At 40.9% G+C, this 72,089-nt stretch overlaps 1 protein-coding gene across 1 annotated transcript; it reads right to left on the reverse strand.

Moving 5' to 3' along the window:
- Positions 1 to 16,470: 16,470 nt before the first annotated feature.
- SERTM1 (serine rich and transmembrane domain containing 1) lies at positions 16,471 to 41,144 on the reverse strand. Its single transcript, XM_061171005.1, has 3 exons — positions 40,928 to 41,144; positions 39,060 to 39,124; positions 16,471 to 17,422 (listed from the first exon to the last, which is right to left on the reverse strand). The coding sequence occupies exon 3, from the start codon at positions 17,242 to 17,244 to the stop codon at positions 16,921 to 16,923; it is 324 nt and encodes a 107-aa protein (XP_061026988.1). The 5' UTR covers positions 17,245 to 17,422; positions 39,060 to 39,124; positions 40,928 to 41,144; the 3' UTR covers positions 16,471 to 16,920.
- Positions 41,145 to 72,089: the final 30,945 nt, after the last annotated feature.

A 72,089-nucleotide genomic window follows, 5' to 3' on the forward strand; every position in this document is an offset into this window, starting at 1 on the left:
TAATATTTGAAATGATTGAAGAAACAGACTGAGGAGAGTCTAGGAAAGGCCTGGATCTTCTGTAAGCATCTGAGGAAGGAAGATGTTTAAAGTTAAACCAAGGGTCCAGAGTTCCATTTCTTTCCACATCAGTCGTGTCTCTCCTCAATGAGTCAAAAGTATTAAACAGACACTAAATGAGGTCATGGAAAGACTTTTAGGCAACATGAATACATGAATTTAGGAGTTGGGGTTGACCGAAACTTAAAGTTCCACAGCCATAAACTCCCCCATCATTTCTTCTCATTAGCTTTTTATCACCTTTAAAATAGAGCACGGATTCCAATCCAACTGCACATAAATGAGAAAACAGTGAAACTTGCCAGAGGCAAACATTACATTTTGGTTAACACTGAATGAAGTTACAGAAGTTTCTCTGACTCAACCAGTTATAGATTTGCATTTGCTAAAGATGTAATGTGACAATTGGGTTTGTAGTAAGAATGTTAGTAACCGGTTCTCCAGCTGCTGACATTCAACCAGAGATAAAGTTCTGTGGCCTCAGAGCTAAAGGACAGGTACACACTATACAATCAAGAACTCAGCAAGTGTTTACATCTACTACTTGCCTTGCCCTTCCCTAGGTTATATAGGAAACACAGAAAAAAATTTAAGACATATTTCCAAACGGGCCCTCCAAACAAAGCACAATTAAGTACCCTCCCTCTCCCAAATATTACCTAGTTTTGACTTTGTCTGCCCCTGGCAGGAAGAGTGCTCAACAGGCACTGGAAGAGTTGGGCAACCCTGTGGAAGGCGTAGCGTTTAACTTGGCCCTGGAGGGATGTAGGAGGAGTTGGGAGGGGGTTGGAGGGGGGAGGAAGACATATCAACTGGTAGGGGAGTGGAGATAGGACAGGCTAGGCATCAGGGCCCTGCAGAAAGGAGATGGTTCTGTCCATGAGGAGGGGGCCTGGGAGGGCAGGAGTATAAATAAGTAGCAATGGAGCCAAATTCTGAGGGTCTTAAAAGCTGCACAAAGGAATTAAAGACTTGATGTGGAAGGCAGTCGGAGCCATTGTAGGTTCTTGAGCAGGGCTTCGAAATGTGAATAATGTATATGTTTGGAAGATTTCTCTGGCAGTGTGGTACAGACTGGATCAGACGTGGGAGAAAACAGTCTGGAAATTGTAGTAGTTTTCCAAGTTATTGCAATTATTCAGTTCTGGTTGACCGTGTAGGGACAATGGGAATGGAAGGAAAAGAAATTCTTTTATCATCCCTTATTATCCAAATATTGGGTGGGGGTGGGGCTGGGAGAAAATTGGTGTTTGATTAGGAATCTGGGAAAATAGCTAAACAAGTTTATTCACTGAACAATTTGGGACGATGTCACGATTCTCCAGTGTTCCCTAACCTGTAGGAACAGTCACTTCATTTGAAAATGACTGGCTTTGCATTCCTGTCAGTGGAATCCTGGACAGGGAACAAAGTGATATTTCAGCTGGAATATAGAAGCCAGTGTCTGCGGAAATGCAGACTTTCCAAGTCAGAGAAGAAAACTCACATCCAGAGGGAAATGTGATGGCTGGCATTTCTGTGACAGAGAGCTGTGTGGTGCAGAATCTGCTCTTATCTGGGGGCCAGGGTTACCCAGTTGCCTTGGATGGCACTTGGAGGACACAAATGGAAAAGGTAAACCCTCCTAAGGGATTTCTAAATTCTCTACAGAATTTATATTTCTTAAATATACAGAATTTATATTTCTTTTTTCTCAGTCACAGGATTCTTTTATTTTCAGAAGAGTTTCTTAACAATCTCTCTCTTTTCTTCCTGTGGTCTCTATCCTCATCCTTTGTATTAACACCAAGTTAGAAGAGCAAATTTCCACATTTCATTCTTATTTTTATGCATTCATCTTTATTTATGCATGAATATATCCTGCATTATAGCAACATGAGAATCTTCATCGTATTTGAAAATAACTTAATTTCTACAATGCTCAATAATCAGTTTCCTTTTTCAGGCATAACATTTAAACCATCAACGGAGAAAGGCTTCTGCTATTCATGGTGAAAAATCAAGAGAAGGCTGTCTTAGCATGTCTACTGCAAAACCATTGTTGATGACCAAAGTTCAATTTAGTTTACTAGACTTATTATTTTTTTAAATAGAATTTTCTAACTATGAAATTAAGGAACACTGATGAGATGAGCTATGTTTTGATAACACCCTACATATAATTTCATTCATTTAATCCACAAACATTTGAGTGTCTCTTCTGTTTTAGCAACATTCTCAGTGCTAGTGATTCCAGTTTCAAAGGAAGAGATGACCCTCCTCTTGACCAGGGCTGATCTCAACCATCTGCACTCTGCATCTCATTTCCTCCCATCTTCTCTGGGATCTTTTAAGTATTAATTATTTAAATCGTTCATTCATTCATTCAACAAACATTTCTGAAATGCTATACACAGCCCTTTGCTAGGTCTGGAAGTGAAGGGGTGAAAAGACAAACCTGGGCCTGCCATCTTAGATGGATCTTGCCATCCAGGGAGAGAAGACTGTCCCCTTTCTGGTCCATCTTCTGCCTCTCCACTCCATCAGACTCCTTCTCAGCCTATAACACAGCCAAGCTCTTTCAAACTGAAAGTCAAAGTTGATGCAGCCCTCTTTGGACACCTGCTTCTACTCTGCACTTTATATTCCATGACACCGTGTTCTCCCACTCCTTGCATTTCACACAACTCCTGCTTCATCTTATTGCTGGATTCCTCTCCTTTTATGTGCCTTTTTTTTTTTTAAAGCTTTATTATAGAAATAGTATTTATTGGGTCATGCACTGCGTTGAGCAATTTTATTATGATATTTAATTTTTTGGAAATCCTATGAAGTAGGTATCATTTACTGCTCCAAAAGGTTGAGTAGATTATTACATCTAGGGTTAAAATCTAGTCTGATTCCAGGAGTTCTTTTACTCATAATTAATTCAATACATTTCCTCCCACTGGATTATTACAAAACAAAAGGGATTTTTACCACAATTAAAAAAAGAAAGAAAAGGGGAAAAATCTACCACAGAATAATAATTCCAAACAAAAGGAATAAATGTAAGTTTATATACTTCAACCATTAATTGGCTTGTATTTAATAACTCCACTTTGAGAGTAAACTCATTATATTAGCTAGGTATGTGTTTTATATAGTTCATTTTAAGGTATAAATCAGAAAGCTAAATCACTGAGCTAAAAATTCTAATGGTTATTGACTGAAATGACTTTATGGCCAAGCTGAAGATATAGTTCACTTTTTACAAAGAGATCAGACCTCATTTCTAACAGTTTTCTGTCTAAAATTGAGTCATACTCCCTTATAAAGTATTGAGGATTTTACTCTCTGCACTGGAATAGATATAAAACTACTTCTTAAGAAAAATCTTGGCTGTGTTTTTCAGTTTTCCTCCAACCTACTCCTCAAACAGAAGCCCATCTCCACACTGAGATGAACTTAAGTTTGTTTCTTTCACAGGACCAAAGCACAGGGGTATGCCTTTAAACTGCAAATGAAATGACTATGTTCATACTTACCAAGAACACCTCAGATGTTTGGTTATCAAAAGAAGACTTCACTACGCATTTACTGTTCTACCCAGAATTACTTTCTGAGTAACTCGTACAACCACATATATTTATACCCTGGCATAATTTCTTTGGTTCTCCCATAGAATTACCTTTATGAAAGCCATTGCTACTATTACTCTAAAGATTCAGGATTGGTGAAAAATCTTTTAGAAAAAAAAAAAAGGTTTTCAAATTTGTAGGCATATAGTTATTCATAATGCTCCTTTATTATCCTTTTAATGTCCATGGGATCATTAAAAGGATAATAGGGATCAGGAGGGATGGCTCCTCTTTCATTTTTAATGTTAGTAATTTGTGTCTTCTATTTTTTTAAGTTAGCCTGGCTAGAGGTGAATCAGTTTTATTTTATTTTATGTGTGTTTTAACCCCAAAGTTCAGTCGTTAGCCTCTTCTCTTCTGGATTTGTACAGAACACCTAGGGAATCTCATTCATGCCTTCAGCCTGGCATTCCTGTCAACTCCAGACCCATATTTCCAGCTGTCTAAAGGACCTCGTCAACAGAGACATCAAAATTGGGACCTCCAAATTCATTATGTCCAACCTTGCAGACCTCCTTCCCACCTTTCTATTTCTTATCCCACTTGATGATATCATCACCACTCAGTTACGTGGGCCTGCCTCCTTCTCCTGCTCCTACAGCTCTTATCACATTGCTTTGCAGCAAGTTACCACCAGGATAATCTTAGGGAACAGATCTCTCTGAGCCTCTCTTTCTTTCTCTGACAGAGCTAATGATCGCAACCACATGGAGTCATCGTGAGGATGAAGTGAAATTATATATAACATCTTACATAGTGCCTGTCCTGCAGCAGACACTTAGCTTGTGTTTGTTTCTTCCTTTTCCTTTTTCCTTCCCCTCCTCCCCACCTCCACCAGACCATGAGCTACCTGAAGACAGGGTCTGCATCCGTGAGGAGTAATTATTTAGTGAATCACAGAACCTATATAACAGGGACCTAATATATGCAGACCTTCTAAATCTGTATTTAAAAATCTTTGAGGCTACCAATCTTTCAGCTTTCTGTATTCCTACTGTCGGGAAGTACAAAGAGGCACAAATTTAGGATAAACTCTGAACAGTGATTGCAGTAAATATTAAGGGTTTTACATAGGGTATATTTTCACACGTATTAGGAACAGACCACCTATAAAACCTATAGTAATGCATTCAGAACACAACCTGTAGCCCACATTTCTAAAATCCACCAAAGTTCTCAATCTGCACATTGTATGAACCAGAGGCTTTCTTGTCCTTGCTTTTAATGGAGTCTTTTATTTTCATCAAATTTGCATTTCATTGGATGCCAAGGTATAGATTATTTTTGGTAAAACAGCATCTTTATCCTGCGAGAAAGAAATCAGAGTAGCACACTTCCTTCATGAGGAATTCTTTGTTGCATTTGAGCATTCACTATGACAACGTGGCCAAGCGTGGCTGAATTGCCATCTAACCCTGAAAAAAAATTATGATTCTAGCTATGTGCAGCTTATAAGCAGATATTTTCTAATTATACAGAGATCTATTCAGTGTTTTTCTAACTTGATTGTTGTGTGGTATGTAGTGGTTAATTGTGTTTGCTTGAGCAAGAAGTCTACTTGTTTAAGAAGGCAGATTGTAAGCTGCTGAGTCACAGAGCTTCCTTTGGCAAAGAGAAAGTGGACCCAAAAGAGAATCAGTGAAGCTGGGGGCACACAGTCCATAGGGAGGGCGTAGGATGGAGTGTGAATATTCTTCTCTGGCCTCTAGAAGCTGAAAGGAACAGGTCCAAAGCCTTGGGCAGCCTGCAGATTGGGAAGTGCAAACACTGGAAGAGGCTACTCTGAGCTTTATGCAGTTAAATGAGTTGGGAAAACCATTTAAACTAAGATTTTTTTTCCTGTTTTCACTCATTTTATGAGGTATTGTGTAGCTTATAAACATATTTTTAAATGAATTTTATTTTGTTTGTTACTCTAAATGAATTCTGTATGGAATTACTAATGAGCCTGAGGGAAATTTAATTCTGTGTTTCTTAGATGACACTCAATCATTTGTGGGCTCTTTATGGAGGGAAGCTCATGTGCTGGGCCTTGGGCTGTGAGGATAACTTGCAAGCTTAGAGTATCATGTGCCCGGGAGACAGATGAATCAACACAGTGATGTGTGCTGTGTATTTACCAACAGGGAGCGGTATGAAACCCATAAGAAATACCTGACCTGGCCTGAGAGGGTCACAGAAGACCCACAGAGGAACTGACATCTAAGTGATAAGCTAAAGGATGTGTATGATCTAGCCAGGCCTTAGGGAAGGGGAGAGGTATTAGTGTTTACAGGCAAAGGAAGCTGCTTGTGCAAAGATGGGAGGGGAGTGGGGGGTTGGGGGGTATTGCAGGTCCTTCCTTACCTGTTGGGGTGGGTGGAGCATGTGCGCAGGACTGACTGTGAAGAGAAGGCTGGGGGAGCTGTAAGAAATAAAGAACAGAGGGGCATTGCCTGAAGGCTTTACAACCAACCACTGGAGAGATTTTATCTTTATTTTAATGGAAAGCCACTGAAGGATGGTAAATGATGGATCAGATCTGAATTTTCTTAACATTACTTTAGCTGCAGATTGGAGAAGGGATTGGAGGAGAATGACTGTGGAAGCTGGAATTAATTAATTTAATTAATTAATTAATTAAGGATTGGAGCTAAGTGGCCTGCAATAGAACAATGGTACTGGGGAGAAGTGAGTGAATTCAGGAGATCTTTGGAGATCTGATGGTCAGGCTTTTGAGACTGTTTGAATGTGGGTGAGGCAGTAGGAGGAGCCAAGCATGGAAGATATCAGAGAGGGAGCAGGCTGTGGGGCAGAGGGCAGGAAGATGAGGACATCAGGGTTGGATGTGCTGAGTTTGGGCCAGGAGGTAGTTGGACTGTAGGTTGACTGAGAGTCATAAGCATGTAAACAGAGGTGACTCCATGGGAGTGGATGTGATTGTGGATGAAAAGAAAAGATGACCAATGACAAATATATGAGGAACACTAACATTTAAAAGAAGAGTCAAGAAAAAAGATGCAGAGAAAGCAATTGGAAAACAGTGGCCAGAGGAATGCTGGGGGAGTGTGGGGTTGTAAAGCAAGGAGAAGAGAGAGTTTTCAGGAGGGGATGTTCAACAGTGTGTCAGACTCTGCAGGGAGTCCACATGGCAGGGGGGATGGATAGAGATGGGTCCATTGAATTTAATGACGGAAAAGTTGTTAGTGACCTTCAAAGAGCACAGTGATTTTAGTAAAAGGTGTGTGTGTGTGTGTGTGTGTGTGTGTTTGCAGAAACCAGACTGCAGCAGGTTGATGAGTGAATGGAAGCAGAGGAGGTGGAGACAGATCTTTTGCATAGTCTAGATGACATGAGGAGGAGAGAGGGTGAAGGCTGAGGTCCCCTTGCTGCTTTGGACCATTTCATTGGCTCACTCAAGTGCCCTCCTAAGAACCACTCTTTATAAACTAGATAATTTCCCTCCATAACTGCTCTGCCTGTTCCTAGCAACCTTGGTTTCCGGAGCCATGTTCCCAGGGTCTTGCCATCTTTCCTATTTGCTCTCTCCCCACAACTTAAGTTAGGACCAGGGAGGCCCATCCAGAGAATAAGAGAGCGTATCATAAGGAGAAGAACAACCTTTAAAAATGCTACTCTTCATACATGATGACATTCCTTTGCTAAATTATTGTGTCAAATTTGATATGCTGAACATGGCATTAATGTAGGAAGAAAGAGTGGTATCAAGATTAGAGTGAACTATTTCTACACATATTTTAGTTATATTTTGGAACAGAGGTAGTATCAAGGGTAAGAAAAAGCCATTCCACCACCAAAACAAAGCTGATCATTCTAAATGTTTTTTGTAAAGTTATATCAGGTAGTGAGCTCTGTCACAAAAGATGGGACCATGCATATTGATGTCATAAATCAATTTCCTCCTTCAATAAGTTCTCATGGCAGTGTAATTGAAAATTAGATCCTATGGAGAAACCTTTGTAGACTGGAGTATAAATGTCTCTAGAACATTGGCTTTGCTGGGATCACAGTCAAGACAGTTTGAAGTGGCCCAGGGTGCAGAAGAACAAGCCAGCTGGTGTTGTGGATTCTGAGCACAGGGCAGACAACTCCCTGAATGAGAGGCTGCTTGTTCCTGGGAAGAGTTGAGGAAGCCAATGGAATCGCTGGAGAAGAGGAACCTTTGGGGTTAATGAAGGACAGCATCAGAAGGAAGGGGGAGGGAGGATGTAGCCGAATACACTCTTCTCACAATTTGGAGGGAACCCAAACCAGGAGGCAGTAAAATCTCTAGAGGGGAAAAAGAATTCAGGCAGAACTGTGGATTTCATTTAGCCTTATAAACAGTGTAGGATAAATTGTCTGCAGGATCACTGAAGCAAGGAGTACAAATAAGCTTGAAAGACTCTGATATTTATATGGAACAGCTGATTGAGAGCTGCCCTAGCACAGACAGCAAGAGAGGTTTAAAGTCTCAAAGATGCCAGATTTACTGAACCGAATGAGATGCTTTTCCCTGTTCAGCAATTTATTGGGTTCTTTGGTTTATTACTACTTTCCTCATGTCCTCATGAACATTTTCATGACATATGGTATGCCCTGCCTTATCAAACTCCTTCTCAATTCAAAAACTCAGTGATCCAAGCTGTGGTTACATATCTCTCAGCCTGATTTCTTTCCACTGGCTTTTCTAAGCAAAAGAGTATTTTCTAGAGCTTCCAGGATGAAATTGACACGTGGAAAGATTCTTAGCCTCTGATTCAAGTCGTTGCCACCAATTTTTTGGATGATGCCCATGAAATCATTGTGATCAGTTCTCCTCATGGGATTCAGGGTTCTCATGCTGCCCTTCTTCTGGGAGTAGAGGGAATTTGTTCCTGCATGGGTGGTCTGTCTTTCACTTCCTCATGCATTCTGCAAACATCACTACGCCATCGTATGGCTGGAAAAAAAAGACTTTAAAGTTTGCAAAGCACTTTCATATGTATTATGACTCCAAGTTTCAAAAACTCAGGAAGCGTATGGTCATGTCATTCCCCTGCTTATGAGGGCTCCACAGCAAGCCCCCAGCTACAGGATAATGCCCCAGCCTCCTGTGGCAGACAAGGCCTGATGGTTTACGTCCTGGCTGGTAGGGACCATCTCCCACCACGCCCTGTAAGAGCCCTAACTAGCCGTTTTGTCATCCTGGGGTCCAGCAGGAAGCTCACCCTCAGATCCTCAGAGATGGAGGTGTATGTAGGAAGGTGGCGAGGAGGATGGCCTCTTTGTGCATGGCCGCTTGTCCTTGATCTTGGATTTCAGGTTCCCTCTCTCCACCCTGTAAAAGTGCTGCAACGGATATTGAGCTACAGGCTTGGAGATGCCACTCAGACACCAGGACCCCAGGAATTAAGATGCTGCACCAGGAGTGGAGGGCCTAGACACTTTGGAAGCCGGTCCAGTGCTGATCCGCCTTCCTGTCTGTGTGTTATATGCTAACGGCATGGAACACTGTATGATTCCTCACACATACTAAGCCCTCTTGACTGCCATGGCTTTGAACTTCTGTTGCTGCAGGAATGCGTCTTCAGCGCCCATATACATGGCGAAGAGCTGGCTCAGGCGTCCTCAACTTGGAGCAGGCTTCTTCCTTTGTGTGTTTGCTGTACCTTATACTTACTTCCAGTAGAGCTAATTTTATGGCTTTGTAAATTCTAATAGCAGTTTGTTCCCACCTCTAACCATTTAGCTGAGACTGGGTTGGCATGACACAAAAGTGTGCATTCGTGTCTATGAAGTGAAAAAAATCACCAAGACATTTGGAAATGGATAGCAAAAGCAAATGGTTAATATCATTTTTAACTTTGCAACCAATTGTTTTCATATGTTTATCCTCTGTGTGAATAAGCAGAGCATATAAACCCAATCAATAGATGGAAGACAGAGGAAGAAGAGGTCAATTTGATGTGTGAGGAATTTTTGTTGTTGTTGTTCCTTTTTTTTCCCCAGGTAAATCTGTGAAAACTCTGTTTTGATTTGTGGTCTTTTTGTTGGCCGACTTTGAGTGATTGAAATAATAGAGATTCAATAATTATTTTTACACTGTAATCCTCAGATGATCATCCTTTGGGATGTAATTTCATTTTGGGGAAAGAGAGCCCAAAAAGATGCTCTTTGCAACTCAAATAGCATCGTCTCAGAAAGGCCTCTCTTTCCACCTGGTCTAAACTTCCAGTTACACTCAATTCTTTATGTTTCCTTTTCCTACTTTATTTTTTCTCCTATGCACTTAAATTATCTGACCTACAATGTATTTTACTTATTTATCATGCTATTGTCTGTCTCCTCCACTAGAATACAAACTTCTCGAAGGGCTTTGGTCTGTTTTGCTTACTGTTGAACCCTAAGAGCAAAGAACAATCCTGGCATATAGTAGGTGAGCAATAAGTATTTGCTGAAGGAATGAACACCTCTTCTTTTCATTAGGAATGAGTCTGCCCCAAGGAGGGGCTCTCTGTGTGCCTTGTATGTGTGTTCTCTGCTCCCAGCTGCTGTGGAGCTGAGACATCTTCGTGTCCATGCTCTGGAAGTAGGGCCCCTGCTCAGTGTTCCTGGCTCCAGCTTGGGCACGTGTGTGAGAAAGGAGGCTGTGTGGGGCCTGTGTCCGTGGTTAGATAAGACAGCAATAGCCTGTGTTCTTCTCTCCATTTTCTGCAGGTACACATTTATACTGGCCTGGGACATATTGCAAAGTTTAATATTTGGTTATATAGTTATTCCTCAGTCACCTTGGTGAGTAAACATTTTCCCAAATATATCTATTAAAAATGACGACTTCTGAGTGAAAGGAAGAGAGGAGTAAAGAGCAGTAGTTAAGTTGTGGAACTTAAAGCCTGATTTTTTGGCTTGGAGTCCTGATTATTCTGCCACTCACTAGCTTTGTGACCTTCCTCAGTTTCCTCATCTGTAAAATGGGAATAATAATAGTATCTACTGCAAGGAGTGTTAGGAGTGCATACACAAAGTTCTTAAAAGAGTGACATGCAATAGTGACTATGTAAGTGTTGGCAATTAATGTTATTTGTCATTATTATTATTCCTGCTTGAATAACGGTCTTGAGCTAAATAAGTTTACTTTTATTGCTAGTAGTAAGCATGTTTAGATACTTTTAATATTATTACAACTGATATTATAGTAAACAAATGAATCTGGCATTTTATTAACCAGAACTCCCTCCGGACTGGCATTTATGCCTATAGAGCTAAAAATGTTGTTTATAATGATAATTCTGGGTCACTGGGAGATCTTGAATTAGCTTCTGAATTATCAGAGTTACTACAGCTTTGGGGTTGAGTGGATTTTGTTATAAAGAAACTGTAAAATACTTTTTTGAAATATAATACTCCAGAAGTAGCAATATGCAAAAATTCTTCAGTAAGTTTACATTCTTGAATGCCAGGGAGAAGTAATACAAAGACTCCTCGAAATATAAGGGCATAAAGACAGTCTGGGAACCAGTAATATGGTGTGCAACTAAACAGCACATACTGGGAGTCCAGAGGTACTGGTTCATTGGGCAACACTGGATGATTTGGGCAAATATGCAGAGGCACCGTGTTGCCTGACATCTCCAGGCACTGTCTCATCCCACCCTGACTTTCCTAGGGTGATTCCAATTTTGACTGTAACCCCAAATCTCTCCAGCATATTCGTGATGCTTCATAAGTCACAGGGTGCTCACCAGTAGGCTTCATTCTTGAACTGTCTTTCCGCCATTATTGCTCACATTATGACACATGACTCTGTCCCCAAAGCCCGCGGACCTTGGGAAGGGGATAGGCTGGAATAAGTCAACAGGGCCTCGTGCTTCTTCGCTGAGGCCACAGGAGCTTAGAGAGGGAGTAAGGGAAGCAAGATGACAGCAGAACAGGTAGGGCCAAATGAATGAAAGGTTAAGTTGGAGGTGTGAAAGAAAGAAGACTGGAAGAGGAATTAAATTCATGAAGGTAGAGAGAGTAGATAGTAGGCGGGATAACACAGGGATATTTGAACTGTCAGGAGCCAAAAGTTCTACCCAGTGTTTGCTTGATATTTGCACACACAGTACTAATCAGCATATATTAAGCAATGTGGTGTTAGATGGTTTACATACCATTTCTGCTTAATTTTTACAACCTGTAAGGAAGTTACTATTCTCTTTATGTTATTAAGATCATGGCGGCTCAGAGAGGTTGCCTAAGGTCACAGAGGTAATAATTAGGGCTTAAGGATTTGAAACAGCCTCTGTCTGAATCCACACCCTGTGTTCCATGGCACATGGAGTGAGTTAAACAGGGCAGGCAGATAACTGAGCATAAACTACCCAAAAATGTCAACTATTCACAAGAGGCTAGAATCATAAAGAATAAGCCATATAGTAGATAAAGCATGACTGCTTTTTCAGGAATGGAATTTTAAAAGTAGCAAAATTTTAAACACTTCAACTTTACTGCAGTATTAGAGTTTTATTGGAACATTAGGCACACATCACGTTAAAAATACTGGAGTAAGAGTTACGTGGACTGAAAATGATTGAAAGACTTTAGACCGGGGCCAAATGGGGACAAGTGAGGAGAAGAGAGGAGGGGAATCTGAGAAGGTGGGGAGGTGGGGGGAGAAGGAGAGGGAGAGAGAGAAGGAGGGAGGGGAGAGGGAGGGAGGGAGAGAGGTGAGCGTGTGGAGGAGGAAGGGAGTTGTGTGGTAACACTCGTTCTAAGCTAAGACCGTTTCCATGGCTAGAAGATGAACAGATATTTGTAGCAGGGAGAACAACTCTCCACCCACTCCCATACCCCACCCAGGGTGGATCCGAATAGAACTTTGTGTCCATCTCTGGTCTGTTTTCCACAAGCAGCTAGAGTAATCTTTCTTAAACATAAATTCAGTTATTTAACTTCTCTGCTTAAAACCCTTCTATGGATTCCCCCTGCTCTCCAAATAAAACTCAAATTCCTACTATAACCTACTAGGCCCTGTGTAATCTGCCCCTGCCCACCACTCCAACTTCGTGCTGTGCACCTCAGCACTCTGACTTTCCTGCTCACAAGAGCTGAGATCTTTCCTGCCACAGGGCCTTTGTACATGCTACTCCCTTTGAAAAAATACTCTTCCCAGCGTGTTTCAATGCTTACATGTGATCTCATCAGAAAGGCCCTTCCTGACCACCATATCTTAAGTGAGTTTCCCTTCTTGTCTATCATTTCACCATTTTATTCTCTTCGTAGAGCTAACTGTAATTGTAATTATACATATTGTTTGTTCATTTGTTTCTGTATTTTCTTCACTAGATTATAAGCTTCCTGAGGGAAGGAACTATATCTGCTTGTTATACTTAGTGACAATGGACTTACTTGTTTATTTAATAAATACCTGATGATAATGATGTCTGCTACAGTGTTCAGGGTGGCACACCCTCCCTCAGAAAGAATCAGAGCTAAGATAAAGAACAGCAGTCAGTACTTGGAATGGTTTGATGAGGGCTCTGCATAGTCAGATGTGAAGTGACTACGGGAATCAGTGAGCTCTGTTGTAATGAAGGGAGCATTACTAGGAATTGTCTCTTACAAAATAGAGATGTTTAGGCATGGTTTTGAAGTTGAAGAATGGATAAGGAGGAGCTAGTGTGCTCCGCTCACTGTTGAGGGCAGGGTTATAGCGAAGTCAGTGGCCTGTGTAAACTGTGTTGTCTTTGAACACTGAGAATTGTTGTTTGTCCCTGGGAGGTTTGTGTGTGTGTGAGGGTGTATGCTACACACACACACCACACACACACACACGTGGGATTCTGAGAGCTGCCCACTGGTAACCAGGAAGAAAGAGCACAGTTGCCCTCTCAGGGCGATAGACCGAAGGGAGCTGGCCTGGGAGCCTCAGAGCTCCCCTTGGACTCTTCCGCTTCAGCCTCCCCCCAACCACCCATGGGAACTACTGCCTCCGCGCACACCCTGTTCTGAGTAACTCAGGCTCTGGGAAGTGCAGTGCTGAAGCTTGGGTTCTGTGTGTTGTACCAAGTAGGACGGATCCTAGAGGGCCTCCTAAAGGACAGGGGGACCTGCCATTGGTCTGAAGTGGGAGCCTCTTCAGTGGGGAAAGGCAGACCTCAGGCAGCAAGTCTAGACACTGGGGTTTTTCTTGGAGAACGTTTCCTTTTCATTCGCTGTTCATTCATGTGCTGTTGTTTTCCTTTGGATTGTGGGGATAGTCTAGTTTGGATACCGTGTAAAACATTTTCTCTCATTTGATAAATCTCATCGGTGACCCCCCAGTCCTCTAACCTAGTCTGTTATAGGCACATGATCTTGTGAAAGAGGTGCTGCGGGGAAGAAGGGCTGTGACTTTCCTTACGTCCCTCTTCCACGGAGCCCAGTGTGATGGCAGCCGCTTTCCACCTAGGAAGGTGGCCTGGAGTTCAGCCCTGCCCCCCCCAGTGGGCAGGGCTGTGAGCCGTGTGAGGGGCGAGGGGACACTTTGCTTGGAGGGACAGCAGTTACTTAGGCAGCGGTCCAGGGGCAAGACCTCCCTGTCGTCCACAGATACGCTTGAGCAATACATGCGACCCTGTCTCTGCCACAGTGTGTCCTACTGACCATGAGCATCACCCGGGTCCTTGTTAAAAATACCAGCTCCCTGGCTCCACTCCTGAGGTCTGGACTGTGGCCCCGGAACCGGAATATTTCCCAGGCATCCAGGTGATTCTTCTGATCAGGGAAGTGTGGGTCTCACTGCCCCAGAGGGAGGGGACCCTTCAGAGGTGGGGAGAGGCTGACATTTGGGCCACTAATTATTGACCCTGCTTCAGAGAGGACGTGAAGGAAAAGCCTCCCTAGGAGAGAAGCTTGCGGACCACCTCACTGAGAACAAACAATAAGAGAAGAGCCAGGCTTTCAGTGGGCTTGATTTCTTTATTTATAAACCAGTCTTCCAACCTTTCTGAACTTCTTAACACGAATTCATCTCAAGTTGTACAATCTGTTATCCTGACAAGCTGGGAATGACAAATCCTATTTTACATCTTTGAATGTTGCTTCCAATCACTCTAATTAACCTTGAGAGCTAGAAACATCATGGCAGGGGGAGGGGGAGGGGGGTGTGACTGCAAATTTTTTTAAAAAGTTAGTTTTACTTTTAGAAGCCTTTAGATCTCTTCCAGAAGGAAAGAGTATAAAGTTACCCCTTAGAACAGATCATCCTAAGATTGTACTGTTGTGTGGCAAATTTGCTCCTTTATTTTTTAAAATCAGTTCATCCAAGTCCTTTCTTCCTTGGTAACCAAAATAGCACAAGATTAATCAAAGAGCAAAAGTGTAATATAGATGCCTCTGTAATCCTGTGCAGCTTTCACACAACTCTTAATTGGGAGTGTGTGAATATATATTATATATTCTGAGAATGTGTTGTGTACAGACACACACACACACACACACATACACACACAGAATGCTATAATGGTCTAAAATAGTAGAGTTTTTCTAGTCCAGCATTTATACTACATAATAACATTCTAACACACTGCCATGCTTTAAATGACAGCAAAGGCAAAATTTTCACTAATTATACATTTTAGGGCAGCAACTCTGTGCAGGTCTTATGGTGTTTGAGGACATTTTTGATATATATAAACCTTTCAATGTGGTCTGATTTAAGTGAGGCTTATGGATTTAAAAAAAAAAAACCTTCTGATCCTCACTTACCGATCTGCATTTCTCTCAGCATTTTAGAATGACAAAGATAGACCCTGTGGAAATGGTGGATTCTTTATCCCATCCCAGTTCTGGATGGAGATGCCACACAACCAAACCAAAGGGTGGGTTGAAGGCCCACCACTTAAGATTAGTAAATGTTTTGGACAAGAAGGATCCAGTTGCCATGGGCAGACAGGGGCATGTTGATGCAGTGGGCTTCGTAGGCTGAACACATTCAGTGTTTATGCCGTGGACCATTTATTTTAAAAATTAAATTAAAATTTTTACTCTTAAGAAGCCACGGTTTGCTTGCTTTGTTAGGTTTTTAGGGGCAGCTTGATTCCCTCCATATTCCATGTCTATGTTCATGCATGTGGCTCATTTCATGGACAAAGCCCGAGTTCAGGTGTGCTTGGCTGACCACAGTATGGCAGCCCCAGGATCACTAAGCTCCCAGCAGCTACCCAACGTGAGTGTTTACAATTTTAAACATAAATCCACATCCTGGAATCCTAATGTAGAGTATTACGTTAACACACAACAACAAGTTATCAGAGACCTGTAACATTCATGGAGTATATAATAACATGGATATTAGCTATTGAGTCTTCTAAGTTTTGCAACCTAATGTGAGTGAACAAACATCTGACATCTTGGAGTCTTACTGTAATTCTGCACTAAACTTATAAAGACTGTGAAACTGAATAAAGGAACATACACAACTGTGAGGAGTTATTACTGTACAAAATACAACTAAATGAGTATTTTCCATATGTGTGATTCCATTGATGGGAATTATAGATATAAAATAAACGTCCTGGTGTCTGTTCTGGCGCTTCTCTTAGTAATAGCAACAGCAATTATCACAAAGAATTCCACCATGTAGGGGCATTATGACTATAACATAAGTAGGTAAAAACCCAAGAGGCAGAAATACATTACAAATGGCATTATAACACATATTTGTCTTGCCATTAAAAGTTAAAGTCTTCCAGAACTTTTCCACATATGACTTAATTCATCAATAAATGTGATTTAGAAAACATTTAAAATATTTTTGGCCCCGGTTTTAGAGATGTTATACATGAAATCTAAATTAACTCTTTTTTTTAAATTGGTGTTTCCACTTTATCTTTTAAATATGGATAATATCTTCCACATTGCTCAGACTTCACTTAGCCAGTTTCTGCTGACTCCGTTGATTTTACGGTTTTGTAAGAGAAGCGAAGTGCAGAGCCCTGATCCAGCATCCTCTGCGAGGCCGCCTCAGGTGAGTTCTGCCTCAGGTGTCCAACAGGGTGGCCTGACCCACTGAGAAGCAGCCAGCCCCAGATTCACCAAGAAGTCTGGGTGAAATTCTGCACCTTGCATGCATTTCTGTCAGCATCAACTCTGACATTCACAACGAAAAGCATCATGAAAAGGAAAAGAAATCAGGGCTGAAGGAGAAGGAGAACTGGGTCTAATCGGTGGAAAAGAACAAAATGGGCGTTTCTTTCCTGAGGCACCTACTTCATGCGACACTTCGGAAGGGAAAACTCCCCGAGGGCCGCAGCATTGAAGGATTCTTACATTTTCTTCAGGAGGAAAGGTTTGAAAAAGTGGACCTTTGCGAGGAAATACTGCAGACTTCCAAGTTGGTGAAAGAACTTCCAGCGTCGCTTGGATACTCCGGGTAGGAGGAACTGGAGGAGATGATATTTTTGAGCCTCTGGAGGGCAATGATTAAAAGTAGAAGCAGGAAGGCTAACAGGCTGAGGAATATGGACACATAGATATAGACATTTGACAGGTGGCCTGAGGACGGGTCCACCGATGTGGACAGGGATGTGGGAAATAGCTCGAGGAAAGTTCCATTCTCCATACTCCCCGAGAATACAGATGAAGAGTCAGGTTCAGACATCTTTATGGAAGGTCAAAGAATGCACAGTATATGAAAAGTCAGTTTCACACAGGGGTCAACAGGGACAGAATCAGCATTCTTTTTGTCATGATAGCATCAGCAAACATTGAGGGTGGTTAAATCAGTACAACAAAACTCGGTTTCCAAGCAAAGGCAGCAGGGTATCAGGTGTCCATCACTGCAAAAACAAAGACAAAAAACCCAAAACAACTGAGTGCATTATTCAGAAAAAATTACTTTTGAATCTCACTTCCAGTTTTCACTTCAGCAAAGGCTTAATTATAAAATCCACCGGGGAGGGAAAAGAATGAAATAATTTCCCCAGGAACAAGTAATGTTTCTGTCTTTATATTACAAATGATGATATAAAAATGCACTTTTATTTGATCTCCACAGTACCCTAGGTGCCAGGTTTCTCCAAGGAACTAAAAATGAAATAAAAAGGAAAATATATTTCTGATATGTTCCATCTGCTGAGATTTCAACAGATGCTCCAAGTGCATGCTCTGAGAATAGGACCCCAAAAGTTAGCTCCAAACCTTCCTCCTCCAGAAAATGAATTCCCTGCACCCTCCAGCCCACTAGCATAATTCCAGACCAGTATTTCCTTCTAGTACGCTTCGGAGAATCACTGCACATGTAAGTTTGCTTTTCATAATTTGCTAATTTGTTTATAAAAATATATCTTCTTGAGCTTGGGGGCCATTTCTACATATTTCTTTTCTTTTAGGTCTACCTCTGTACTTTGTTCTGCATAGTTTAGGCATTCAGTAAAAAACCTTTAGATTAACTTAGAAGAATAAAGGTTGGATTTCCTCTGAATGGTAGAAAGAGTACTAGCTTTGCTGTCAGGAGACTTAAGTTTGAGGCCTGAATTCTCCTTTATCTTTGGGAAGTTGGGCAAATTGCCTACATTTTCTGAACTTCACTATTCTCATCTGTAAAATGGTATATAGTACCTGCCCCATTCCCTCACTGTGTTACGCAGGGATCAAGATAATAGACAGGGAAGCACTTTGTAAATTGTTAAGATTGGGCCAAAATGAGTTTACTGTGTGTGTGGGTTGTGTGTGTGTGTGTGTGTGTTTGTGTGTGTGTGGTGTGTGTGTGTTGTGTGTTGTGTGTGTGTGTGTCTGTGAATGGGTGCAGAGAAAGAAATGCTCTTGGCCATGTTCCCCCTCCTAACGGGGTCCCTGTGAGGAACACTGGAAACAAAGTGGACTGAATCAGGCAGGTAGCCCTGGGGCAGAGCATGATTCTGCAGGCTCCAGGCGTGGGTGTGGGTGCCATGTGTCTCTGACACCCTCGCGTCCATGACTGGGGAAGTCATAGCCAGCTTTTGCCTAGTTTGTGTGGGGGTGAGGGAAGCAGCCTGAGGAAGAATGATCCCTCCCGATGGATGACTGTCTTTCCTCAAATCCAGAAAAGATGCTCTTCCTAGCTCTTTATGGCATTAGATCATTTTTTTGTAAATTTCCAATTTCCTTGCATCGGATGTAGGGAAACGCTAATGTGAAAATATCCACTGTGCCCTGGCTTTCCCTTTCCCTAACCTCTGCCCTGCATTTTACCTTGAAAACTTGCCTTTCCCTTCCGTTCCCCAAATCTAATTAAGTGGCTGATTCCTTGAGGGGCTGACAGTGGCCGCTGTGGCTGTGGCTGAGTGGCACTTATGATCCCTGGGAAGGAGGGGACCCTTCTGAGAGGGCTGCCCTGTCGGCAGTCAAGCAGGCTAATCATCTTAGTGACTCCTCAGAGGAGGCCACGGGCAGTTTTAGTACTTCCTAAAATAATTTGACTCCTACTCCTCATTAAACTTTACCTGGTGATTTTAATTCCACTAGGCTGCTACAGGCTCCTAACAATCCTTAAAAAGAGAGAGAGAGAGAATCACAGGGGGACTGCAAATGTGTTACAGTGATCTGGCAATACCTTGTCTTATACAGCACATAAATGCTCTAGCCACTCATCTTTAGGGAAAACAGCAGCATCTCAGAGACAGCATGATGTATAGGCAAGAAAACTAGGAAAGACTCTCATGGGCTGAATCAAAAGAAATCTTCAAGATGTTTTGGTAAGACCTCCTAAGTCTAGCTGAGGAAACTGAGAACAAAGAAGCTGATCGATTTGACAAAAGAAATGTATCTAATTAGAAGATAAGCCAGGACTTTCAGCTCTGCCCATCCTCACCCTTTATACCATCCGGTCTCAATTTTCCTATCTTTTGGTAGTAATGATTTTACATCCTCTTTTTCTGGAATGGGCAAGAAGGTAGGGGCTGTGCATTTTATGTTGTTCCTCACACAAACTAGTTTGTAAGGGAGGTAGAGCAGGAATTATTATTCCCATTTTGCGGATGAGGAAACTGATCAGCAAAGAAATTGTGATTTACTCAGGGTTCACAGCTAGTCAGTGACAGAGGAGTGACAAGAACCCATGCCTGAACAGCGTTCTTAGTTTCCTCAAATATGGTAGGAAGAGAAAATGACGAGACTCAGGTAATTAGTTCCCAGCTGCCACTTATTTTGAACAAGCTCACAGTTCAGTCTTGATATTTCAGTTTTCCCATTTGTCCAATGATACCTTTCCTACCTCTCTATGAGATCCTAAGTTAGGATGTGATACCGTGTCCAAAATCATACTTCGAAAATGATAAAAGGCCATCCAAGTAAAGGGCCGGTAGACAGTTCTTTCTCAATGCCTAGAAAGACTAGAGGAACTTCCAGGTCTCTGCTAGTCCAATAATTCTGACATGTGCAGGTCATCGATTCAGCTGGAATTGGCTGATTTTTCTAAAAGCACCTTCACTAAACAGAACTATATCATTTTCTGGAGGTGAAGTTGGAGGCACAGATAATGTCACTGGCAGTTCAACAGCAGGGCTCACAACTGGCTGCCAGACCACTTGCTAAAACAAAGGTATCTCCTTACAGTGTAAATATTCCAAGAGTACTTTTCACATCCTGAAGATCACCTTCTTTCAGACAAAAGCCCACTGTGAGCCTCAAGTGTCTATGGAATAGTTTATAGCAAATGAGGTTAAGATTTGGGGAAAGCATCTGATCTTCCAAGTGACATTGGAAGATGGTAGAAATGAACAGATGAAACCTTGTGTCCTTATTTGACATTTCACAATTAAGTATCTTCTCTAAGCATCCTACCCCCAATACTTTAGATTTAATATTACTTCCAGAATACTTCTTAATTTAAAATGACAGATATACGAATTTCGTTTCACTCTTCTACTCTGAAACAACAGAGCATATGCAGTGTTAGAAATCATTTTAATTTGATGACATTAGTTCTCATTTTCTTATAGATGTTTTAAAAATTGATAAATCTTCTTTCTCTCTGGTGAATGTTTTGACAGTCTATGTATAATGCTGAGGACGATCCAAATTGTACGTGTTTGTAAGGGAGGTAGAGCAGGAATTATTATGGGACAGTTTGAATGAGGCCCAAGACGGTACTGTGGAAACAAAATCAAACAAGTGTGTTTCAAGATGCTGCTTTTTGGGCTGTTTCTCCCAAACAGATTGGGTTCAAAGGAAAGAAGAAAGCGACTTCATCTTAAATGCATAGCCTTGACCTATCTAGGGGCAGTGACAGCAGACTCTCATTTCAGGTGGCACCTAAAGCCATGTGGGGATTGTGATGCTTTTTTTCTGAGCCATTCTCAGAAAGTGATTTTTAAGAAAGGAAAATGAGACAGTGAGATCACAATATTATAAATGAAGATCTGTGGAGATGTTTAAGTTCATGGTCAGCCAGCTTTCCCTTTGTCTCTTGGAATAAAGAACTGTGCTGAAGAGAAATCTACAAAAGGCAGTCACCTCCTGAAGTGAGCAAGGACTGACTGTAATCTCACCATGAGCCCAGCGGGGTGGGGAGATGGAGGGACCGTACGGATAAGTCAGACCTTGGCGGGGGGGTGGGTCTCTGCTTCCATGTCACTCAGCGCCGGGCCACTGTGACTCCTCTGAAAGAATGGAAGCTTTCCTTCCCATGGGGTGATTAGGGCTGTAAAGTTTTGGAGGAACAAAGCATACTCTCTGGTGTGTACCTTGCTGCTTGGTAAAAGGAAGAAGAGCTGACAGGCCCTCAACTCTGAGTTCTCTCACCTAAGCATCGCCAGACCCCTGGCCGCCAGCCTGTGGGCAGAGCCTCTGCCAGGGCCTTGACTTCTACAATGCAATGTGTATAAAACTCTGCCTACAGTCAACCTCAAATCTGTCACAGCAATCTCTTGAGTTTCTGACCTTTATTTAAATACATTTCTATGTGAATAACAACTCTCTGAAAGGTTTTTTTTGTTGTGGAAAACTGGGACAAGCTGCTTTGTTCCCTTGCAGACATTATTCAAAGAGTCCCCTAGATGTTATGATGTCAAATCAACATTTCATCCTTATCAAGCCCTGCTGTGTCATTCTCCAAAAGGTGCTCTCCCAAACCATTAGCAACGATTTGATAAAGTATTAACGTGATACGGTAAAGGCTTTTTCTGATATGGTAAAGGCTTTTTCTGGTCTACAAATGTAAAATTTAATAGTATAATGTAATGAATAGTTTTAGATGATACACTGGGTTTCTTTCTCTGTAGAATACAGAAACTACCATCTCCAGAATGTAGAAGGGAAATTGTCACATCTGAGCACAGCTGTTTTTAGTTCTACTTAGAAAACAGCATGTTTATACAAGACCTTGTTAAATGTTAAATGTTTTATACAAGACCTTGAGCTTTCCTTTACAATTTGCATGATTATCTTTTCCCTTAACACTTTCTCTTTGCCTAGTGGCCTTTTAGGTTGTGCTAGGTGAGAGAAGATTGGTGCTGACAATACAGACTAGCCACTCACTCTTCTCTAAATGTAAATCTTGACTTGCAGTCAATGGCAGCACTTACCCCAGGCTTGCAATAATGAAAATAAAGTTTATTATCTTACTACTAAGCTTATTCAGAGCTGATTAAGTCCATCCATGTATTCGCCTATTTGAGAACTGCTCCTACTTAATTAATACAATGCTTTGAGAGAAGAATTTTGTGTGAAAATGAGTAGAATCTCACTGTGATTCCCTGTATCAGTGCAATAAAAAACAAAAGCAAGTAAAGAAAAAAGACTGAGTCTATCTGCTATCTCATAGAGTTCAAGAACCATCTCATGAAAAGAAGTGTGGAGAGATGAAGATTCTGAATAAGCCCTGGAATTCATGGTCTAGACTGGACAATGGCAGCCAAAAAAATTAAAAAGAACAGTCCTTTATCTGGGGTTCAAAAGAATGATCAGAAAATGTAATCAGAACTTTTTTATGGCACTTTGGTGAAAATTAAAGAAATGTCAGAGTAACAGCTTGGTATCTGTAATTTACGTTAAAAGTCAATCTCTAGGGTAGGTTCTTAGGTGGCTTTGGATTCAGTCCAATCTCTTATTATCTCTCTTTACCTCGGTGATGACTTTTATCTCTCTGGATTAGCCTCGGGCTCAGCAAAATAATTAAATTATACTATATTCAGAATACTTTTCCGTTAGACTAATTATTTTGCCCTAATTTTTAAAAGTTAGTTATCCACATAAGGTATAATCCACAGACATTCAGAATATACATTTCTTGACATGCAAAACAGTGTAGATTGAGTAAAGCTACAAAAAAAAAAAAAACACACACAAGAAAGTATTTCAGAAGGGAATTAGAATGTAACTGTTTTGACCATCTATCTTTATATAGCCTAAAAAGTAATTATATTGATAGATATGACTTCCCTTGCATTTATATAGCAGTATTTTCCTGGGGAAATCAAACTATTATTCTTAATAAATTTTTGCTGTATCTAAATTTCTTGTGAAGATTTTATGTCCAAATCACTGCCTTAGTAAGAATAATTATTTTAAAATGATACTCCCTTAGAAAAAGAGTTTAAGTGGATAATTTTCTGGGTAAAAAGGTCAAATATAAAACCAGTTCTAGGCATAGTATTTTTCATGATTCTTTTATTATGTCTAGAAAAGACCAAGGAGGGCTGTGTCCTGCGCTCTGGGGAAACTGGACCCATCTTGGGTAACACACTTAGTCTAAATCAAAATGAGAAAAGTGGCAACTTAAAGGTTGAAGGAAGCATGAACTGGTTAAAAAGTAGCAAAACAATGAAAGTCATTTTTAGGGAGCAGGAGAAAAGGCTATTGGCTAAACACTTGATTTAGAGAAAAAAACAAACAGCCAAAGAAATAATGATGTGAAGATCATAGGCAAGGTTGAAATGAATCAGTGTGAAGAAAGATGGTTAAGAAGAAAGATCAACCTTTCAAGATGTTACAGCATTTTTAATGAGGACTTTTGGGTTCAGTTCTCTCCCTCCACTCAGCTTGGATCATTTCTAATATTTTAGAAGAGTAGTAAGAAAAAATACTTTTTATTCTTGGAGCAGCTAGAATTGGTTAAATTATAGCATTAGTATACACAAAAGCTTGCTTATTTTTAATTATACTAGACATGTTTTTGAAATTCTCATTCAACCATGCTCTGGTTGGAGAATGGCGTTTCCTCCTTTTCCGTTGTCTTTCATTCTGTCTCCACAGTTAAAATAATTTGTATCAAATATAGTTTTTGTCCAATCAGGAAATGCTCTTAACAGTCTCCTTACAGAGTATGATAGGTGGGAAGATTTTGTTCTCGTAAACTTAATTTTGCAATTGTCATAACTCTTTTTTTGAAACCTTTATAGGTAGACCACAAGGTATCCCCAGTCTACTCTCTCACGCTCCACAGGCCTTTGAGTGCCTCTAAAGCTGCTCTAAGGAAACAGGGAAGAGCTTGGAAATGTGTGTTTTCTATAAGCATTTGATGAAGTCCACCCTAAATTTAAGCAGACTCCTCAGAAGTGGGCAGCCATGGGCCACTGGTGCCACACAGTATAAGAAGAAAATAAGAGAGCTTGTACGACTCCCGACAAATGCCACTCCTTCTTTTCTTGTTTCTACTGTTACCTCCCTCTTTAAATACATATTCCTCTGTTTGTGGCTAATTGTCACCACTGATCCCTCTTTCTGTGAATTCCTCACTCCATTTCCCTTCATCTCCCATTGGCATCCAGGTTAATGTGTTCAGTGAAAACCTTTCTGTTTGTGTATGTTTCTGTAAATGTCTATTGTTTTGTGTACGTTCTCTTGTAAATATTCATTTGTCTTGTAAATTTTCAACATAAGAATGGATCTATAGTAAATGTTTCATTCACTCCATAACTTAAGCCCCAAACTTAATTTCCACTTAAAATATCTTGAGAATTGAGGCATATGGAAGAGAGGAACATAAATTATCTAATATATCCACTTCTCTAATTTTGCACTTAAGAATATGCCAAAAACTAATAACCATTCTCTATCTATAAAATAACATGTACAGGTACAATTTGGAAAAAACAAGTGATGACATAGGTTGTCTAAAAAGAACTTCAGTATTAGCAAATTAATGAAACAGGCCACTATTTATATTTCTCTATTGACAACTATAATCATGTATTTGTTTAAACTAAAATGCTTTGTAGCCTATTCCTTAGAAATGGATTGGAATATGACAAGTATGTATAAGTGTTTTAAGTCTTGCATTTCCCAGTGGGGACTCAAGCTCATGGAGTCATCTACATGATGACATTTTTAACCAAGGCATAGTGTTTACTTGAAATAATGAACCATCATCTCTCATAATACAACTACAAATAGAACCTTAGTTGATTACATAGTGTGTACATTGCCCATCCCTTCTGGATATTAGCCCAGTGCTTAGCATAATTCGTACATATGAATTTTGCTAAATAAGTTCTCTCATTCTTCCATGGCTGGCAGTCAACATATGATGATGCTTTCCACAGTGAAATGGATATTTAAAAAGAATAATGCTTAGTAATTGGCAGCTTAGGCAGGCTAAGTTCTGGTTACATATAGTTTTGGCCATATTACATTATTTAGTAGTCAGCTGAATAATCAGAGAAGAAAAAGTAGGATGCAGATTTCAAGATTTATCCTCTAATGTGATGAAAGATCCTTGGACCAATTAAAAGAAAAAACAACATTGTTATAAAGGACATTATTAGGATAACAGGGGAAATCTGGACATAGACTGTACATTGGATAATTGCATTATATCAATATTAAATTTCCTAAGTGTGATATAGGAGAATGTTCTTGTTATTAGGAAGTACATGTTCAAAGTATGTAATTATAAAGTGTCACAGTTTCAGCAGCTAACCCTCAAATGGTTCAGCCAAAATAAAAAAATAAGTACACATACAGAAAGAAAGAAAAGATGATAAAGCAAATGTGTTAAAATGTTAACAACTGACTAGTCTAGTTAAAGAATGTATAGGTGTCCATTGTTATTATTCTTGCAACTTTTCAGTAGGATTGGAGTTTTTCAACATACGACTTGGGGAAAAATGATTTATCCCCAAGGATATTAAGAAATATGCTTAGTATAATATGCAGTAAGTCAGCCAAAATGTTAGAAGCTTCTAAAGAAATACACTGATTAAGCTTGATTCTTCAATGGGCATTGGAGAAGTTCAAATATTTGCTGCTACCATCATGCCCACTAATCCACAGGTACAGGAGGTGAAGCATCAGAGAATGAGTTAGAGGAAGTTTAATATGCCCAAGGGAACTGGATCCATGGTGGTCGGAGATGCTGCCTGAAGACCAGGAATGGTGACTGGCCAGCCAGCCTTGCTCATGACTTCACTCTGCCACCATTCACTGGTCTGAATCTCAATCTGGGTCTCCAGGATCATGGGATCCAGTTATGTTCATCTTACATCATCAGTCATCTTCAGAGGAGGTCAAGGATATCTTTCTTGCAGTTTAAATACCCAGTCAAAGGGAGGGGCTTTGGAGTCATCTTGAGTCAAGAGAGAGTCGTTTTCTTTCTTTTTAAAAAATTGAGATATAATTGACATATAACGTTGTATTAGTTTGGGGTATACAACATAATGACTTGATATTTGTATACTGCAAGACGATCACCACAATAAGTCAACATCTGCCACCATCCATAGTTACTTTTTCCTTGCAATGAGCACTTTTAAGATCTACTGTCTTAGCAACTTCAAATATACAATGCAGTATTATTAACTATAGTCACCATACTGTATGTTATATCCCCATGACTTATTTATTTTATAACTGGAAATTTGTACCTTTTGACCACCTTCACCCATTTCACACACACCCTACCCCCTCCAATCTGTTCTATCTATGAGCTTGTTTTTTTGTTTTTGGTTTCTTTAGATTCCATGTATAAGTGAGATCGTGTGGTATTTGTCTTTCTTGGTTTGACTTATTTCACTTAGCAAAATGCCCTCAAGGTTCGAGAGAGAGTTGTCTTCTAATGAGGACTAATGTGTAGGTGGACTCTGGGGAAGCTCACTGAGATCCGCCAATAGCCAGTGAGCTCCAGGTTCCACACAGGGCCCGAGCAGCAAATAAACACAGTACAAGTGGGAGACTTGATTTAGGCAGTAAGCGCCAAACAGTCTCCAAACACCAAGTTCAGCAGATTAAAGAAGTCACACTCCTTACAACTCTTAAACTATCAACCACCTCTCTGACTGCCCTGGTTTGGGTGAATCCTCTAGTGTGGCAAGAGGCTAAACCCAACCACATGAACTCTCTTACAGTCCAGGGTCCAGTATCTTTTGAAATAGGAGCCAATAAACAATTTTAAGAATGAATCTAGTTGTCTCAAAATGCAGCTGCAAATGAAAAGAAAATATGGAGCACTGATATTAACAGTGCTTTTCATCAGCCATCAGCAATCATATGACTGAGGCTCTAGGTAGGTACCCTAAATTGATGAGTACCAGATGAGTCAGATTTTAGGCAGAGGTTACATAGAACACCAACCCTATAAGGAGACAAATTGCTCTCTCATGGCTCTGAAATTACTCTTCTACCAGGACTTCCAGGTTCACCAGGGAAGGCAGAAGACAGAAAAGAGGACATTGTGTCCTTCATCAGGAAAGCAAGTTCCCATGTGGGACTTTCCACGGTCCTGCTAATCCTTTGTGTGAACAGAGCAGCAGAGCTTGCCTTAATATTCTCTCATGCATCCTCTCTCTCTTTCTCTCTCTGTCTCCCTCCCTCCCTCTCTCTCTCCCTCCCTCCCTCCCTCTCTCTCTCTCTCTCCCTCTCTCTCAGGCAGCACAATGTCTGGCTAACAAAGAGAATGTCTACATGTTCCTTGTAACATGGAACAAAATGACATGGCAGGCTATCAAGTGTGGGAGGAAATCAAGTCCCCGGCAGCCTGTTGTCATATGAGATAACAACTCAAGACCAGAATCTGTCAAAGACAATATGGATGCAGTAAACAAGTGTAGGCTCAGATTCTCCCAGAATGTATTTCAACTTAAAAATGCAAGGAGGTCAAATTGGAGAATAATGAGTAATTATTTGTAGAAAACAGACTGCTACACTGATGACCTATATAAAAGAGTTACACATTCTTTTAAAAAATATAAATAAATATGGTTTTACTCATGGAAATCATGAGTATCTTATACAAGATTTAACAGACTTTGGCTTTGCCCTTTATCAGGGTTGAGCTCTTCACCTTACCCTTTAAGGTTGTGTGCCCTGTGCTTTTTATTCAATTGTAGGAATAGCCTTGGTCAGAAACACACGTTCACACATCACTCACTGCTCTTACATCTAAGTTCTCTTTTATTTCAGTCATGTGCCCTGGGATGTAGGGGGCACATCATGCCAGAAGAGTGGTGGGAAGTAGAGGGGAGGGGATGGTGGGAGCATCCCCAAATCATTGTGGAATGGGAATAGAACATGACAGGCAGGGAAAGGTGGACCCGGGATGCTTGTGTAGGAGAAGGAATGTCCAGACAAACTAGTTTGGAAAAACAACAACAAAATGAATGACAGCAGCCAACATGTATTAAATAAAAGCATATACTAGTTGTGTGTGTGTGTGTGTGTGTGTGTGCATGGTGCAGGTGTATATTCTTTAATCTTCACAGCTCTTTACTCTAGTTATTATTATACCTCACCTTTCTTTAACCAATGAGAAAATTAAGGATCAGAGAATTTAAAAGCTTGCCCAGGGTCACCCAGCCACATAGAAGCAGGACTGGCATTCAAATCTATATCCCTGTGTCTCCAAATTTTATGTTCATTACATTTCTTCTCTCTGGATAGGTTGGAGGTAAAAGAGGGATAAATTTGAGACCTATGGTCCTTGGTGATGTTCGCATGTTTCTGCCGTTCTTCCTTCTGTCCAGGTATGTTGTAGGGCTGCATGTTTCCACCCCCTCTGAAATTAGGGTGGCCACATGACTTGTTTTGACCAATAAAATTTGGGGAAAAGTGCCATGTGTCACTTCTGGGTAGAAAATGTAAGACTCCGTGTGAGATTTGCCACATCCCTTCCCTCTGCTGCAGTAACTGTGTGAGTTCGAGCCAGCTTCTGTCAGTATTATGTTGAGTTAAGTGCCCTCTATGCCTACTTTCTGGAGGGTTTTTATCATAAATGGGTGTTGAATTTTATCGAAAGCTTTTTCTGCATCTATTGAGATGATCATATGGCTTTTCTCCTTCAATTTGTTAATATGTTTCATCACATTGATTGATTTGCATATATTGAAGAATCGTTGCATTCCTGGGATAAACCCCACTTGATCATGGTGTATGATCCTTTTAATGGGCTGTTAGATTCTGTTTGCTAGTATTTTGTTGAGGATTTTTTCATCTATGTTTCTCAGTGATATTGGCCTGTAGTTTTCTTTTTTTGTGACATCTTTGTCTGGTTTTGGTATCAGGGTGATGGTGGCCTCGTAGAATGAGTTTGGGAGTGTTTCTCCCTCTGCTATATTTTGGAAGAGTTTGAGAGGGATAGGTGTTAGCTCTTCTCTAAATGTTTGATAGAATTTGCCTGTGAAGCTGTCTGGTCCTGGGCTTTTGTTTGTTGGAAGATTTTTAATCACAGTCTCAATTTCAGTGCTTGGGATTGGTCTGTTTATATTTTCTGTTTCTTTCTGGTTCAGTCTCAGAAGGTTGTGCTTTTCTAAGAACTTGTCCATTTCCTCCAGGTTGTCCATTTTATTGGCATAGAGTTGCTTTTAGTAATCTCTCATGATCCTTTGTATTTCAGCAGTGTCAGTTGTTACTTCTCCTTTTTCATTTCTAATTCTATTGATTTCAGTCTTCTCCCTTTTTTTCTTGATGAGTCCGGCTAATGGTTTATCAATTTTGTTTATCTTCTCAAAGAACCAGCTTTTAGTTTTATTGATCTTTGCTGTTGTTTCCTTCATTTCTTTTTCACTTATTTCTGATCTGATCTTTATGATTTCTTTCCTTCTACTAACTTTGGGGTTTTTTGTTCTTCTTTCTCTAATTGCTTTAGGTGTAAGGTTAGGTTGTTAATTTGAGATGTTTCTTGTTTCTTGAGGTAAGATTGTATTGCTATAAACTTCCCTCTTAGAACTGCTTTTGCTGCATCCCATAGGTTTTGGGTTGTCGTGTTTTCATTGTCATTTATTTCTAGGTATTTTTTGATTTCCTCTTTGATTTCTTCAGTGATCTCTTGGTTATTTAGTAATGTATTGTTTAGCCTCGATGTGTTTGTATTTTTTACAGATTTTTTCCTGTAATTGATATCTAGTCTCATAGCGCTGTGGTCGGAAAAGATACTTCATACGATTTCAATTTTCTTAAATTTACCAAGGCTTGATTTGTGACCCAAGATATACTCTATCCTGGAGAATGTTCCATGAGCACTTGAGAAGAAAGTGTATTCTGTTGTTTTTGGATGGAATGTCCTATAAATATCAATTAAGTGGATCTTGTTTAATGTGTCATTTAAAGCTTGTGTTTCCGTATTTATTTTCATTTTGGATAATCTGTCCATTGGTGAAAGTGGGGTGTTAAAGTCCCCTACTATTATTGTGTTACTGTCGATTTCCACTTTTATGGCTGTTAGCATTTGCCTTATGTATTGAGGTGCTCCTATGTTGGGTGCATAAATATTTACAATTGTTCTATCTTTTTCTTGGATTGATCCCTTGATCATTATATAGTGTCCTTCTTTGTTTCTTGTAATAGTCTTTATTTTAAAGTCTATTTTGTCTGATATGAGAATTGCTACTCCAGCTTTCTTTTGATTTCCATTTGCATGGAATATCTTTTTCCATCCCCTCACATTCAGTCTGTATGTGTCCCTAGGTCTGAAGTGGGTCTCTTGTAGACAGCATATATATGGGTCTTGTTTTTGTATCCATTCAGCCAGTCTATGTATTTTGGTTGGAGCATTTAATCCATTTACATTTAAGGTAGTTATCGATATGTATGTTCCTATTACCATTTTCTTAATTGTTTTGGGTTTGTTATTGTAGGTCTTTTCCTTCTCTTGTGTTTCCTGCCTAGAGAAGTTCCTTTAGCATTTGTTGTAAAGCTGGTTTGGTGGTGCTGAATTCTCTTAGCTTTTGCTTGTCTGTAAAGGTTTTAACTTCTCTGTTGAATCTGAATGAGATCCTTGCTGGGTAGAGTAATCTTGGTTGTAGGTTTTTCCCTTTCATCACTTTAAATATGTCCTGCCACTCCCTTCTGGCTTGCAGAGTTTCTGCTGAAAGATCAGCTGTTAAGCTTATGGGGATGCCCTTGTATGTTATTTGTTGTTTTTCTCTTGCTGCTTTTAATATTTTTTCTTTGTATTTAATTTTTGGTAGTTTGATTAATATGTGTCTTGGTGTGTTTCTCCTTGGATTTATCCTGTATGGGACTCTCTGCGCTTCCTGGATTTGATTGACTATTTCCTTTCCCATATTAGGGAAGTTTTCAACTATAATCTCCTCAAATATTTTCTCAGTCCCTTTCTTTTTCCCTTCTTCTTCGGGGACCCCTATAATTCGAACATTGGTGCTTTTAATGTTGTCCCAGTGGTCTCTGAGACTGTCGTCAATTCTTTTCACTCTTTTTTCTTTATTCTGCTGTGTGGTAGTTATTTCCACTCTTTTTTTTTTTTTTTTAATTTTATTTATTTATTTATTTATTTATGGCTGTGTTGGGTCTTTGTTTCTGTGTGAGGGCTTTCTCTAGTGGGGGCCACTTCTTCATCGCAGTGCGCGGGCCTCTCACTATCGCGGCCTCTCTTGTTGCGGAGCACAGGCTCCAGATGCGCAAGCTCAGTAATTGTGGCTCACGGGCCTAGTTGCTCTGCGGCATGTGGGATCTTCCCAGACCAGGGCTCGAACCCGTGTCCCCTGCATTAGCAGGCAGATTCTCAACCACTGCGCCACCAGGGAAGCCCTATTTCCACTCTTTTATCTTCCAGGTCACTTATCCATTCTTCTGCCTCAGTTATTCTGCTATTGATTCCTTCTAGCGAATTTTTAATTTCATTTATTGTGTTGTTCATCATTGTTTGTTTGCTCTTTAGTTCTTTTAGCTCCTTGTTAAACATTTCTTGTATTTTCTCCATTCTATTTCCAAGATTTTGGATCATGTTTACTATCATTACTCTGAATTCTTTTTCAGGTAGACTGCCTATTTCCTCTTCATTTGTTTGGTCTGGTGGGTTTTTAACCTTGCTCCATCATCTGCTGTGTGTTGCTCTGTCTTCTCATTTTGCTTAACTTACTGTGTTTGGGGTCTCCTTTTTGCAGGCTGCAGCTTCGTATTTCCTGTTGTTTTTGGTGTCTGCCCCCAGTGGCTAAGGTTGGTTCAGTGGGTTGTGTAGGCTTCCTGGTGGAGGGGACTGGTGCCTGTGTTCTGGTAGATGAATTTGGATCTTGTCTTTCTGGTGGGCAGGACCGCGTCCGGTGGTGTGTTTTGGGGTATCTGTAAACTTATTAAGATTTTTAGGCAGCCTCTCTGCTAATGGATGGGGTTGTATTCCTGTCTTGCTAGTTGTTTGGCATGGGGTGACCAGCACTGTAGCTTGCTGGTCGTTGAGTGGAGCTTGGTCTTAGTGTTGAGATGGAGATCTCTGGGAGAGCTCTCGCCAATTGATATTATGAGGGGCTGGGAGGTCTCTGGTGGACCAATGTCCTGAACTCAGCTCTCCCACGTCAACGGCTCAGGCCTGACACCCAGCCAGAGCACCAAGACCCTGTCAGCCACATGGCTCAGAAGAAAAGGGAGAAAAAAATACAGAAAGAAAAAAATAAAATATAATAAAATAAAAGTTATTAAAATAAACAATTTTTAAAATTATTAGAAATAAAATAATTAAAAAGTAATAAAAAGAAAAAAAAGGAAAGAAAGAAGAGAGCAACCAAACCAAAAAACAAGTCCACCAATGATAACAAGCGCTAAAAACTATACTAAAGAAAAAAAAAGGACAGACAGAACCCTAGGACAAATGGTAAAAGCAAAACTATACAGACAAAATCACACAAAGAAGCATACACATATATACTCACAAAAAGAAAAAAAAGGAAAAATATATCTATATATAAAAAAAAAAGGAAGAGAGCAACCAAATCAATAAACAAATCTACCAATGATAATAAACTCTAAATACTAAACTAAGATAAACATAAAACCAGAAACAAATTAGGTGCAGAAAGCAAACCCCAAGTCTACAGTTGCTCCCAAAGTCTACCGCCTCAATTTTGGGAAGATTTGTTGTATATTCAGGTATTCCAGAGATGCAGGGTACATCAAGTTGATTGTGGAGATTTAATCCGCTGCTCCTGAGGCTGCTGGGAGAGATTTCCCTTTCTCTTCTTTGTTCGCACAACTCCTGGGTTTCAGCTTTGGATTTGGCCCTGCCTCTGCATGTAGGTCACCTGAGGGCATCTGTTCTGCGCCCAGACAGGATGGGGTTAAAGGAGCAGCTGATTCGGGGCTCTGGCTCACTCAGGCCGGGGGGAGGGAGAGGTACGGAGTTCGGAGCAAGCCTGCGGCGGCAGGGGCTGGCATGACGTTGCACCAGCCTGAGGCGTGCCGTGCGTTCTCCCGGGGAAGTTGTCCCTGGATCACGGGACCCTGGCAGTGGCAGGCTGCACAGACTCCGGGAGGGGAGGTGTGGATAGTGACCTGTGCTTGCACACAGGTTTCTTGGTGGCTGCAGCAGCAGCCTTAGCGTCTCATGCCCATCTCTGGGGTCCGCGCTGATAGCCGCGGCTCACGCCCATCTCTGGAGCTCGTTTAGGCGGTGCTCTGAATCCCCTCTCCTCGCGCACCCAAAACAATGGTCTCTTGCCTCTTAGGCAGTTCCAGACTTTTCCCGGACTCCCTCCCGGCTAGCTGTGGTGCACTAGCCCCTTTCAGGCTGTGTTTACACAGCCAACTCCAGTCCTCTTATTGGGATCTGACCTCCAAAGTCCGAGCCTCAGCTCCCAGCCCCTGCCTGCCCCGGCAGGTGAGCAGACAAGCCTCTCTGGCTGGTGAGTGCTGGTTGGCACCGATCCTCTGTGTGGGAATCTCTCCGCTTTGCCCTCTGAACCCCTGTTGCTGCGATCTCCTCCGTGGCTCCGATGCTTCTCCCCCACCACCCCCAGTCTCCGCCAGTGAAGGGGCTTCCTAGTGTGTGGAAACCTTTGCTCCTTCACAGCTCCCTCCCTGAGGTGCAGGTCCCATCCCTATTCTTTTGTCTGTTTTTTCTTTTTTCTTTTGCCCTACCCAGGTACGTGGGGAGTTTTTTGCCTTTTGGGAAGACTGAGGTCTTCTGCCAGCATTCAGTAGGTGTTCTGTAGGAGTTGTTCCACATGTAGATGTATTTCTGATGTATTTGTGGGGAGGAAGGTGATCTCCACATCTTACTCCTCCTCCATCTTGAAGGTCTCTCCAAGGATTCATCTTTCTATCCATGATTCAGCACAGTTTCTGGTATAAAGATGCTCAATAAGTATTTGTTGGATGGTTGCAGGATTGAAAGGATAAAGGAATGAAGAAACTTGAAGCTTCTTGGAGAGGTAGTCCCTATTTGTTCTATTTTTGGTTGCACGATAATATTTATTGAATGAATGAATGAATACATGATCTTGTATTAATTCATATTGATTAGTCAAAGGGTAATTATTCAATAGTAAAGAAAAATTATGAACACTCACTAAATTTATAAATATTTTAGTTATGGCAATAAAATTAATAGTTCCAGGCTCCAGAGGAAACTCTGACCATACTTTTATCAAACGATTGTGTCTCTCAACAATATTCAACAAAGATTTTATTGAGTCAAGTGTCCACCAGGATAATTGAGGAAAGGATGGAGGAATCTGCTGTTAATACTGAAATACATTATCATGAACATAGCTGAGTGGTTGGAACGAATGTATTCTGAAGAGCACAATAAAAATCAAAAGGGAGTTTACCACAGTGAGTCAGTGAAGATGTGACTGGATGTGGAAGTAAGATGAATTGTTTTTTATTTAAAGTGTTAAGTTAAATTCTATGATAATCCCATCCTTTGAAAATTACCAAGTCCCTTATAATCACAACCTTTGTCCCTGTGCTCGTCTGTGGAGATAAAAAGGGTCAAGGACAATACGCTGATCATTGTAGGGAAGGGTAGTATAATTTACTGCATTCAGCAACATCATGTACCATGGTGCTGTTAGTCACTCTATCTCAAGGATAAACACATCCTTCCCTCAAAAAACCCCCAATTTCAATAGAAAATCAGTACAGAAGGAGAAAATGTTTACATTTTTATAAATTTCTCAATTTAACTACAAAGTCTCACATTAGAGATCAATGCCACTCAGAGTAGCCACTTGGCTCCCTCAGGAATATATGGGTTACGAGTCCTTGTGAGAAGAGGAACTTGCAAAGCACTGCTTCCTTCATCAAGAAGGTCTTACTACCAAAAAAGTCATCTAAACTAAAAAGTGTGCTTAGTACCTTACTTGATGTATATTCTGACTCAGGTTCCATCTCTCATGGTGAATGAGTAATTAACAATTCAAGGGCTGGCACTGGTGCGTGAACTGTACTTTGAGTAGCACTTCATCTAGATCATAGCCATGGTGATGTGAGCAGGGATCAGTATTGTGCTCACTACTGTGCTCAGCCTGAGAGTGATCAGTATCAGCAGTATCGTGCTAGGAAACTGATCCAGACCTCAGCTTCTTAGAAGAATAGTACAAGGAATGAAAACACATGGGCAGAAAAGAAGCAAATATTTTCTCTTCTCATTCATTGTGGAACTAACTTAAAACACTTTTCATGTATCTAACTCATTCCGTCTCTCCTTACGGTCACTCCAATATTAACTTTCCTCTATGAAAAAACAAATCTAACAATACCAAAACAAAAACCAAACAAGAAACAACAACCACAACATTAAAGGAAAACGTTTTTCATAGAATCGAGGAGCTGGAAGTCCTTAAAAATCAAGAAACTGAGGTCTCCAAAAGTTAAGTAAATTTTGAAGGTCATTATTTGTACTCCTTAAGACAAAGGATGGCAGAAGGAGACAGCTGGAGACAGAAACCACAAACTGAGAGCCCAGGATTCCTTTTCCAACTCTAAATCCATCCATACTCATCTGAGCTGGGTGGCCAACAAGAGGAAATCAAATGAAAAACAAGTTACTCAGTTTCTTTTGTTATCCAAAGTTTAATTTATCATATCAATCCAAACATGAGCCAAGCAGGATCGAATGGATAAATATAAGACCAAAATTGCTAGGGATGATAAAGTGATAAGAGGACAGAATGAAGGATCTTGGAAACTAATTCAGCTGAACCAGGCCAATTTTGTTGACAAGGAGTCCTTGAAGGTCTGAGAAGCATCAGTCAATATTCCACTGTCAATCTTAAAGGCATAGTTCCCATAATTTAGCACTCGACTATGAAAATCAAGGTCAACAAACTCACGAAGGACTTTCTCATGAGTAATTGTTAGAATAATCAATTGGTTGCCAAGGCACGTGAAAAGCACAAAGGAGGGGATTGGTAAATATTTTATTTTTTGACCTGGATTCCATTTATATGAGTGTGTTCAAGTTGAACACATAAATCATAAATTATGTACTTATGACTTGTGTGTTTTCTCTGTGAATGTTAAACAGCAATAAAAATTGTTTTTTAAGTGCAAAAAATATGTTGGGCATATAGAAGACACTCTGGGTCACAGTGGGGAATATCTACTACTTGTTGGATGAATTATTGAGTGCTTCCTTTTTTACCCAAAAATATATGGCATATAGGCTAATAATATAAATAATGAATTCTGATAATTTACCCTATGGGAAAAAAATCAGACAAATTTAAGATGCACATGCACAAAGATGTACGCTGTAGCTAAACATTGGAGCTACCAAGATGACCATGAGTCAAGGATTCGTTAAATGAATGATGGAAGAGTCATACAAATGGAGGATTCTGGTGTAATCAAAAGGATTATATGTTCTAGCATGGAAAGATGTATGGCAGAGTCAAAAAGTAAGCTTCAGACTCGTGCATAGTATGATTCTGTTTTTGTAAAAAAAAAAACTACTAGCACGGCCACTGCTACTACACATGAGTCCACAATTTTAGAGGCGTGCAAAACCAAACCAAACCAGACTAAACTAAACTAAAGGAAATAAGAGGTTATGCACCAAGCTGTTAATATATGATTTGTTAGCGGGTGATATTATGGGTATGTTCATATTCTATTTTGTGTATGTCTGTATTTGAATGTTGGTACAAAGAATATGAATTGAATTTTAATCAGAAAAACAATATGGGTATTTTCATTAAGAAATAGAAATAAAATTTAATTATAGCTTATGCAGTGAAAACGTAACTGATTTTTGAACCCAGAACTCTTTCTCTTCCTCCTCTTCCTTCTTTTTTTGTAATGTATACACTTAACACAAGCCTTTGAAATGATTCATATGTACCTTTTATTTCAAAGTTTAAGACTCTCAGGCTGAGGCCAGTAAGTCAACCTGCTCAATAGGACTTGACTGCACTTTCTGTTACAGTTGCATTTTACAGCATGTTCTGAATGTTCTATTTAAGAAATGAGAAGATAAATCCCTCTGCTATAATCCTGGTCATAGGAAAATTGAAAGCGAGTAAGAACCAAACCCGCTTAATTGGCAACAGTTGATAGATAGCCAGGCACTGTTGATCAGTACTAGACTACCGTGACAAATGAATCAGGAAGGCTGCTGTCTTGGCTACCCCTGGGGAGGGAATCTATATGTTAAATGTTCCCTGAATGAATTACTTTAGTATTTTAACTATGGTTAAGTCATCTTCCTGTCTTTCTGAGTCTGAAACAGGTTCTTACAGCCACCTATGCTTTTGTTTCCCATCAAAAATTGTATTCAGGGCTGTTACCTTCTTAAGTCACGCTTTTTAACAACTGTTATAGGCTAACAATTTCCAGACCTGTTCACTGTTGCCTGTAACAGCATCAGCATCAACGTTCAAGCCCATAATACAAATCATAAGTCTGGACCGACTGATCTCCCATCTTAATACAACTTAATAAATAATAATTTAAAAGTTAGGAACTCAGGAAATATTAATGACAGTCTATCCTGTTCCTGATATGAATTCAGAGGATTGAAATATTGACACTGTTCTGGCTGGATTGTGCCATGTCGTGTTTAGAGATACTGTTAAATTGTATATGGCTACTTGACTACTCAGAATCTCCATTTTTTTGTGGTTGTTGTTGCCAAAACTTAGTGTAGACTAAATAATAACTATTTCCTGGTAATGCAAGTGCGAGCACGGATTCTATTCATAAGGAACTCTTGAAGAAGGCGTTCTGTGTCATGCGACTGAGCATCTCAGAGCGCTCTCTCCCACAGAGACATCTGCCACAAATCGGAATCAGAGGTGACGAGGCCCTAGAATGTGGCTCGGTAGCCTGCTACCCTGGACCTGCAAAGTCCAGTGGATGCACAGATGGACTTTCCAGTTCTGCGTCGAAGGCTTGTCCACATGTGGGTATCATGGACTACTGAATCTAAGCTTCTGGCTTGATATCTGTAGGTACACCTGTTAGCTGAAAGGAATCCTGCCAACTCAGGCACTTAATTTGAGCTTCCTCTCTGTTGGGTTCCCTAATTCCATTAACTAACTTGAAGGCTTTATTGTTTTTTTAGTTGTCATTATGAACAATAATGAAATAGTCTATAAAAGTTGTCTGTGATGCTTTGTATTAATGTAGTAATGTAAGTATACAATATGTTCTGTATATATCTATTTGAAGAAAATTCTTCTGCCACACTACTTTTTGGCTTCTGGTTTCATTTAACAAATGTTTACCCATGAATGGTTCATGGGTGCCAGGAGCCAGGCAAGTGGGACCTCCACCAGTGCCTGATGTCAAAGGCTTTTCATAATTTTCCAGGTTCTTAAATTACTATTTAAAAAACCCAAATGAGCAAAATACAAAAATTCAGCCATAATTTTACTTTTTGCTTTTCCCTAATAACTAAGTAAATCTTAAAAAAATATTTAAATATAAAACAGTTAAATATAAATTCTACAGACTTTACAAGCACAGGGAGAAGAGTAAGCCCAGAGAAGAAATATTATCAAATGGGCTGAGACTTGATCTAGAGTAGAGGCCAAATCAGAGAATTTTGCCTGTGATGGCTTAATCTTTCATTCTTAGAAAAAATGTGTGACTCCAAGTTTACTTAATGATTAGTGTGATTAATCATTCTCACCGATCAGCTCTGTCATCCTTCATCTGCCCTCATTAAAAAATAAAAATAAAAAAGAAACTCAGAAAGCCTGCAAATAAACCTTCTGATAGATTTGAAGCCACACACCAGTATACCGTTATTTATCTCTTTACATCACAGACATCCAGTAAAATCTGTTGAATTGAACTAACCAACAGCAGGGAGAACAGAATGGATCTTACCTTACGTGAGGCTTCTTTAATGAGAACCGTAAATGTGCGTGTGGTGAGCTCTTCAAGCACTTTGCCTTATGTAGAGGAATCAAAAATAGTGGAAAAAAAAATAAGCCAAATAAATAATAAACTTCAAACACAAACACAAAAATGGAATACCCCACCCATTTTCTGGAACTCATTATTCCCAGAATACTTCTGAGGTTGGCAAATGGTTCCCCATCCCCACAATGCCCAGCATTTGAAGGTGACTGGGACATGCTCTGTGGGGTGGTGTCAATGCGAGACAGTCTCGCTAACACACGCTCCAAGAGCCCATTCACGTTACCTATGAGCTACGTGCTGATTATAAAGGGTGTAAGTGGCAGGGGGTGAGAGTGGGGCAAAATGCCTTTATACTTAGTAAAATAAAGCAGTTCAGTCACCAAATACATTTAAGCATGTCTAGGAGCTAGATCACGAATAAGCTAAAACACAGGCTAAATACTGCTTTTTTTTTTCTTTTTTTTTAAGGATGCATTGGGCTGCAAGACTGCATTATGAGGTAAACCTTTGAAGAAGAGTATTGCTTATCTTGACTCTTCTCCCGTTGATAGGCAATTGTCTGACAATGAATCTGAAAAATCTAAAGTGAAAAGCACCTGAGAAGAAAGATCTTGGGGCATGGTCCCTCGGGTCGGCCTGGGACTGCCCAGGAGGTAATCGCTGCCTATTTCCCGCCCTTTGCACCTGGAGTTTGGACTGAACCAAATGCAATGGCTTTGAGACGTCATGCAGCCATCGGATCGCATTATCCCCCCGCAAAGAACCACCCAAGTGCTTAATACTTCAGCAGAGAATTTTCCGAAGGAAATTTAACGGGCAGAGGAAACGAAGGACAATAGGAAACGGACCCTGTCTCTGGAGTCTGACACCACCCGGGACCAACGGGGCCCCAGGCGTCTGGCGGTGGAAAGCGAGCAGGTGCAGCCCGCTAACCTGGTCTGGTACTCAACAAGATGTTTCTGTGAATGAAGGGGTCCTTCTACTCCCCGCAGGACGGCACATCACACACCTCCCTCCTCAATTAGAACTCAAACAATCTGCCCATGATCCATGCACCTCGGCAGGAAAACGCAGGATTCCAGCGTCTCATCAGATCAGGGAAAAGGGAAAGGTAGCTGGTGCGTTTTCCTACAACCAAGAGCTTGGGAAACCACGGCTGGGGAACGCCAGGATGTTCTGCGCCAGGTAGAACTTAACCGGATTTGGAGCCGCCGGAGACAGGTGAAAAGACTCACGCGAGCAAGGTAAGGTACAAAGCGGCTGTCAGTGTGTGCGCAGCGAGTCCCCAGGAAGGGACGGATGACCCCAGAAATCCAGGTAGGCGCCAAACACAAGCGTGACTGCACACACCACAAAGGCAGGAATAATCAGAATGCACCTAGAGACACGCTCCGCAAAGTGCAGAACTATCTGCACTTGCACAGGGAAATCAACCTCTGCAGCGGCAGACGCGAGGGCAGACCTCCCCGGCTCCCTGCGTCCGGGACAGAAGCGGGTCATCCCGGGACCAAGGACATTGCGTCCTACTGTAGCCCCATGAAGTCACCCCGAGAACAGGGAGAGCCGGGCAGCGGAGGCTGCTAGCCGGCAGTAAGGACGTAGCCGGCACGAAGGGGACAGATTCGGGGGTGTCCAGAGCAAGGAGCCAAACCGCTGAGAGCCGGGGAGAGTTTGCGAGGCGGCTCAGGAGGGAGCGGAGCCTCCGCGACACGAGGCCGCCCCAGAGGAGGAGACAGAGCGCCCGTGGCAGAGGGCGAGCCCCCTTCCGGGGCGTCCCTGGCGCCCACTCCCCTGCGACTGCTCACGGGCGGCGTCGGGAGCCCCTCACTGACCTGCCGATAGGGACGCGCTGATCTGCTCCGCCGGCTCCCGCGCTCGGGGTGGGACCGGGCTGCGCCGACCTCCTCGCGGGCGCCCGGGTCCCGCCGATCCGCGCCCGCGAAGCCGTCCGCGGGAATGTGGGGCTCACTGGGGCGGCGGGCGCAGCCCAAGTCTTCCTTCCGCCCCCAGCCGCACAGCCAATGACGGCGAGCGGGACCCACTCCCCGCCGCCCCCCAGCCGCCGCTTGGGCGGGCGCTTGGGGCTAGGACTGGAGCCCCGCTCGGGCGAGGGAGGAGCTTGCGCCGGCGTTGGAAAATCCTGGAGGAGGAGGAGGCGTTTGCGCAGGGAGCCCCATCTGGGGAGGCAGGTGTGGTGCCCCCAACTTTTGTGCGCGCGTGTGTACTGAGGGAGGGGACGCAGTTTCCTTGGAGACTCAAGGACCTCTGTCTAAAGGCAAAAGCATCTACTCCCTGCCAACTTTCTTCTCTTATCATTTATAAGTCCGCGCAGCACCCCGTCCAAACCACGAGTGCCGGTGCATCACCGCAAGCCCAGCTCTGAGCTGTCTGGGGCCCTCGCCGGGTGCTGTGGGCCGCGCCTCAGACGTCTCTCCTTCGGCGTTTCTCTTGTTTCCCCTCTGAATCCTCTGCCTGATCATCAGATGAGCTGAGTAGGATTGCAGTTCCTCTCACTGCCAGGGAGACAGGCAATCATAAAACTCTCTGTTGGGTCACTGGCTTAGAGAGAGTCATACATCTTAAAAGAACTCTGGAAAGGGGGGCCTTTAACTGATATGACTAACTCCGGTTACTAGTCAGCCCTGTGACCTTCACCCAGCGATTCTGAAAAACAGGAATCCAGCGATTCTGGATTCCTGTTTTTCAACCGGAAAGTGAGAGGCTTGGATTATTTGATATCTGAGGTCTCTTCCGCTTTGACAGTCAACAGTCCAGGTGGCTCTGTGGCCTGCGAAGGGCTGAGCCCTGGGAGGTGTTGGTGTGGCCACCTTTCCCTCCAGTCCCTGCCTGTCCCTGCCTGCCTGTCCTGCTGCATTCACCCTGACGTCATCCCCCTGTGGCCAGGAAAGCAAATCGTACAAATCAGTATTAAAAAATGCTGCTCAAGTCTCAGTGACCATATAAATTTGCACAAATACTGCCACCTACCAGTGCCCAGCTCCTGGGATCATGGTAGCTGTGCCCATGTTCGGTGGTTCTCCAGGTAGAGATGGATGGGGTGGCGGGCTTAACTCTGAGGCCCCTTTGGTAAGTGAGCAAAGGCTCTATCTCTCCCCTTTCCTTCTCCAGGAGAATTGTCTGTGTGTCAACATTTTCTATATGAATCTTTCTATATAGGATCTAAAATGCAGGATGCTGGAATGAGCTGCATTGTCCAAAGGGCAGACCTGCTTCTCTCCCAACACACTTGCATTTGTACCCTAAACTTTACCTGTTCACATGCCACTTTCATGAATTTTATTACATCCATCTACCACCTGCTCTATTAGGTACTTAGATTTTTACTTAGACTCATCATAAGCAGTAACATCCATGAAATCATTGATTTGCTATATACCAATTGCATTTCAATATGAAGTAAGTAATAAGTAAATAATCTCTAAGGGTTTTCTTGGTATGTCCTGAACTTGGTTTCTTAGGGCTGCTGTAACAAATTGCCACAAGCGATTGCAAAATTGATAGAGAGGCAAAGCTTCCCGTGTCTTTATTTTTTTTAATTTCATGTACAAATGATCTAAAAAATTTTAATTGTCAAATTTGCTTCCATAGAAAGTCTTCAAAAGTAAGTCAGGCACCACTCAAGGTCCTGGGAGTTTGCAGGCACAGTTTAGAGACATAGTTCCAAGCTTCTAGCAAGCATGATCATCCCATCTTTCCCCCAACCCTTTTCTGTCTTATTCAGAGAGAGATGGATTGGTGAAAAAAAAAAGTGTGGAATTTGGAATCAGATGGAGAGTCATTAAATTCTGATGCTGTCATTTATTATCTCTGTGACTTAAGCCAATCACTTAACTTCTCTAAGCCTCATGTTCCTTATCTATAAAATGGAAATAATAGTGTCCACATTATTAGGTTGTTGTGAGAGTTAAACACACACACACACACACATACACACACACACACACACACACACACACCATTCCTAGCAATTGTCTTGCCTATATAAGTGCTTAAAAATATCAGCTCCATCTTTTCTTCCTTGCTGCCATCAAAGCAACATTCAGAATTACTTTGTCTGTTCTCTAATTTCCTTCTAGGTTATCAGGAAACTTACATTCTGTTTCTAATACTCCCTGGACTAACTCTCTGCTCCCTTTCCTTGATTCCTTCATCTCTGCCCTCCTTTTAATGATTCCTAACCAAACTCCATCCTCTCTCTCATGCCTCCATGTCTCTTTTTTCAAGCAGTTCCCACTTTCCATCTCACGATTTCAGAGATCTATGCCCTGTGAAGGAACTGATAACTCGGAGGAGAGCGTGGGTCATAAAAATTCTTACTTCTTTTGCCTTTTCATGATGTTTCAATAGTCCTTCTTGTTTATTTGCTTGTTTAAATCATGGTCTTCCCAAAAGCATGGAGAAATTTGTGTTATCTAATGCTATGGAAAAATTCCTGGACCACAGTCTTATTAAATTCGTCAGACATTTTTGGAGCATCTGCTATATGCCAAGCAGTGCCCCAGGCACTAGGGAGATAAAAATAAAGAAGACAGAGTCTCTGCCCTAAAATGCTTACAGACCAACCAGGCAGACAGACATATAAACACCTACTGTGAATATAAGTGTGCCTTGTGAGGCTTCAAACAGTGCACATGAAAGAATTCCCTGTGCCTTTTTGGTCGTGAGATTGTCTTGCACTGGCCAGTCAAAAGGCCCTCCTTGCCCACAGCTCCCTGCTGAGTGAAGAGCGCTGTCTTCTCCCCTGAGCAGAGCTCACTTACTCTGCTTCGTGTGATGGGTGTCCACATTTTTTTCTTAGGTGCCCATCATCTAGCTACTGTTTGAGACTCGGTGAGAGGCAGAGCCCATCTCCCACTGATGAAGCCTGAAAGGCCGTATACTCCTTCCTGCTCTCCCATCACCACCCAACCCCCATGCAGCTGGGGTGAGAGTATGTGACCTAGACTTGGCCAATCAAATATACCTTCCTTAGACCTGGAATTGGGACTTGGTCACACAGGGAACTGAGATGAGGAGGGCTCTTTCTGGCAGTGATTGCAACAATGTCCAGTTTCCAGGGCCAGCAAGAGCAGGGGGACAAGCAGTGAGATCTGGTTTCCAGTGCCCAGGTGTCAGTTACAAGTTACAGCTCCTCCTGTTCAGTGATGGCAGTAGTGTCTGCTCTCAGCTAATTTGGAGGTATGATTTGGCTGTGATTCTGGCTTCTCAGCCTCCCTTTGTTTCTGTTCATTTTCTGAGCCTCTCTCTGAAAATCCAATATCCTTTCAATAAATTTTTTTTCCCTTAAACCAGCCAAACTGATTCTTAGCAAATAAGAGTGCTTTGGCTGAGGCCTGGTACTAAGGCTCTACCTCAACCAGCACAATGCTAATAAACTGATCCGGGTAACTTCTCCTTCTAGGACATTCAAACTGGAAATATGTGAGTGGGTCAGTTAGAATCCAGAACAGAAGCTAAAAGCACACGCCCAGGGGCTATGTGTAGGCTGAAATTGTGAGTAAGCAGGAGTTATGAATAAGCAAAAGTTGTGATCTAGCAGATGTCAAAGCACATGCAGAGGAGAGGAAGAGGTGGTTGGCTGACAGCTGCAAGGAAGCAGAAGCCAGAGGCATTAAGTCCCCATGATGGTGAGGGAATGGATGAGCCCCTGCTCTCCAAGCTCTAGATTTTCCTTGAATTGGAACTATTTTCATTTTCCAAACTGCATTTCCATTTCTGTGAAACTAATTAGCCATAGCTATTCTTGGGTTCCCTTGAAATTCCAGGTTCTCAGTTCAATGTATATCCTTACAATAACTTGCCTATTATTTGAGGTAACCAGGATAAGACTATTCCATATGACCAAAGGGTCCCAAAGATTACAGTGATGCTATGACCAGGACACAGGAAACAGCTGTCAAATAGTATATCTCAGAAGTCACTGACCTGCCTCTCCAAAGATGTCCTTTCTTTTCCTATCTTCCTTGAAGTTTCCCAGCAGCAGAACCCTTCCTCTGGGCTTGAAAATAATGGTTTATAAGAAGTTCCTGTTTAAAATGTACTCTATTCCCTGGAGGGAAAGAAGAGCCAGAGGTGTTTTTCTCTGCATTAGCCATTAGCACCTGAGCAGATTAAATGAGTTCGTTCTTAAATTTGAACTCTTAGAGGTCTGATACTTAGGAGATGAGCTGGTTATAGGGCAGACAAATCAGACACAAGGGCGGGGAGGGTGGGGAGTAGATAATAGAAAATGGCGGTGAGAGGTCCCAGGGACATTCTAAGGGACTGTCTAATGGAACATTCCCACGACGGAATGTCCTGGTGGGCAGCCAGTGTGAAGAGTGCCGGGGGCAGTGCGGCCAAAATGGCAGCAAACATTCTCACTTCACCATCTGCCTTCTGCGGCCCCGGATTACGACCTTGCATAATTTCTGTTACCCTTCAGCTCTTACAGGAGGTGGGGCTGGGCTAAAGTGGAGAGTAAGATGGTCGTCTTGTCTGCCCGCTTTGAGATTCTGCTCAGAAATTACATTAGTCGTGCCTTGGGGTTACTTGCATTCATTGCCGCAGGCTTCACTTTATCTCCTGCAACATACAGTGCCCTCTCATGGCTTGTGCAAAGGGAAATATCTATGTGTCTCACCTAGTCAGTAAATGGTACACATTCTAGAAAAAAAAAAAGTGATTCTGTTAATGAGGCTTGACACAGGAAGGAACGAATTTACGCATGCTGCTGTGTTTGAAGGGAGAGAAGATGCACTGAAGCTGCTTTAATGGTAGCAGAAGTCTGAAGTTATCCCTACAGAGCTTTATTTATTTTCTCAAAGTCTAAAATGTACCTCAGGGTTTGGTGTTTTTCTTCTTCTGAGACTAGTGGGTAGAACTCTTCTCGGAGTAGCAGTGAGTCACATCAGGGTGCAGGTAGGAGAAAAATATTAATGCTAGGGACCCATCTTTTCTTTCTTAGATGCTGGGGGCTGCATTTGCCCATCAGCTATGTTTGTGTGGCCAAGTGACTTACTGTGGGTTATAAATCAGTGATGAGCAATGTGAAAAGCAGATGGGGAGTTGAATGCATCCTCCACATCTCTGTCTTGTGACTGGCTGAAGTCCATGTGCAGTTTTGAAAAGGATGTTTGAAAAGGATATTCATCATTTTAAATTGCTCCGTGGGAGCTTTGCAGTTCATAATGTGCCTCTTAGGTACTTCTCAGAGATGGGTTTGCCTTGATGCGGTTTGTAATTTCATAACAGCAAAAGGGCAACTTGGGCTGTTAGGATAGAAAAGCTAATTTTGAAAGAATTAGCAAGAAATAGGGTTGGGAGGGAAGGTGAAGGCAGGGAGCTAAAGGGGTTTGAAATATTTGGGCTGAATTCTATCCCATAGTGTCTGTCACTGGGAATTCCCAGTGTCTGACAATAGCTTTGCTATCCATGCCTCAGTCCAACCCTCAAATACTGTTGGGAAAAGCTACTTAGGCATGAGCCTTCAGGTGATGAAAATATACTTGCTCTTGTGGAAAAACAGTTAAAAACTCGGAAGTATAATAGTTTAACCATACTAGAGTTGATCATCTGCAAGAAAATAGAAAATCGTTACTGAAATGGTTCTGAGCCTAACACATCTGCTCTATTCTTTGCCTTATTTTGTGGCTTTGCTCGGAGGAATCCTCATCAGCAGTGGTGTGAGTGATGTGAGCAGTGACTGTGAGTGGTGTTGACTGTCAAGTGCAGAGTTGGTGTATGGGCACCACCTCCCCAGACATCCAGGTGAAAACAAATCAGCAATCAGCAGCCTGGGAAAATATGCATCTTGAGCAAATGTGCTCTAAAGTCAAAAAGAGAAGAAAACAGAATTGGATCTGATTCTTTCAACACAATAAATATGAGCAGAGTATTATGTGTGCAGAATAGGAAAGCATGAGATTTCCACAAACCCTGCAGGGGAAGAGGAGTGAAGAACAGCAGGCCCAATAGGACTACTATTGCAGAGTGGGCTATAATTTTCATATGTTAAAAATATCTTTTAGAAAACCCCCAGAAGGTATTGCTATACAAAGTACATGTTACAAAAATCGGGAAGAGTTGCTCCAAAACTATAAATATAGTAATTGTATTTTCACTTCTTGCATTGATAGTCAAGGCAGATAGGTAGAGAAAGCTTTCCCTGAATAGTGCCTTGCAGTCTAAATTTCATAAATACGTTCCATTAGTCAACACATCTTTTTTGAGCGCCTCCCGTGTGCCAGGAACTTGTCCACAGTCGTGAACAAGATAGACTTGAGCTGGAGTAGATGGTTATCATGAAGATGTCTGAGAAAACAGACCTTGCTGGACATGCTGTGGTCCTGGTACTTCCCCCTGTGTCCCCCCATAACAGTGTGCAAACACTCCCATCTTGCCTTTCTCATTTTCTCTCCTCTTTTTCTTAAAACAAATTTTATTTCCCATTCTCTTGCTGTCTTTCTCTTGGTTTTCCTTTTCCTACTTCACCATGAACTTCCACTTAACCAATTCTCCAAACCAGTGGCCCTACAGCTTTTCACAATTGATCATCCACTCTTTTTTTTTTTTTTCCCACATAATGTGATTTATTTTTCCTCTATGTATATACCATATTTGGGGGAAGGAGGAGGAGAAAGGAGCCCATATTTCCCTAAAAATAGGCAGTATACATTTCTTAAATTTCTTAACGTCCTCTTAGAGCCACATGATTTTTGAATTCTGGTACTTGAGTAAGTATGAACTAAATCTGATGACATCCTGTTTTTTAATTTATTACTGTTCCTTTTTCTGTTCTTTTCTTTCCTTTTCAGTTATTGTCACTACCTCTTGTGATTGTTCATCATTCACTCTTGTCCTCACTTCTCTCCTTACCCCTCTGAGATTTCACGGGTCCTCACTTCAGTGAGCTTCAAACTCGGTTCCCATAAGGTACAGGAAGGCTTTCCAAGAGAGAACTTGTGCAAATGATAGTTTTAAGGAAAACTTCAACTTCATATTGATTATTTTTCTTAAATTGATCCCCCTGAGAACTCACAGGCATTTCTAATACCCCTACTCCTACTACACATGAGAAAGGCATATACCTCACTGATCCCAAATCTTACTGTGGAAAATAATAATATAATCGATGGCCTATATTTGATATAATTTAATCTAGAAACAAGTAAATTCACCTATGGATGAAATAATTAGAAAAAAGTGTCCTCCTTTACTTTATTAAGAGGAGAACTTTCAATAAAATATTAGTTTTTATGTTTAATATTTATAAAATTTTAAAATAAATTTGTTTCGTAAAAAGCTTTAATATATGAAAATTTTTGTCAATTGTACATTGATAATAATTATAATAGTAATTGATCTAGAAGAAAATTTTTAACACTTAGAGCCTTATGCTCACAGAAAATGTAAACTTATATTAAAACTTCAGTTTATAGACAGTTGACCCTTGAACAATGGGAGGGTTAGAGGCACCCTCCCTCCGCACTGTCAAACGTTTGAGTTTAACTTATAGTTGGCCCTCCTTATCCACTGTTTCTGCATATCTGCGGTTCCACATCCTGGGATTCTACCAACCCCAGAACCTGTAGTACTGTCATATTTACTATTGAAAAAATCTGTATATAAGTGGACCTGAGCAGTTCAATCCCATGTTGTTCAAGGGGTCAACTCTTTATATTTGTTGCAGAGAAATGAAGGTGATAAATACAAAACCTGTGAGTACAAAAATACAATATAAAATTTAGTTGCCAGGGAGGATATGTAGACTGGAAGTACAGGTTCAAATAGAAAGGAAGATGTAAACTGTCAATTTAAAAAGCACTTTTATATATTTTTAAATGGATGATGGTGGGAAACAAATTTATATGGTATTAAAATTCCTTGATTACTGCTATAGACTGAATGTTTGTGTACCCTCAAAATTTATAAATTGAAAACTAACCCTCAGTGTAATGGCATTTGGAATATTAACCAACCACCCTCTGGCATTGAATCAGTTACTCATCTGTGGTGTTGGTTAGACAAGGATAAGAGGGAGAGAGGAGAAAGATTCTGATCCCTAGAAAAAGCCATACCTTGAAATTTCATTGGGAAAAAATGAGTACAAACTGCACGAACAGAGCAAATCAAAGCACATCAATGTAAGCAAACTTATTCTGTAAATGGCCAAACAGTACCTATTTTAAGCTTTTCAGGTTGTATGCTGTAGAGTTTTTGTGACAACTTCACCTCTGCTATTGTAAGCAGCCATAGACCATATGTAAACAGATAGGCCTGGCTGTGTTCCAATAAATCTTTATTTATAAAAGCAGACAGTGGGCTGGATTTACCCAAATCCTGGTATAGTATATGATCCATGATCCACAAGAAGACTGATGCTCTATTGGGCAGTAGCTGAATCTCGAAGTTACCTAAAGGGAATATTTGCCTCACATTGTCAAGATGCAGACGTTTGGCTTGATCCTTTGACCTGTCACTGAAGGCTAAGGTTCTCAAATCTTTTGGTGTCCTCACAGCATGGCAGCTGGCCTCCCCCAGGTTTTCTGAGAGAGAGCAAGGAGAAAACCACAATGCCTTTATGAACTATTGTAAGTCACACATTGTCACTTTTGTTACATTCTGTTTGCTAGAAATGAGTCATTAAGTCTGACCCTCAGAAAAGAAGAAATACAGAAGGCCAAAAAGCACATGAAAAGATACTCAACATCGCTAATTATTAGAGACATGCAAATCAAAACTACAATGAGGTATCACCTCACATCAGTCAGAATGGCCATCATCAAAAAGTCTACAAATAATAAATGCTGGGGACAGTGAGGAGAAAAAGGAACCCTCTTACGCTGTTGGTGGGAATGTAAATTGGTACAGCCACTCTGGAGAACTCTATGGAGGTTCCTTAAAAAACTAAAAATTGAGCCACTGTATGACCTAGCACTCCCACTCCTGGGCATATATATGGAGAAAACCATAATTCAAAAAGATACCTGTGGGACTTCCCTGGTGGTCCAGTGGTAAAGAATACGCCTTCCAATGCAAGGGATGAAAGTTCGATCCCTGGTCGGGGAACTAAGTTCCCACATGCCATGGGGCAACTGAGCCCGTGCGCCGCAACTACTGAGCCTGTGCGCTCTGGAGCCCGCGTGCCACAACTAAAGAGCCCATGCGCCACAACTAGAGAGAAGCCCACACACTGCAATGAAAGATCCTGCATGCCGCAACTAAGACCCAACTCAGCCAAATAAGAAAAAAAAGATGCATGTACCACCCCCCACCACCGCAATGTTCATTGCAGCACTACTTAGAGTAGCCAAGACATGGAAGCAACCTAAATGTTCATTGACAGAGGAATGGGTAAAGAAGATGTGGTATATATATACAATGGGATATTACTTAGCCATAAAAAAGAATGAAGTGATGCCATTTGCAGCAACATGGATATACCTAGAGATTATCATACTAAGTGAAGTAAGCCAGACAGAGACATATTATCATATGACATCACTTATATGTAGAATCTAAAAAAAAAGATACAAATGAACTTACATACAAAACAGAAATAGACCCACAGTCATAGAAAACAAACTTATGGTTATCAAAGGAGAAAGGGGGGGGAGGGATAAATTAGGAGTTTGGGATTAACATATACACACTACTATATATGAAATAGATAACCAACAAGGACCTACTGCATAGCACAGAGAACTATACTCAATATTTTATAATAACCTATAAGGGAAAAGAATCTGAAAAAGAATAGATATACATACATGTATAACCGAATCACTTTGTTGTACACCTGACACTAATACAACATTGCAGATCAACTATATTTCAATAAAAAAGGTCTGACCCTCAGAATTCACCTGTTGAGGGGAGGATTGTCAGAGAATCTGTGGACATATTTTAAAGCTACTACCAAGTTGTTGTGATGTCTTGTTTTGGTTGATATGTTTTAAGAAATCCCACATATATACTTGGAAATGGAGTATTTTAATAACCTTTTCAGATAGTTTGTGGCTATTCTTATATGTGACACCAAATGCTGGTTTCTGAAAAATGAGTTGCATTATGGAATCTTAAACCATATCCATGAACTTTTCAAATTCTGTTACACTAAAATTTATTGGTTTATTTTGTACTTTAACTTGATATTTTACCCATATATTTTGTAATATGATACATTTTGTAACATGATGCATTGGTCATTTGGAATATTGATTCACTGAATTATGCAGCTCTTTCAAATGTTGACATATTTCATTACACAATGTAAAATGTTATATTTGTTAATGTTACTAATCATCAGAAAAGTCTTTGAGCATTGGAAAGCTGCCAAGCTTACACTGGTAGATACAATTTTTCTAAAATTCTAATTTTCACTGCAAAGCTTGAATTTTATCCTTGGCAACAAAACTGTCAGTTGTTTTCCTTGAAGTGATAGTCTCACTGGTTCATTGTTGAGAAAATGTCTGCCAAATACCCAAGTCTAAATAAACATGATTCTTTACCAATTCAAGTAAACAATGGTATTCTGTGAAAAAAGTGGCTAGTTTAGCTCACAACTCGAACAACCATCTAAGTGCTTCTTTTTGAGACAACCACCATACTTCGGTATGTAGTAGAGGTACTTTTTGCATACTTCCCATTTCATCAAACAGAGTATAAAAAATGATGTACATCCAAGGGCCTACATTTAATAAAGTTAATAATTTATATTGCTTCATAACAGTCATTGTAAGGTGAAACTCTTCTCTGGTTTTTTTTTTTTTTTTTTTTTTCTCCTACCAGTAAGTGGCAGTGAAGTACAATGTACGTTATAGTAGCACACTGATTTCACATTAAACTAGTACATGATACTGGTACAGTTTGGGGCCACTGCCTTGATTTGTGTTCAGCCACCAACAGTTTTACCCATCATTGCTTCTGTACCATTGATGCAAAACAACGCAATGAAAAAAGGCAAATAGTGTCTTAGTATTATTACGAAAATAGTTTTGAATTTTCAAATACTCTGCAAGTGGCTTCAGGGACCCTCAGAGGTCCATGGCCCATACTTGGAGTACTGCTGTCCTAAGGTGTTGGCTAATAGCCAGCTTCTCCTGAGAAAGTCAATGCGTCTTCTCACAAGCTTTAACCTTGATCTTTTATCTCCCTGTCTCCACCCCTCGCCACCCCTTCCCACCCCTCATCTCCCACCACCAATGCCTTTACCCATTGGGCTGAGCAGTTGTACTTCTTATCTTGGGAGAGACTGTCTTCTGACTTTTTAAGTTTTGTGGAGAATATTAGAAAAAGATTTATTTTAAATATTGAAAGTTTATTTCATTCAGATGGTAGAAGTTACCTTAAAATAATTTGTTTTTAAAAACAACCTACTCCATCTTGACCACAGTGGAGGACTGCCATATCCTTGTTATTAATGTAGGTGAATTTTCTAGAGTATAGGACATGTTACTAAGTCATGAAATTAAAAGTGAGAGAAATATGTTTTCCTAATTGGATGCCGACCATTTATGTGCTCTTAGCCCATCTCTTGCAGGATAATTGACAAGTATCAGTGAATCAGAAGTGGATTCATATACAAGTTGTGATGCCTTAGCTCAGCAGAATAGAGTCAGCAGAATACATGGTGTTCAGAGGGCCCTGTGAGTCTTTGATACCTTTTTTTTTTTTTCTCATACTGGCTTGAATCTCTGTGCCACGTTATTTGTCATGGTATGCACTGACTGCTGAATTTTCTGTGTCTCTGAACTCAGTTTTTGCTGAGAGATTTCAGGTATAAAAGGAAAATCAAAATGGAGTTGGTATTGACAAGAGACATATCTAAAATAGAGCTGGGAGGGCACTAAAGACGTGTGACTCAAGCACCTCTCGGCCTGGAGAAATCTGAACTTGGACCACTTCTTATCTTAACATAGGCACCCAGAACATCTGCCCAATGTTCCAGAAACTCAAGATGCTTATCCGACCCTTACTCTAAAATAATTTGTGACAGCCTATCCCTTAAGGTCAAATGTTTCCTTTATTGTATCAAAGTCAGTCATAGTTCTTGAACAACCTTGTGGTGGCTTTTGCGTTTATAAGCCCCCAACTCTTTCTATTCTCCAGGAACATTCTAAACGGTTTTATCGGAGTCTGTGCCTCTTGAATTGCAATTCCTAATACCTCAAATGAAGCTCTTTGTTCTTTGCAGCCTCAGTAGTGATTATTGTTTGACACAGGATAGATTATGCCTTTTCCCTTGACTTTTACTCGATGTGTCAGAACCTCATGCAGACCCTGTAGGAGTTTCCTACCTGGTAATAAGATCGGAATTAACATCTGCTTGGTCATTTTTGTTGCACTGATCCACCTATTGTTATGAGTCCGTGGTGCTATATCTAAACTAGGGCTCTCATTTGCCCCTGAGGCCTAGTGTTCATGTCCTTAACTCCGGATATCCAAATGATGATTTATGCAGACCGTTTGGCTATATTCACACAAATTACATTGGGGGCCTTGGTGAAGCTAATGAAACTTAGTTAGAAAATGTCAACTAAACAGATTTTTTGAAACAAATTTCCTTTGCAATGAAATCCTTCTTGCTGTTGGACAGGGACAGATCTAGGTTTTATAGAGCCTGAAACACATGATTTTGGGGTGCCTCTAAGAAAAAAAATACAAAGTTATAAAAGGGATCTTCGTTAAAATGAGGAAATAAACCACAACAAATTACGGAAGGCTTGAAGATTCAGAGATCTCTTTAGGCAGCTTACCAGAAATGAATACGTAGGAATGCTTCCTGATTAGAACCTTGCTTGCTGGTCCCTCCTAGGACACTAGGACATTCATAGCTCATGACATTCATAGCTCTGTGCAAGGGAGAGACCCTGAAGGGTCAGCCTCATTAACTTCACTGTGGATCCATGTTGGCATTGAGAGAACTATTCCAGACACTGCCACCTTTCAAATCCTGCTGTCAAGCATGGCTGTTTTTCAAGTGACCCTAAATCAGGCAAAGTAGAATCCTGAAATATGTTGAAGTGACAAAGACACTTAGGTTCTTGCTTTTCATTAAGCATTTAAAATGTCATTTTAAAATGACATTTAAAAGCCCTACTTATTCTAAAATTATATTATTTTAACATTATTAGACAAGAAAACCTCCCAGAGTGAGCCAAATACCATCTTTGTCTATAGGAAACTTGTAGCTGTTACTGAAAGGAGATGCTACAGATTTCACAAACTCAATTCATGACTCCCATTAATTTTTTAAAGAGGTCTGCCCCTTAGGAAGGCAGTTTGAGAGGCAACAGTTTAATGAGCTCCACTGGAGATCAGGTAATTCATTATCCCAAATAGCATGTTTATTATATTAATAGATTTACATGCTAATAAAAGGACAAGTCCCCGTGCTTATGTTTTATAGTGAAAGTAAAACCCTTGGAAGGATGAGATTAGAGTGATGTTAGTTAAAACAGCAGTAGAGATCTGTAAGAGTGATCTTTTAAAGCATGCAGCAAGGTGGTCTCTTATAAGGGATTTTCTCTTTTCATCTGCCAAGGTTATTTAGTGGTATCCTCTCTTCTCCAGCATATCACTTACTTCAGTAAATGCATAAGTACAAATAAGAAAATTGAAAAAAAAAGTCTACAGAAAAATTTGTGAAAAAATTATATTTTATAAATACTATAGGTAATAGAGTCATAAAGAGTGAACACATCTATAATCCATCATCTTTTGTAACATCAGAGCAATATATGTGGCTTTTAGCATATGATTCTCATTACTTGGATAGATCTAGAACATTCTAATCATATGATTATTGAATCAACCATTCAGTTTATTTATTTATGTGCCACAGAAAAATCATGACAAATACCTCATCAATTAATTCATCAGCTAGACTTTGCAATGGTTTGAATCAATGTTAGAGATAGCTAAAACCTCTACGTCCATCTCTTAATGAAGTATATTTGAGATCTATAATACATATTTTTAATTCAATGTAGATAATGACAGAATCATAAGGCTCAGACTTGAAAAAGGATTGTAATTCATCCATGCATCCTTCTGCCTTTAGACCTTAAATTTTCCAGATAGATAATATATCTGTTTTTAAGGAAGTTTACAGTATATTTTGTATACTACTTAATGATAACATTCACCATTAGAAAAATATATTTTATATTTAACATAAATTATTGATACAATGCCATAGATTAATTAAATTCTACAAGTGTTGAGTATCTATTCTAAGGTCAATCCTAACCATGATAGAAGTTCCATGGAGGGTTACATGACAGAAGGATTACAAGTTGAAGGACTGGGATAGATTTCTCCAAAGGGAAACACCCCAGTGAAACATTTAGTCATAATGACAATGTATGTGTCAATCTTTGTGGTCCCAACCGTAAGCACTAAAGGAGGAAACCTGAGAAGATAAAGTTCAATGTTAATGGACTCATCTGGGGAAGGTTTAGAAAGACCTAGGTCTTGTCTAATGACACTGAAGGGAAGTTATATTTGGGTAGGTGGAGAGTAAAGGAACGCCACATTTAAAATGGAAAGAACAGCATGGGCAACACTGTGGAGAAAACTTTTATTATCTATCTCATTAGGAGAGATAAAAAGATTTTTGTTGTTGTTGTTCTGAGAAATTATTCAGGCATCCCTTCGGTCTCTTCCTTTCAAGTTAAATAATCCCAGATCCTCTGACCTTTCATTCTACACCCTATTTTCCAGCCCTCAGCCTTTCCTGAGGCTCTCCAAGCTCTCTGTGTCTCTCATAAGCCATATGGCCTAGTGGATGGAGCCTCAATTAGGGGTTCGGGGTTCTGACTTCTACTTGTCATTCTTCCTACTGTGTAGTCTTGACCAGGTCCTTACTGGACCTCAATTTCCCTCTGTTATTTAAGGCACCAGACTATGGTCTCTTGACTTCCTTCTCTCTCAAAATTCTGAGCCTTAAATTGTGAAGCCTAGCATTTGATATGAAGTTCTAGCCATGTGGAATAGGTTAAAGGGTTAATTTCCAATCTCTTTCATCCTTCATCCATATTTCTCTTTGGACATTCCAATACCATAATTATCTTTAAAAACCCTGAGTCCAGGAAAAAGTCTAGTACCTACATAGAAACTGGGTTTCCTTGTCCTAGACTTTATCAACAAAAACGTCATTTGTATAAAATGACCTTAAGTACCAACCCACCCTAAACATGGAGTAAATGTATTTTCCTTTTAGGGATAATGACAATTTCTTTTTAAAGAAGGATTTAGGCTGCTGACCTATAAAGTACTTTAAATATTATGTTGTGGAGGATTGCATTGGAACAGTACTGAATGCAGATTGTTCTCTGACCACATCCTTCCTTACTGAATCATTCTTCAAGATGTTGTCTCTGTCTTTTACTTCTTTTTTTCCCCATTGTGCAGCAGTTAGGAAAATGAAATTATGTCTTTTGCTACAAAGCACAAGCCAGTTATGTGTATTCTCCATCAGAATAAATTTCATCCGTCTTCCTTAACCTTGGATAACACGGAGTATTGTAACCTATTAAAGTAAGTATTTGATAAACAGGTAGGGTGTGTGGAAGTAGGGAAGTTCCAAAAACTGAGGCAAAAAATATTGCTTGAAATGAAATAGATGTACTGTAAAGAGGAACCATGAGTCATAGTCACAAAGATATTCCCCACCATGGTTAATGACCCGAGCATGGGTGCTGGAGTCAGATGGCTGGGCTTGAATCCCATTTCTACCACTTACTGGCTGCATCGCCTTGGTCAGTTAATTAACTTCCTCGAGTTATAGTTTTTTCCTCTGTAAAATAATAGTACCTGCATCACAGGTTGTTCTGAAGGTTGAAGATGGTAATGCAAATAAAGTGCTCAGCACAGTATCTGACAAAGTCAGAGGGCAATAAATATTAGCTGTTGTTATTGTTATTACCTGAGCTTTTAGCTGTTAGCATTGTGTTTGACAGTGAATAATAAAGACCCACAGGATAGAAGCTTGTTTCTGTTTCACATAGGGATCTGGGAATAGAAAGCCCAGAACTACTCCTTGAGGTCCTCAGGGACCCAGGCTCCTTCCAGTTCATTATCCCACCATCCCTAAGATGTGACCTTTGTCCCCATGGTCCAAGATGGTGCTAAGAGCTTCAGCCATGTTCTCAGCAGCAGGATCTAGGAAGGGATAAAGAAAAAAGGGAAAGATGTTTAAAAAAAAAAAAGAAAAAGAAAAAAGGGAAAATGGTGGCATGTCCTACTAGCTGTGTTTTAAGGAAGAATCTCAGGAGATGCCTGAGTGTTTTTTGCCCATAATATGTGAAGGACTGACTTTCATGACCATCCAACCCCATTTCAAACTTTTAATTTTTAAAGAGTTTTAAAGTTTTAAAGAGTTTTAAAGTTTTAAAGAGTTAAATCACAAGAGTTATAGCCTACAGTCTCCTGGGGCTCACTATGACCATGGAATCTTTTTCTGTTATATGCCAACAATATTGATTAACTAAAACATAAAACAGTATGACTAAATTGAATATCATTTAGGGTTTTGTATCAGGCTGCCTTTGAAATGTTATTGTCTCAGTGTTTTGAATGTACCTGAATTGTTCAGATTTTAAACTCTGCAATCTAAAACATGATTTTCCTTCCCCTTTGGGAGTCAGTGGCAAGTTAATCCCGGAAGGAGAGGTTTACATTGTAGGCTGATTGTATAACAAATGCTCCGTCAAGAGTGCTCTGGGGCAGAAGTGGCCAGAAAGGTTGTATGGCAGAACAACAAGGTGATGTGGCAGGAAGATTAGCTTTGCCCTAGGATTCACATGAATAATAGATGCAATGCAGAATAAAAAAATGATTAAAAAAATTTAAAAACCCACTGAAATGACAGCAGCTCAAGGCCACACACCATCCTGGGTATGTACAAGTGATGGATCACTGTCACAGTGATGTCTGAAATGTGGTTTCTTTGCTCCCTCCTCTGTTAAATGACTGTTACTTGGCTTTTAATGAGTAATGACTATTACTCATTAACATGAGCCGTAGGATCACTGAATATAAGGCAGTAGAGTGTAATATCTCTTGGTCTACGGCATGTTATATTTTGTAACTGATCAAAATGGTACATCCAGGGACATCTTATTCAATATCTCTAATGAAAATAAAACCTCTACTGATTCAGATTTCTAAATCCCAGTGCTGCTGCCTTCGCATAGCGATCAGTAGATCACAGTCTTGTAGAGATGATACAGAAGCAGGCATATTTGGGAGTTAAATACAAATTCGTTAACAGCATAATTGGGCTAATTTCGAGAACCAAATATATTAGTTCTAAATATAAGCCCTAGTAATGACTAGGATTCAAGAACACAAAATAATTATCCTAAGAAGGATAAAGTCATTTTCTTGAGTTGAGATATTTCTTTTAAATCAGTTCTTCCATCTGCTGTAAGAAATGGGTTGATGGTGGTTGACAGGATAATGGCTTTCAGATGACAGGCTCACTACCCCTTTGGCTCATTAACTAGAGAAGCAAAAGAGTAAGTGAACATTGCTTTTCTTATCTAATGTTTAATGAGTATTAATGGGCTTCTTTTGAGTAGCTAATGTAATAAACTATAAAATATACAAATGATATCTAACTGTTACCTATTAAATATTACCTATCAAATATCTTCCGACTTCCTGCTTGCTGCCAGAAGCCAGATTTTATTAAGGGTGGAAACATTAACCTAAATACATGCTTATAAAGCCTCTTTTGCAGTTAGAAGTGTATTGCAGTTGTGGCCAATGAAACAAAGGTGGAATTTGGCTGGGCTTTCTAGGAAAGCATTTGCTTTCCCGATAAAAATGGACAGATGCAACTGGCATTGCTCTTTTCCTTTCTGCCTTCCTCTTTCCTTGAAGGCATGATGTCTGGAGCTGTAGCAGCTTTCTTGCAACCTTGAGGTGAAATGCACGAAGTAAAAGCCCCCAAAATGGCTGACTCTGGCTCTGATGTCTCTGAGTGCTGACAATGCTAGCAGCCTACTGCCTCCAAACTTCTTTTGGGTGAATCCCACTTATTTAAGTCACTGGGTTTTTTGCTATTTACAGTCAAGTGAATACCTAATTAAAACCCGGGCCCACATAGAACTTGTTGCCAATTGGCATTGCCATAAGAATAATGTAGAGCAGGATATTTCAGTGACTCATAAATGAGTTAAAAGGAAGACACAAACCTTATTTTTAAAGCTGGGCTGATAGGATGTATTAAAAATTATGGGGGGTATATTTATGCTGGTTACTCTCCATTTACCACCCCTTCGGTCCACTCTGTGCCCTTCTCAACCCTCCTCTGTGCCCTAGGAGGCTGACCCTATGAACTGCAACTCCTGACTCTTGGGCTTCTGTTTGGGTTCAACCAGTGGTCAGCACCAGTAGGAGACTGGAGGTTGGGAGGTGTAACAGGTAATATCTCAACTCAAGAAGTGGATTTTCCTTTTTAGAGTAACTATTTTGTGTTCCTGAATCCAATGACTAGGACTTAGTACTGCTGTTTAATATGAATATATTTGCTTCTCAAGGTTAACCCAATTATGCTGTTACCTTGCATTTATATTTAGTTCCCCAAATACCTAATTCTGCATCAACTCTGTAAGCCTGTGATCTACTGATTGCCATGCAAAGGCAGCAGCACTAGGATTTAGTGATCTGAATCAGCAGCGATTTTACAATCAAACAAAAATATTGAATGAGACGTGAATAAGGTAAGTGGTGGGAGAGAGAGGTTGCACTGTGTTTTCCTTGTTCCATCCCTGCTTTGGGCAGAGTTTTCTGGCAAAATCTGGATTCCTCAACTCCGTTGGTTCCTGAAATGTCTTATCTTCCCTATCACTCTAGGTCCAAGAGTGGTAACCACTTATTCTGGCTAATTTCTAGGGGCATCAACATCTTCTGTCAGTTCCTTATCTTGGCCCACATTTTTATGAAATTTCCTTGAACCACCTGATTCAGATTCTGTTTCCTGTCAGGACTCTGATACAATATTCTTATACCCACATTTCTAAAACTGATGTTAATTTATTTGATGAAAACCATCAAGTGTCTTTTAAAAAATTGTCTAGATTTGGCATGTAACTCAACTGAAATTGTATTGATTTGTGTGGCTAAGTGAGCAATGTAATCCATTGTTCCAAATTAACTCATTAAGGGCAAAGGGATTTTAATATTTGCTAATATATTTATATTTCATTCTCTTTTTATGGCAATGATGAACAGTCTAAGAAGTTCCAAACTTTATTTCAACTGCAAAGATATGTTGCCTGGAGTTAGGTATACTGATCTAATACAATATTTACAAAGTAATTTTATAATAATTTCTAAGTTAATCCTAACAACCTTCCTATGAACAGGGTCAATGTTATTATCAATCCTTATTTTAGAAGTCTGGTTTCTGAGCAAGGAAGAAGAATGTTCCCCAGCTTCCCCAGCTTATACCACTTGCCAGTTAAGGTCTGGAGCACAGGGTTCCTTGTTCTTGTTCTTGAGGTACTGCTTTAGCTTCCTTTCAAAAATGAATTCACTGTCTAATTCACTGTCATGCAGGGCAGAGCATGTTGCATGTCTTGCCTTCCTGACAGCAACCCATCATATTTAGTGTGTGTTTGTTGATTGTTTCTGATTGCTCTGACAGTGCCAAGAAATAATGGATGGTCTTAGGATCTTTTTTTCTTCTCAGTTCTCTTATTTTCTTTCTTCATATGCACTACTCCACTGAACCCACTGCTACAGAGACAGAAGAATAGAGATTCTGAGGTAGGAGTGGAATTTTCTAAAACTTCTGTGAGTTTTACTTGTCCTCCCTAAAGAGAGGAGTAAGTGTCCGATGGATGATGGCTCGAAGGCCGAATAGTGCCCTCCTGCCTTAGTCTCTCAACCTGATCTTCTTAATAAAGCCTCTAGAATTGTTTTAAAAAGCAACAAACCCATTTAGCCCACATGCACACACTGATATGTTTAACTATGTTTTCTAAACATGGGAAGGCTGAGTTCACTTGCCACATGTGGGATGCTTGCCACGAAAGGAAGAAAAGGTTCGTTGGGAGACTCTGCTATGATTTGTACAAGTCATGTTCATTGCATGAAGTGATCAAGATAATAAGCTTTCTTTGCGGTCCTCCCCTAACCACTACCAGTTTTTATCAAAAATGGGACTCACAATCTTCTCCCCAAAACGTTCTTCCTGGGTTTCTTATGCCCATCATTTGTTCCATTGCCCATACATCGGGAGTCATTTTTTCTTCATGTATGTCTTGTACAGCCAACAGGGGGAGAGGATTCATTCTCCTTTTCCTTTCCTAAACTGCCTGAACTCAGTGAAATCATGGATTCTAAAGACTAGCAGAGAGCTATTTGGGGTAACGAAATCACAGTTTCTTAAGAGAGTCACAGGTTTGGATGTGTATGAATCATGCATTATCTTTCTGTGACTCCTGTTCCTTCACCTCCTCGCTAAAGGTCAGTGTTCCCCAGGGATCCATCTTTGGGCTTCCAGTTTTCTTACTGTGTCTTCTCTGGGTGACTTCCCTCACGTGGATACATTCTGTTGCCACCTGTGCAGTGATCAGTTTAGCACATCCCTCCACTGAGCTACAAACCCAGGTGCCTAACTATTGGGTATGTCCACTTGGACGTCCTACGAGCAACTCAAAAGCAACATGTTTGAGTTGTATTCCCTCCCAATCCGGTCCTCCTCCTGTATCCCTGTCTTGATGACTGGCACCTCTGCCCTCTGGTCCACCTAAGTCAGAGGTCACCGGGAGTCATCACAGTCTCCTCCCTCTCATTTTCAGCCCTCCATCCTTTCTCTTTCTAACTGCAATGCATTTTCTCCTTTCCTTCACGACTGCCACTGCTTTATTCTGCTTCGTGCAGGGTTACTGCAAGAGTCTCCTAATTAGTGCCCTCACTCTTCCTCCCTCCTCAGGACCCATTTCAATTCATCTTTTACACTGCTGCTGTTCGACTCATGTAGTTCCCTACTTAGAACCCATTATCGAAGACAGAGCAAACACCTTACCTTGACCCGCGGGGTCCTAATGATCTGGCCACTCTACAGTTGTAACTCCTGCTATTCCTCCATAGGTGAGTGCCCTTGCCCTGATGTTTCTCTTTGTGATTTCACACCTGACATTTCTTTCCTTCAAATTGCCTTCCCCATCTTTAAATCTAGCAAACTCCTACTCAGACTTTTAAGAGCACTCTCATTTTATTTTTTCTTTGTTTCCTTCCGTTCTTATTTCATTGGTGCAGTCTGATGTCTCTGAGATATTAATGACAGGCTTTCTTTTTAAATTATCTTCTCCTTGCATTGTTTCTATTTCCTCTGAGTATCTTCTTTCCCCTATTTATTTACTTTAATCCTCAAGCATCCAGCAATCCTTGCCTGTCTGGTCCTAATTAAGAATGAGGCCATCCAGTTGTTGATTGGAAGTTCTGTGTGAAAATAACTTCCCTGTTTGTTCACTGCTGGGCTTCACTCTAGGGTGATCTGGCTGCCCTGTTTCATTAGGGGCCCCCAATCCTTCTCCCTCGGGCTGGTCAGATTCTGTCTCGGGCTGACCAGAACTGTCTTCCATTCTCCTGCATAGGGGGCCTGGGCCTGGCTCCCAGTGGTCTAGAAGGCTTGTGGATGATGTGGGCTAGGCAGGGGTCTTATAAGTCCCTAAACTTTTGCCTAATTCTTGTTTTTATGACAGTGATCTCACCCGCCGTCAGCTGTGCTCTGTGTTTCCTGTACAGAATACCTCTGGTTCACCCTCTCCAGAGAGTAAACCTCTGGTCTTTGGCAGAGGTGCTTCTTAAATATAATACTATTTTAACCAATCTTGCTGTCTTCAGCCTCACTTTTGCCCTTCCTTTTAGAGGCAGCTGGTACTACCCGTTCCTGACTTGCTCTGAGCTTCTGGGGGAAAATCACTTTGCTTCTCGGTTTCCACTTCTGGTGGTGTGGATTCCAGCGATCTCTGGACTAAAACGTCACCTGCTTCTCCTCTGTTTTTTCGTGGCCACGTGTTCATGACTGTTCCTCAGTTCCAGTCCTCTTTCTTGCTATGGTTTATGTCTTCAGCTGTCATTTAGTGGGAATTAAAGAGAGAACAGATGTAAATGCCTGTGTTAAATCCCACTTTAGCCAGGATGGCCCTCAGTGTTTTATTCCCCAGCACTGGCCTTCAGTAGAAACTCAGTAAAAGTTTATTGGATGAATAAGTGAAATCTGCTTATAGAGAGGAAGCCTCAGGTTACATACACATTCCCTGCTTAGCTGTACATTCTGGTACCCAGAGAAACTGCCAGAGGTAAAAACGAAATTATATCTCTCAAGCACATACTGTACTCCTGGACTTTTGACGACAAATCTTTGTGTCTCAGGCCTATCCTGAAAAGTCTGGCGATGCTCCAAAAGTGGGCAGCACTGGATGTTTAGAAAGTCTATTCTCTTTACACGAGTGACTCAGTCTTGGAACTGGAATTTACATGTGTCCTGATGCTTATAGCCCTCAGCTCTTGAGACTAGGTCAGTCTGTGAAACACCAGGATAGTTGGTGTGAATTTTACTCTACAATTTTGAGTGTAAACATTTAACATTCTTTTAAAACCCTTAAGTCAAGATTAATCTTCAAGCCCCCATCCTACCAGGTCACCATCAAATTCCATCTCAGGCATAATGGAGACCCCTTCCTTTATGTCTAGGTGGACAGAAGGGTTTCAGCGTCTGGGAAAGAGCCCCCCTCACTCCTCACTGGACTATGTCCAAGCCCACGGGGTCCAGGAGGGTGGAAGCCCTGCTGCTCTGGGTCAAGGTCAAGCATGGGTCTTTAGTGACACCTCCATGGCCTCAGCAGCCAGTGTACCATCCACAGCATTCCTGATCCACCCCTTTAGAAGTTCTGCCACCTGGTAGCATCTCGACAAGGGAGTGGAGGGATGTGCCACCGCTCTATTGCCTTTCCCAGTACAGGAGCGGAAGGAGCTCATGGAATCTCCCTCAAGCCTCCCTGCTTCCAGTGGTGTCACCCTCCATCCTCTCCTCCTCCAGATTATCCTGCATAACCCTTCATAGATTTTAAAACACAGTGCTGGTCTTTCTTCAGAAGAATGTGGAAGAATGAGAGGGTAAAACTAGTCAGTTTTTTTTTCCTTCATTGACAGACTTGGGAAAACCAGTATTCTCAGGGATAATCAAAAACAACTGATGATGACTCTTATTTTTTTAGATTCCACATGTAAGTGATAAAGTATTTGTCTTTCTTTGTCTGACTTACTTTACTAAACATAATATTCTCTAGGTCCATCCACGTTGCTGCAAATGGCAATATTTAAGGGGAAAGGTAGGGGGGAAAGACAGATTAGATTAACAGATACAAACTACTATACATAAACTAGACAAGCAACAAGGATTTACTGTATGGCACAGGGAATTATATATAATGTCTGTAATAACCTATAATGGATTATAATCAGAAAAAATAACTGAATCACTATGCTGTATACCTGAAACTAATACAATATTGTAAATCAACTATACTTAAAAAAAAAACCCAAAAGACAAAAAAACAAACAAAAAAACCTGACTGATGATTAGAACAAAGACTTTGAGCCGAATCAAGAGTGTATGTCTATTGGAAACCTTTCCAGCTGCATTGAAGTCCACTTACTTTTCTTCTTAAGGTGTAATTGATCAGTGTCCCTCCTCCCGTGCTAGGAGACACATCTTACAGAAAGATTTCTGCAATTTTGCTTTTGTTCTTTCTATATTAAATTCTAGCCAGATGCTGGGGAATAAAACAATGACATAAAGAAGTTGGATTTAACACAGGCATTTATCTGGTGAGGGCTGAAAATAATATAATTACCACTCAGTTCTGTTTTATTCTTTAAGGGGTGAATTTTTCTAATTTTTCTTTCATGATTAAATTCCTTTCTTGTGTCTTTTTTGTAATTGTTGTGGGAGGGATGAAGAAAAGAAAATAGTACTTTTGAGCAGTGGCTCTGGACCTTGGCTGTGCATTGGAATCACCAAGGGAGTTTACAAAATACTAATGCCTGGGGAACTAAACCCCAGGAACTCAGATTTAATTGGCCTGGGATGCAGCCTGGACGTGGGATTGTTAAGCACTCCTCACCTGATTCAAATGTGCGGGAAAGATTGAGAACCAAACCTTAAACTATACTTAAACTGTAAAAATAGATGACTTGTAAAACAGATAGCTAGTGGGAAGCAGCTGCATAGCACAGGGAGATCAGCTCGGTGCTTTGTTTCCACCTAAAGGGGTGGGATAGGGAGGGTGGGATAGGGAGGGTGGGAGGGAGACGCAAGAGGGAGGGGATATGGGGATATATGTATACATAGAGATGATTCACTTTGTTAAACAGCAGAAACTAACACACCATTGTAAAGCAATTATACTCCAAAAAAAATGTTTAAAAAAAAATAGATGACGTTCTACCTTAAGTAAACCAGCAAGTCACTAAGTTAGTAGCAGAAATTTAGGGGATGAGCACTTAATCCCAATAAAAATTCTGGGCACAGAAGTGCATTTTACGGTTCGCTTTGGTTTGTTTTGTGTATGGATGCAACCAGCACAACCTGGCGTGCCACAAAGGCGTTGTATGGGAAGCATTTGGAAGCAGTTAGGAAGTCATTTTCCTGTTATGCTCTAACCCCAGAATTTTCTTCACCATTGCCAGTTTCCCAGGCAATGTTTGGCTTCCCCAACTGTTGATTTCCCCAGGGTTTGCATTCAGCTCTCACAGATCATAGACTTCCTGGAGTGGGCTGATGGAGGTGGAGATTTTCTCAGAAGGAAACAAAAGCCAAAGGATGTTCCTGGTAGAGAGGGACCAGACTTCAATACATCTCCTTAAAGTGCTGACTGAATGTCTTCAATGGTCTCTCTCTGCTTTCTCAAATTTCGCCCAGAGCTCTAACACTACTTTTGGCTTGCTACATTTTTGTTCATTGATTTTGTCCACAGTGTTCCAAGGATGCATTCAGATTTCTCTGCATCTGATTCACAACTGTAGACACCCAATCCTAAATTAATTTTAGTGAAGTTGTGCTCTATTTATCAATGATGATTTTGACCACGCAGTCATGGCTAGAAGAAAGCTTTCATTTGAAAAATAATAATGTGACTAATAATGGATGTAGATGTGGAGTTTACTAACACTCAAAACTGTAAAAAGGAGAAAATAGAAAGACCACGGATTGCGATTTGTAGAACTGTATTTATCAGAGGAGATTGGTAGGAAGCACCGGCCGTCTTGACAGTAAATCAGGAGACCTGAGCCCGACTGCTGCTTCTACTCTGCGATAACGGGTGGCCTTGGGTAACTCAGTGACAGCACTGTGCCCCTGGTTCTTCATACAAAAATGGAGTTCATGGTATCTTCCCTGTCTACCTTCCAGGGTTGTTGCAAAGAGTTTTTTTAAGTAACTCTTTTCACCACATCACATTACTAGGCTGCAGGGCTGATTTAATTTTGTTTTGATACTTTAACATATATAGTGGTGTTCAAATTTTAATCTGCATCAGAATCACCAGGAGGGCGTGTTATGACAGTTTGCTGGGCCCCATCTTCAGAGTTTCTGATTCATTCGATGTGGGCCGGCTCCCAAATTTGTATTTCTAACAAGTTCCCGGGTGATGCTGATGCTGCTGGACCACACCTGCAGAACCGTGACTCGAGAGCTTGTTCCTCATGTACAAGGCGCAGCAAACCCTAGGGTTGTGGCCTGAATTGTGTCTCCCCCTCCAAATCCATATGTTGAAGCCCTAACCCCATTGTGACAGTATTTGGAGATGTGCCTTTAGGAAGGCAGTTAAGGTTAAATGAGGCCCTAGTGGATTGGGAATCCAATCCAATAGGAATGGTGTCCTTATAAGAAGAGCAAGAAATACTTCAGCTTAAATGAGACCATGCAACCCCCCAAGCCTTTCCCTTCTTCCATCACAATTTACTCATTATCTGTACACACCTGAAAACCATTAGGTGACAGAACTAAAGTGCATGGTCTGATTTAAGCTGAAGTGTTAGTAGCTGATAATATATTACCCTACTGGGACTTCCAGATTAATCAACACTTTGTTGCTCACTTCTTGAGTGCCAGACCCCAGGATAATTACTGGGTGCATATTGGTGAGTAAAACATACACTATCCTTGCTTTCATGGAGCTTGCAATTCTGAAGAGTGAGGAAAATAAATTTAAGACAGGTGAATGGAACCAGTAGGTGGAGAAGATGCCTCTTTGATCCCTTTAAATATTAGAGGAAGAAGGTGGAAGCTTACTGCTGAGGGTCCTTGAGTCTCCTGCCCCTTGTGTCCACCAGGGCCAGTTCTGCCACCTCTCACAGAGGCAGCTAAATTGTTGGGTGAAATTGATGGCTTCCAATCCTAGGGTCTTGAAAAAACAGCATTATTTTAGCTAATATTTGAGTGCTTACCAGGTGCCCAAGTCTGTTCGAAGGATTTTACTTGTATTAATTTACTTAACCTACATCAGCCCATGAGTTACAGAGCACTATTATCCCATTCTGCAGATGACGAAAGGGAGGCATAGATGGGCTACCTAATTAGCTCATGGTCACATGCTGTTAAAGGGGGGATGGAGTCTCAATGTGAAAGGGCCTTATGCTCAGTGACAGTAAACAGTCTCCTGGACACCCTGTCATTTCCCTGGTGACATTCCCTATTCTTTCTCAGGGTGGGTTGTGGGAAACTGTTGAAGGAAGACATGCATGTCTTTTAGTCATTGTTTTAGGTAAAGACATTGTATTTTTGCTCTTCAAAATTTGTTGAATCTGTTACATTTAGTTATAATAAGTAAGACGGATATGTGCTATTAAGTAAATACAGGTATGTAACTTCATATCACTGCAGGAACTTTCACAGCAGCCTGTCTGCTTGAAAATATGCTTCTCTGACTTTTGAAACACTGGACCAGAAGCAAAATCTCCCAATTAAAATGCTTCAGTGTTCCTAGCATACACAAGTGGGTCTTAAAGAATTATTGGTTTACACGATGTCTCAGTGACTCAAGCGAAGCGCTCAGACTTTTTATAAGCACACAGTACAATTACCCAAAGGAACTGAATTCAAATAAAATACTAAGGTTATATCTATTTCAAAAAAACTTCTACAAGCTAGAGAGAGGGTGACAGCCCCAGAGATTTGTGAGTCACGTAGTGTAAAAAAAAACGCGGGTGGCTTTGAAAGATATACCTCCTCTCATTTATTGCTTTTACCCACAGTCTTGCTAGCTCCTGAGGAATGGATTCCTAACCCAGGCTACACACTAGAATCACCTGGAAATCTCTTAAAATTCCTTATTCCAATGCCCAGATCAATGATATCAGAATCTCCAGGGGTGGGACCCAGGCATCCATATTTTTTAAAGATATCCAGGCAATTCTGATGCGCAGCCAAGGCTGAGAACCACTTGGGAGAGAGGGGACCAGAGACAAGTAGCAATGCTTTCCTTCCTACAAGTGTTGAGGAAATATTAATGAGCACCCTGGCATTTGCCTGATCTCCATCATCTGGGACATTCTGCAGTAATTTATACAAGTAATTTAATTAACATGAAAGCAAAAGCAAAGCACACCATGAACACCTAGATGACTCATAAACTGACTATGCACAGCATTCCATGAGGCAGTAGATTCTGACATTTTGAAAGAGATAGAATTAACTACATGATGGAGGTTTAATAAAACCCTAATTGAATGAAGGTTCTGTTACCTGATAGGTGCAATGCGTAGGTAGGCAAGGTAGATGAGGTAGGCAAGATGGAAATCTTACTATTGAGGAAATCTGTACAAGCAGAGAGTTTAGAAAATTTACTTATAATCTATCTGTTCATTTGAGCAGATATTTTTAGGAGGATGGTAATAATCTATCAGCCACTTCACCTAGGGATTTAGCTTTAAGGTAAATTGTATTACCTTTCAGGTACTAAACAATTTAACAAAAAAACTAGTTTTGCATCTGAAAAAGTGATTTCTTTAAAGTGTTGGCTCAGGAACTGTTGCCACATTGTGAATCAGCGATACAGCCAGAAAAAAAATTAGCATTCAAGATCCATTTAGAAATATATGTCTTGGGCTTCCCTGGTGGCGCAGTGGTTGAGAATCTGCCTGCTAATGCAGGGGACGCGGGTTCGAGCCCTGGTCTGGGAAGATCCCACATGCCGCGGAGCAACTGGGCCTGTGAGCCACAATTACTGAGCCTGCGCGTCTGGAGCCTGTGCTCCACAACAAGAGAGGCCGTGATAGTGAGAGGCCGGCGCACCGCGATGAAGAGTGGCCCCCGCTTGCCACAACTAGCGAAAGCCGTCGCACAGAAACGAAGACCCAACACGGCCAAAAATAAATTAATTAATTAATTAATTTAAAATATATATATATATGTGTCTTGACTTTCTGAATGATAACCACAGAGTTCTCTGACTTTTCCTTTCTTTAATGTATTCTCCTTTTCTTAATGAGTTTATTAGCTTCCTGAATACATATGTGTAATGGTTAAAGGAGGACTGTGGAATCAGATAACGTGCATGCAGTGTCATCCCCACCAGTGCCTAGCTTTATGACTTTACAGTACTATCTTTGTGCTACAGTTTCCTCAGCTGTAAAATGGGCACAATGAAAGAACCTGACTCATAGAGTCGTTGTGAGAAGAAATGAGTTACATGTGGAATTCTTAGAATGGAGCCTGGCGCATGGTAAAGACCATATGCATGTTAACCCTGCTAACAGGGACAAAGATCCCATTTATGGAACCACACACTTCTCTCTCCCTTTTCTCTCTTGCCTTTTGGCTGCCTTCAGGCCATTTCACTGTTAATTAGCACCTCTATTTTATCATGAGTGACAGAAATAAGGAAAGAAAATCAAGACAGTTGATTTTGGTACTAATTACCACCTAGTTAAAAAAATAAAAAGGCTGAAGCCATTAGCATAAATGAGATTTGGGGTTGCCTATAGAATTCAGTTATCTGTGTTCCTCCCAGACCCTGCAATTCTCTCTCAACTTGCCCTTGACATGGATAACTGGAGGTTGGTTATCCAAACTAATGGCTCAAAAATCTGGATATACTTTAGAAACATTAGAATGTTTTTTAAAATAGCTTTACCCTGGCCTCATCCCAGATCATTGTCATTGGAATCTCCATATTGTCTTTTTTAGAAGCTCCCTGTGTAATTCTGATGTACAGCCAGGATTGATTAAGATTGACCTTGAGGGGGATTTCTGATGGCCTTTAATAATTTAGGGGGAGTGATCACTGTGATAAGGTTTGAGTATCACAGATGCACTGCTCCTGGTTCTTGGTTAAATTCCCTGTGGAAGGTCATCTGATAGAGAGTAGAAGCAGGTCTTCAGCCCTATCTGGCCTCACTCATGTCCCTACTTAGACCAGACATTGTAATTGATGATTTGGATCATTTCCTCATCAACATTCTTGATTACCTTTTCTTCTGAGGTACACCACCAGCCCCAGATCATTCCCCAAATCTTCTACTCTCCTGCCTCGGGGCAATCAAACACTGCTAGATAAAAACATCATGGTACTTTGGAGACTGTTGCCATCACACATCTGAAGTCTTCCCCATAGTCAGCCTTGCTCTCAGTCATTTCCCTTGGTGTCTGTCACAAACATCCACAATCCTCCGGCTCCCTCCCTAGTCCCTGGCCTCCAGACCTCTCACTCTTTGGATTATTCACTGCTGCCATTCTCATCCACTAACTTATCTACTGTCCCTATGCTCATCCTTGCCTTCTCCCTCTAGTTTCAAAGGACATATCCTTACTCTTGTACAAGAGCAACCCCTCCTTCCTCTCTGAATGCCATTGTTCCATCAATTACCTTCCTGGAATTTATATTTTCAAGCTTTTCCTCATCATTGGCTCTTTTTCCATAATCCATAAAAATGTATTTAAGTGTCAAACCCCCCAAACTCTTTTCCTTGAGCCTGCATGGTCCCTTTACTGCCCCCATCTCTCCTTCGCTTCACAACCAGGCTTCTTGAAAGGTTAATTCACATTGCCTATTCTACTTCTTGATCTCTGCATTCATTTGTGTTGGTCTCAGCCTATTGATGGTGATGCTATGGGCTAGGAATGCCTGAGACCCTCGCCTGGGACTATACTGCTTGTGATGAGCCCCACAGACATTTCCCTGACCACACCAGTGCTGTGACTGGACCAGCCCTTATGGTTCTTATTATGATTGTAGGACACACCTCAGCAACAACCATTGGGGAACTTTGAAGAATAGATTTATTACCCACAAATCTGAAAGGTACATGGAACACCCAGGGCCACACAACGAGGTCATGCATAGAGGGAGGGGGAGGAAGTGTGGACCTTGGACTTGCCTTTATTAAGGTCCAAGGGTAGGGTGTCTAGGGTTGCACAGGCTCACTCTTTACTGGAAAAGTTAAAACGCAGGAGTGGGAATTAGGGAGCAGGAAGGGAAAAGCGAGGTCACTCAAGCCATCAGTTATCTAGGCTACCCTAGACCTTCTAAAAGAGGTACTTCATGGGTGGGGATTGCCTGGTTCCTTATCTAGTTGGTTTGCTAGTAGCTGTGTCATACAGCATGCAATGTGTTTACTCTTGATGGATGTCTTTGAAATGAATGCCTCCTCGATCAAAAGCCTAATGTCCAGCACTTATATTACAATCAAAAAAATCTTCATGTCAGCACTTACATTACATCACTCTTACACCCTCTGTAGTCTGTCTTTCGTCCTTATCTCCTGACAACATCTCTTTTTTTTTTTAAACATCTTTATTGAAGTATAATTGCTTTACAATGGTGTGTTAGTTTCTGCTTTATAACAAAGTGAATCAGTTATACATATACATATGTTCCCATATCTCTTCCCTCTTGCATCTCCCTCCCTCCCACCCTCCCCATCCCACCCCTCTAGGTGGTCACAAAGCACCGAGCTGATCTCCCT

Source organism: Eubalaena glacialis, chromosome 16, assembly GCF_028564815.1.
Source record: "Eubalaena glacialis isolate mEubGla1 chromosome 16, mEubGla1.1.hap2.+ XY, whole genome shotgun sequence".
NCBI classification, from domain to species: Eukaryota; Metazoa; Chordata; class Mammalia; order Artiodactyla; family Balaenidae; genus Eubalaena; species Eubalaena glacialis.

Bases quoted from the DNA above. Each gene is read 5' to 3' on its own strand.
- SERTM1 (XM_061171005.1), bottom strand. From the start codon at position 17,244: ATGTCTGAACCTGACTCTTCATCTGTATTCTCGGGGAGTATGGAGAAT.